Source organism: Lagopus leucura, unplaced genomic scaffold (assembly GCF_019238085.1).
Source record: "Lagopus leucura isolate 7727_CA_CO unplaced genomic scaffold, USGS_WTPT01 Super-Scaffold_100051, whole genome shotgun sequence".
Classification (NCBI taxonomy): Eukaryota; Metazoa; Chordata; class Aves; order Galliformes; family Phasianidae; genus Lagopus; species Lagopus leucura.
Window position 1 is genome coordinate 1543482 of NW_024962297.1, and position 61398 is coordinate 1604879.

Here is a 61398-nt window from a genome sequence, read left to right on the forward strand (position 1 = left end):
AACACAACTGGTTCCTTCAGCCTTTCCTCACACCATGTGCTCCAGACTCTGGGCCGCCTCAGTGTCTTCCAGTGTTCTCCAGTCCTGATGCCAAAACCACTGAGCAAATTTCTTCACTAAATCAGTGCAAGGACATTGCTGATAAAAACCTCCTTGCCCCAGTGAAGGACATACCTGTCTACCTGTAACAAGAAAAGAGAAAAAAGAAAGTGTAAATAAGGGTGACCTCATGGAGCTTCAACAAGCAAATAGAGTTTCTGTTCATAGGAACAGGTTGCCCAAGGAGGCTGTGGATGCCTCATCCCTGGAGGCATTCAAGGCCAGGCTGGATGTGGCTCTGGGCAGCCTGGTCTGCTGGTTGACAACCCTGCACACAGCAGGGGGTTGGAACTGGATGGGCACTGTGGGCCTTTTCAACCCAGGCCATTCTGTGATTCTATGAAGATGGATGTCTTCCTCAGTCATCTTTTGCATTGATCAGAAAGCTCAAACAGGTTCACGTATCTCTTTGGGGAAGGTGGTTACAAAGCTGCTCCAGGCTCTGGCGCAAATTACCTTAGCAATTATCAGATAGATTTAGTATTTTGGTGCTGTGCCAATTTCTGAGCATTTATTTGCCTGATAAAGAAAGAAGCCTCAGGAGAAGGATGTATAGATTGCAATCTGAGCAATAGTCCTTTACATGCTTGAGAATAAAACATTGTAAAGCCAAAATAATCCTTCTGTAGAGAAATGGTGCCTGAAGAACTCTCCATATGTGCTGACGTATCTGTGAGGTTTGGAATGTGACAAAAAATGTGGATTTCAGGGGGAAATTATTCACGTAGTGAAAGCAAATCATACAATCATTAAAGCTGGAAAAGCCCTCTAAGATTATCCAGTCCAACCATGCACCAATATTGCCTCTAAGCCACGTCCCTCAGTGCCACATCTCCACATCTCTTCAACACCCCCAGGGTCGGTGACTCCACCACCTCCTGGGCAGTCATAGAATCATAGAATCATAGAATCATAGAATCACCAAGGTTGGAAAAGACCTAAAAGCTCATCCAGTCCAACAGTTCACCTATTACCAATAGCTCCCACTAAACCACGTCCCTCAACACAACATCCAGTCTTTCCTTGGACACTCCCAGGGTCGGTGACTCCACCACCTCCCAATGTCTGTTCCAAACATTGTGTTCTCTCCTTTTTGCATTTTGTTTTTGAATGTCCAGGTATTCAGTTCCGTTTTCAATGCTAAAAGTGAGATGATAGCAAATACCAAAGAGCAGAGAGAATTCCTGAACCCAAAGAAGAGATCTCACTTAACATATCCACCTTTCTTAGCCACAGTAATTTCTCTGACAAAAAGCCAGAATATTTGCTGAATAAAAAAATGCAATTTAGGCAGACATGGATTATTCAGAGAAGCAGACCTGAAGAAAAGACACTGTTGGCTCCCAGAAGAAATATCTGTAAATTAGCAGTGAGCAAAATAAGGTTTGAGAAGGTTCACGGAGGGAAAAAAAAAGTGTTATCTTTACTCATATAAACAAGTGGGTCTGACTGTTGTACATCCACAGGGAGCCACGTTGCTGATGAGGAAGGAGGTACTTTTACTTGGACGCCACCCAGGACACAGCCACGTTAATGTCATTTCCCTTCTGAAGAGGATGAGTTCAGATGGTGGCTTCGCTGTTGTTTAGAATTCACTTCAGCTGCTTTGACTGCTGCCCTTCCCATCTGCTGGCTGATGGCACTGCACCAGCAGAGGCAGGTCCATGTCTGCCCCCAGATTCTTGAGAGCTTCGATGAGAACAATAAAATAACTCCATCTTCTCCTGGTTTTGTTTGGGATAGAGTTAATTTCATTCCCAGTTGCTGGCACGATGCTGTGTTTTGGATTTAGGGTAACAAAAGAACTCAAGATTTCAGCCTATCTTCTGAAGCAATGGAATAAAAACCTGAGCCCTTTGAAATCAAATACCCAAAAGGTGCACCTCAGAGCAATCAGCAATCTACCCAGATCTGTTGAGACTTTCATGTGCGATACTGGAGAATGAGATTTCATTCTCTCTGTAGTGTTTTACCTCTGCCTCCTCTGGGGCTTCAGCTGTTTGTGTGCCAAGGACCCAAGGAAGAGCTGCATCACCACCTCAGACAGCTGAGAGAAAGACTGTGAGAAAGAGGGGTGAGAAAGTCTTAGACATGTACATCATAGAAAACAAAGTCAGAGAGGTGGGGCTGCTGAGATGGAGAATGAGCTTTCAGGGGGAAAAAAAAACACCGCCATGGAAAGGTATGAAACCAACAAGAGAACAATTAGATGGGTCAGTGTCAGCTGAGTCACAGAATGGCTCAGGTTGGAGGCGACCTTAAAGATCATCCAGTGCCAACCACCTGCTTGGGCTGGTTGCCAACCAGCAGGTCATGCTGCCCAGGGCTCCATCCAACCCAACCTTGAATGCCTCCAGGGATGGGGCTCAACTAAGGGCCCACAAACTGCACAAGTCACCCGATGGCTGCCTGGCCAGACACGACTTTGGTTTCTCATTGAGCTGGCAAGCAGATTAAAGCTTAGCCTTGTTATTTCCCAGCTTTCCTTTGCATACATTACCAACTAAATAATTGCTTCATACTTTGAAGCTGTATATCACCGGCTTGCAGAGTCATTTTGCACACAGCTAAAGGTATCCAAAGAAAAGCACCCAAAAAATAATGATTACATCTCTAATTTGAGGAAGAGAGAACAGAACTGACATTTTGAACAAATGATGTTCTAGCCACATGGTTTTCTCTGGAAAACAGATATTTAGGTTCCTATGAAATGTTGGCTTTGAAATGAACTGAGATATGCTCACAAAAACATGCTATTGGAAACCCTTCAGCTTCCTGATTTGTACCTTTGGAAAGTAGGCTCGATGTGAAAAGGAAAAATGCAATCTGCCGTGTGAAAGTCAAATAAATGGCTGCAGAGTGGAAGCTCAGCAAAGCTGTCTTTGTGTCCCACAGCCCAAGGAAAAGCCCAGATCTTCTCAAAGGTCCTCACTCAGCACCAAACTGCTGCAGATGTACCTGAGCTAAACTGAAGTACAGCTACAACTGCTCTGACACATGAGTCTGCAGACTGAGCATCACCACCACACTTCTGTGACTCTGTCAACCTTGCCAACACCGACATATTTTTTTCCTAGTGTTAAACTGAGAAGCAGACTCATTTCAGAGGCCCCTTTATCTGTAGATCCGCCTGTCTCACTGGTGCACACTCACAGCGTCTCCGGGTATGTGCACAAATTCCCTCTCTGCATGAGCTCCCCTGCCTCCCACCCCCCAAAACGATAACATATCTCAAGGAATAGCTGCATTATTTTTCTGAGCGGAACATTCAACACAGGATATTAAATACAGCACTGATTTTGACCTTATAAAGCATGAGTGAAATGAGCTGTAGCCGTTAGAAGGCAGGAAAGTGTCCAGGTGACCAAACTCAGAGAAGGAAAAAATGTATTTCTTCCCTTTTTTGAAAATGTCTGAAGATTGGTCTGCACCCCAAAACTGTCTCCTTTCCCACAACAGCCTAAGAAAGCCACCAACCACAACATTTTTTCTGTATGGAACAATATCAAACATCTATGGGCCACGGCACAGCAGAGCAATGGCTGCAGCAAGCGAATGCTCTGCTCCTACTGAGCGACTGACAGCACAGCAATGAGACAGCTTATGATGGCCACAGCTCTGAGACCATCTTGCATTCTGCTGCAGAGCTCTGCAAGATTTCCTTTAAGCTTCTCTTGCCCAAGGGCAGAATTTGTTCTTCAGCTGGAGACGTAAAAGACCAACCTCTTTCCTTGCACACTGCATCGCACCAAACACATTTCCACCCACGAAACAACACCCACATTGTTTGGAAGGAGAATAAACTGAGAGGCATCTTCTCGAGGTTTTTGAAGAACAGCCATTGTAGCTACGGCGGTCTTGTTCTGTCTCCAGGAAATTCTGGAGGCTCAGAAGATTCACTCGGTGTCCTCTGGAAGTCAATTGATGCTGCAGGGAGAGATCTATTTCATTTTACTTATTTATTTTTGTATCAGATTCGCACCACGGTGGGACAGCCTGAAAATTCCCTCTTATTCCAGGTGAGAGCTCCAGGTGAGAGGCTGTAGCTGTCTGACTTACACAACACGCAGCCCCTCCAGTGTTAAAAATGCATTCTTACAAGGGAGGGTGGATGGGACGCTGTTATTCCTGGGCACAGCCAGCAATCAGAGGTGCCAAAGGAAGGTCAAAATTGGAGAGCATGAAATTCCTTCTGAGCCTGAGCTCAGGGCAGCTACAGCAGACTTGTAGTCAAAGTCAGACAATTCCTGAGCATGAATGAGTTTCAGCCCATCATGCAGAGACAAGGTGGTGGAGATGGCAGAGCCCGGCTATCCGCAGTAGTAAGTGTTCAAAAAACATGAGATTAGCTGTTTCTTGAAAATAATCCAATATGTAAATTAGCTGCCAGAGGGAAATGGAGACAGCTGGTTGGCAGTGTCTAATTTAGTATCTTTTTAAGGCCAAATGATACCGCATAGGAGCTTTGACTTTATCACTGCTGTTTCAAGACTTTGGCTCTACCTGAATTGCAACTGATGGCATCTACTGGGACTCATGCAAGGCCTTTGGCACGATCCTACACCACACCTAATTTGGAGAGATACAGATTTGAAGGGTGGGCTGTTTGGTGGGTAAGGAATTGGTTGGGTGGTTGTGGACAAAGCGTTGTGGTCAGTGGGGGTGGTGAGGGGTGGTGGCCCCCAGGGCTCCATCTCAGCACCAGTAACCTTCAGCATCTTTACCAGTGGTGTCAAAGTGGCACTTTGCTGATGGCACCGAGCTGAGCCGTGCAGTTGATACAGTAGAAGGAAGGGATGCCAGCCAGAGGGACCTGGATAGGATGGACAAATGGATCCACGTGAATCTGATGAGGTTCAACAAGGCCAAGTGCCAGGTGCTGACAGGTGTGTGTAGAGTTGGGGCGAAGAACTCTGCTATGGAGAAAAGCTGAGGGATCTGGGGGTGTTCAGTCTGCAGAAGAGAAGGCTGTGAGAGACCTCCTTGTAGCATTCCAGTACTTAAGGGAGGGAAACAGGAGGGAGAGCGACTATTTACATGGACAGATATTGACAGGATAAGGGAGAGTGGTTTTAAACTAAAGGAAGGCAGATTTAGATTAGATGTCAGGGGAAGTTTTCTTTCAGAGGGCGGCGAGGCGCTGGCACTGCTGGCCAGAGCTGCGGGTGCCCCATCCCGGGAGGTGCTCAGGGCCACGGATGGGGTCCATGGCAGCACAACCTGGCGCTTGGTTGGCAGCCCTGCCCGCATCAGGAGGCCCGGAACTGGATCCTCTGTGATTCCGTGACTCTATGACAAAGCTCATGCGGGGCAGCCCCGTGTGGGGCCACTCCAGGCGAGGGAGACCAACCGCATCTTCACCTCCCCGCCGCTCACGGCAGAGCAGCCCCAGCTCTCGGCGCTCCGCAGCCTGGGACGGCCGCCCCAAGCCCTCCGCGCCGGCTGTGGCCCGGCCCCCGGGGCTGAGCGAACCGCTACGCCGCCGCGCCGCGCCCGAGGAGAGCCGGGCCCCGCGGCGGAGCGGAGCGGCGCTGGCGCGGCGGAGTCGGGGCCGCCGCTATTTAGGGCGAGCGCGGCCGGAACCGCCGCAGCACGGAGAGGAGCGGCGGGAGCGCAGGTGAGCGGGGCGCTGGGGGAGCGCCGACGGGACGGGCAGCGCCGCGGTTCCGTTCCGTTCCGTTCCGTTCCGTTCCTTTCGGTTCGGTTCGCTTCGGCCCGGTCGGGCGGAGGGTGCTCGTGCTGCCCCGGTGAAGTTGGCTCCCGCACCTGCCGAGCGGAGCAGAGCCGCGGGGTCCGGTGCCGCCGCCGCCTCCTCCTCGTGGCCGCGCGCTCCCCGCCGGCCGCGGCTCGGGGGTCCGGGGCGCATCGCGCTGCTGGAGGGGACGCGGAGGCAGGATGGAAGCTGGCGGAGGAGGCGGACGGGGAGGGGTGAGGAGCGCCGGACGTGGACGGGAGCGCAGTTTATCCCGTAGGGGTATGGGACGCATCGCTCTCGCGGGCGGTTTGGAGTTTTAATTATAGAATGGCTGCAGTCGGAAGGGAGCGTGGGACCTCCCAGCACTAACCCTGCCATGGGCTGGGTGCCCCCACCAGGTCGGGCTGCCCAGGTCCCATCTGTGGGCTCAGGCACCTCCAGGGATGGGGCACCCACAGCTCTGGGAGGCAGATTTGGATGCAGTACTGCAGGTGGGACCTCGTGCGGGCAGAGCAAAGGGGACAAACCTGCCTGCTCAGTGCCACCCCTCTGCTGAGATGGCCCAAGGTACTGTTGGTACAGCTGCAGACTGTTGCTCTGCAAGTGCACACTGCTGTTTGTGACCAGCTTTTCTCCACCAGACCCCCCCCAAAGCCTTTTCTGCATGGTTGCTTTCAAGCAGTTCTCCCACACACACCTGGGCAGCACCTTGCATGGCCTTGTTGAATCTCATCAGGTTTACATGGGCCCAGCTCTCAATCCTATCCAGGTCCCTCTGACTGGCGTCCCTTCCTTCTATTGTACCAACTGCACTGCTCAGCTCGGTGCCATCAGCAAAGTGCTGAGGATGCACTCAGTCCCATCATCAATGTTATTGGTAAAGGTGCTGAGGAGCACCGATCCCTGTTGAAGAGTTATTGGGGATCTCCTCCCCCCAGCTGTAGGGGGGTATTTGGTAAATGGATTAAACCACTTTGAAAGCATAAATTTGGTGTGACTTGATCTGAGAGAGCCTTGGGTGGCCACATGTCAACGTTCTATCACACTGCAGTGCTCACAGCCTTGTCCCTTCCCATCCCAGTGTGTACCCCAGTGACCCAGCTGCCTGGCCTCTGCCTCAGGTGCAATGTGGCCAAAAATCACCACTATTCAGGTGCTCGCTCCCTGTACCTGCACAGATGTGAGATGGGATGTTCTGGATGAAAGCCCTTTTGTGGAGCCCATGTGGAATATGGTGACCATGCAATAGGTGGGGACCAGTTTCGTGGATGGGTTTTGGTACCACCACAAAGAGCAGGAGTGTCTGTGGAACTACAGAACAGCCAATGATGAGGTCTGCAGCCCCGTGCTCGTGAGGTGGCCCTGATTTTTCCAGTATGCAGTAGGCATGAGACTTTCAAGCCAAGGGCTTCAAGGAGGTTTGAGTTTCCTCTGAGAGACCACAGCTGTGAGGCTGACATAAATCCCAGGGGAGGAAGCTTCCCTCATAAACCTTCCCAGAGGCTGTAGGAGGGTACCTCTGCCAGCAGTTGTAACTTCTGCTCTGCTGTGCTGGTGTCAGTGGGTTGTGATGCGCATCATTGCAGGCTGAGATGGAGGTTTCTCAGGACAGATCTGCTTTTGTTTTTTGGTTGTTTTTTTTTTTGTGTGTTTGCCCCAAAGTAAGATGGCATGATAACGAAGTCTTTAGGTTGTGCATCGTGTGTTCTTAAATATTGAAATGAGGAAATATCAAACAGCCGGTCTGTTTTTCGTATTGACCCTAACGTTTGCTTTTTTCCCAGATCCTTGTGGTTTCAGAACAGTGTCCTCCCAGAGACATCACTCTCATTTTTCCTGAGATTGTTGTGTTGCAGATGGTTGTGTCTTCTTTGCAGCCAATGGTCACTCCCTGTGTCACACCTTTGATAGGCTCCAGGGAGGCAGAAATAGAGCCCATGTAATGCAGGCATGTGTGAATAAATGTCTGAGAATCAGAAAATGGAAAAATCCAGCCTGCTGTGCTGTGAATGATGCTGGTTTGCAGCCTTCTTAGGGTTCTGTAAAGTATATTTTTAAATGAAGCACGTCAAAATGCAGGAAGATGCCTGGGTCTGCCTGCTTGTCTTACACAGTGAGCATGATGGCAGAGAACAAAAGTCAATGGCAAGGATGCCATTCTGGTCTGTACGCTGCAGGAAGGCACAGCTGTCCTGCAGCCATTTTCATTGCAGAAGTTGTCCTCCATACAGCTCTGTGCAGCCATCCTGATGTAAAAAAATACCATAAAAAGTGGTTGGTCTTTACTCTGCCTTTTGAGGGAAGATAGCAAAGATAGCATGGGCAGTGCATTTGGCAGTGCACGTCAAGAGAGACGTCCTTCAGAGTGCACACAGATCAGAACCCACATTCTATGATTCCCCAGGGCTGCAGAGCGTGATGTCTGAGGTGCTCCTGTCTGTCCTGCCAGCTCCCATCCTGCACATCACCTCCAGCAGCATGGGGGAGAATTTACCACCTTTACCATCTCTGAGCTCATTGTAAATCAGAGAGCTCAGGAAGCTCATTCTAAATCAGGGGGAAAATAATTATTGTTGCTGTAAATACTGTAATAAGGAGTGTTTCTATGTCTGAAGAGCACTTAGCTGGTCATACATAGGAATGCTGCTTCATAGTGCCTTACAGATGTTGAGGAATAAAAGGAGCAAAGACTGAATATCTGGGGACGTTGTGTCTGTATGGTAGGGGCTGAATAATAAGGCAGCATAATGAGGATCACCGTGCAGTGAGAGGTGAGGGAAGAGAATTAGTGAACGTGAGAAAAGTTGCTGTTGTTGGGGCAGAAGCATTCTATCAAGATAGAGAACGTTTTGGTAATCATCCTACAAAGCCATGGAAGTGTTCCTTCCTCCTGGTCATGCTCTGAAGTGGTGGAGACTGGGAGCCCTGGTTTCCAGTGACAGCTGTTATAAACAGTTGTGGCATTCCTCACCAGTCTGTGCTTGAAGACAATAACAGTTATCTTAATTTCTCTGGAGCACCGCAGTACCACAAAGCTGAGTCCTGAGCCAACTCCAGATCTGAGTGGCAATGTTCTGCAGCACTAGCACTGTCTTGGATTGCTATTTTTCACTGTTATACTCAGGGGAAAAGGTGCTTTCCAATCCACTTTGCTTTCCCAGTGCTGGATTGCTTGGAAATTCATTTCAGAAAGGTGGTTTAATTTGTCCTTAACATCTCTGTCATGGAAAGTTTTTTTTTATGATGTCTCCAAACAATTCCTTTAAGAGCTTTGCTGTTCTGCCAGGTTTCCCCAAGAGCAGTTACATGCTCCCTTCGGTAGAGCAGCCATAGCCTTGGGGACTGGGCTTTTCCTTATGCTCTGTAGCAGGCTTTCATGCATGTAAAGACTGTTGAACATTTCTTTCAGCTGCGTCCTTTCTGGCCCAGACATCCCTGTTAATTCAGTTTATTCTCATAGGTCCACTTTTCTGATAACTCTCACTGCTTTCCTCTGTCCTCTTTCTATGTAGCCCATATCATCTTGGGAACGCAGTGCCCAGGGCTCAGTGAACACAGGGTTCCTGTTTGTCCAAAATGAACAAAATAAGATCTGTGTGAGGTTTTTTTCCTAGTTACACATCTGCCAAAGTCTTTGCCACTTGGAAGGGCTGTCAGATTGCTGATGCTGCTGATGCTACCTCTTGGTCCTACAGTGTGGAGCTGGTTACTCTGCGTCACGCAGTAGGGCAGCTGCTTGTTTCTTAACTCACATTTAACCTTCTTATTCCTGCGTGCTAAAACCAGCTTGTATCACTGGAAGAAGCACGCCATCCACTTCATTAACCAAGCCATTAGTGAAAGCAGTGCCAACTGCTGTGTTTTCTTCTTCCCGTCACAGCAGAGTACGTTCTGCATGGTGTTGGTAAGGCTCTGAGTGCTCTCTGGCTGCGTGCTCCAGATGAGGGCATTCAGCCAAAATGCTGATCCCATTTTCTTCCTGAATTGCCTCCGGGACAGAGGGTAAGGAGGTACAAGGTGAATGAATGCTTCTTCCAGGAAGTGTAAGGCCATACTTCTGCAAATGTGCCTATTGACTTTATTTACCAGGTGGGGAATTGCTGCATGAGTGGTCAGTGTGCTGCCTTCTGAAGCCACCTCATTCCCTAAGTTGGCGATATGGGGGGAGATGAGGAGCAAGGGGCACAAGGATGCTCTGATTAATTGTTCATAGTTAGGCTTATCAATTCTGCCATCATTCTGCTGTTATCAAACAGGCTGCCCAGGGAGGTGGTAGAATCACTGTCTCTGCAGGCGTTCAAGAACCTTGGGAATGTGGTATGTAGGGACATGGCTTAGTGGGCAAGGTTGGTGGTACTTGGATGGTTGGACTGGATGATCTTAGAGGTTGTTTCCAACCTTAATGTTTTTACTATCATTCCTTGTGTTTTTAAGTCATGACTGCAGATAGTGGGACATCACCCAGTGCCTTTCAGATGCTTCTGCAGGCAAAGCTGTAGGATACTGGATTGCAAAAGAAGACAGGCAAGGAAAAATGGCTGAAGCATAAAGGTGAAACTCAGTGCGTGTGGATGGCCTGAAAAATCCCAGTGGACCCCATGCTCAGAATTGGAGTCTCATGGGAATGGCTGCACAAACTGAAATCAGATTAAATAAAGCATCATCAGATGCTCTGCAAAGCACAGCACACTGCTGAACTGAGCACAGACAGTTTGGGTGGAATCTGCAAGAGTTTTTTCTCTTTTATATCTCTTTCCAGCATTATAGACTACAGCTGATTTTCAGAGGGCCAGTGCTCAAGCACTGATTCCTTTGGATGCCATGGTCTTTTTCAGAGCACTCTGTGTTAGCCTAATTCCCATTGCTTCCACTGAATGAACACCTTGCAGACTTACAAGTGAAGGGAATAGAGCACCATTAAATACGTGGGGAAAATTCTGTATTTCAGAATAGTCTAAAGTCTAGACATCATCTAAAGGATGTTGTCACAGTGACACACCATCCTTTCCTAAATGGAATTCAGTGTGTTGGCTCAGGATACCTCTGGTGATGAATCCCATCAGGTGTGAAGAGAAGAATTGTGGGCTCCTTTGGGGCATGGGCTCACAGAACCTCATCTCTATGTGCTGATGTGCTGGGCTTCATAGGGAGGTTTGGTTACCCAAATGTGCTTGGAAGTCCCTCACCTACATCTGAGTAATGGTCTGAAATTCCCTTACAGGAGAGAAATCGGATTCGTGACTTAGTATGCACCAATATGATCTTTCCTCCCATGAGTTAACTGAAGACAAGTGATGGACTGATGTCTGTGATGTGCTCTGTTCAGTGGTGTGAATCTCATTTGTCACATTTAATCTCACACTGCACCGTATCTCATCAGCCCTCACAATTCCACTCCTGATACGACGTTGAGGAATAATGGGAATGAAAATTTGAGGAAGAAAATTATTAATTGGAGGTTTTGCATTTTGTGTTTGTGATCAGAGACTGCAAGGCTGATGGAGTTCAGGTAATGCTCTCAGAACTAAGTGTTCTGGCTCCTGCTTCCTCCTAAGAAGCTCTTGGTGATGTACTGTAGAGGATGTTTCTGTGCTACAGCATCTACCAGCATCACTGCTTGCTAATTTCTTAGCCTTTCTTTGTGATTATTGCAGAACCAATTATGGTGATTATTACATGATTTGGGATGGAAAGAGCCTTTATTCCAACCCTGGTAATGGGCAGAGACATCTCTCACTACATCAGGTTGCCCAAAGCCCCCTCATAAGGCACGTTGAGTCGCAAGGTGTAGTGGTGGTGGCTTGGATAGCTTGTGTGTGTATAGACAGGAGAGAGAAAATGTTGGTATTTCCTTGACAGCTGAGTGAAATATTAAAACCTGTGTGCCTGTGCAACAGCATGCTGAATTAAGAAATGCTGAGGAAGTCATCTTAGAGCAAGAAAAAAGGTCAGGGAGGTGCAAACTAGCTATGGCTTCTGCTTGCAGGATATGGCAGTGTATGCAAATAGTATAAAGTAATTTGGTGTTGATGCCAACAGAGTACTCCTGAGATCTCAGAAACATCCTGAATAATCAGAATAACCAGTTTAGCCAGTAGCACTGCATGCTGCTCCCTCAACACATGAGAAATTCAGGTGCAAACTATCCTCCTGTTGATTGAGCTCCGTGTCTAAAGAAGTTTTAATCACTAATTCTGCTAACACACGTCCCTGATGGGGAGCGAATCAGGTTCCTGTGGTCCACTCAAGCTTATGATCCATGCTTGAGTGGAAAACAAATGAGTAATTGCAGTTGTGCTCATTCCTCTCTCCCAGGGACACGTTTGCAGGTTGCTTTTGTTTTGCTCTTAGTTTTGTTGTTGTACCCAATGTTGAAAGCAGCTCCTCATCACATGAACGTGCTTATTCCATTCTAGATTCCTTTCTTTGCAAGGTGCAAACTGCTCATTCACTGGTTCACTAGCTCATGTGCCTTGGATAGCAAATAACAGCACTCACATTGCTGCTCTTAAACTATCCCTTCCCCTACTTGTTCATCTTCCTCCTTTACGCTGGCAGTGTGGCAGCCATTCCAGTATGCCGTGCTGCCTAATCCTACTTATTGTGCAAGGTACATGTGCCTGTTATTTTCTTGTCAGGTTTATTCTCTCTCATCTACAGCTTCTGCAAAATGTTATTCTTTCCTGTATGCATTTCAGACAGTTTAATCCAGAGCCAGGATTCTAGTTTGGTTACTGTTACTTTTGAGGCACACTCAGTCCTTCACACCAAGGCATGCAGACCGTACAGTCAGACCCCATTTTACTGATGCTATGAAGCTTTAACTTTCACACAGACCCTGAGTTTTCTGTGCAGTACATTGTGGGATTGCTTTCTCCCAGAAGCTGCATCCTGCTTTAACTATGGTCTATGGACTGGCAATTTCTAAAGCTTCTTGAGCAGGTGTTGGGATCTGGTCTCAAAGCAGCACTCTGCAAGCACTCGGATGCTATTTACTGGAGTCAGTTGTCCCAAATCTACAAGAACTGGCTCAGAAATTGCTCCCTCTTTTGACTTCTCCTGTGAATGTCTCTTTTAAGTGTGCTGTTATTGCTAGGAGTGCCATCTGCTGTTTGCTGGGTCGCGCTGTGTCTCCGTTGCTTGACCAGTTTTCAGTATGACAAAAGCAACCTCGTTTATTTTGGCAAGATTCAACATTTACATGAAAAACTAAACCCAGATATGAAAAGACAGAAGAGCAAATGGATTTTCTGTCGTCTCCTGAAGCGTAGCTCTGTTCTCAGCCATCCCTTTGCAATTCCTTGTGTTGTTACCCAGCTACAGGGGAAGGAATGAACTCTAATTCCTCTGAGTTTAGCCTGAAGTCAAAGGAAACATTTTTCAATGTCTTAAAAGATGTTTCGCCTTGTTCCCTTTATTTTTTCCCCCTGCTCCATTCATTGAAAGAGCAAAGTCTGTATTTCCATTTCAGTCTATTTTTTCATGCACTTTTTGCCTTGCTCCAGCCAGATCTGCATGGTCACACCAAAGCATTCTCTTTGCCCCTGAGCATTCTCAGAAGCTGTTGTTGGCTGCACCATAAGGTTGTTCTCAGCAAAAAGCATCCTGTTCTCTAGAAATGGCAGCCAGATTCTGAACAGACAGGAATGTGTGACTTTGGTTGCACTGAAATCTTCATATCTTCCCCATCCGCCGTGCTGGGCTGCAGCTGAGGTGTGCGGTGTCCACACGATGGCACTCTGTCACAGTCATGTGACATGGTGAAGCGTGGAGCTTCACCAGAAGCACAGCCCTGCCTTGCTGCTTTCCCATTGCTACTCCATTCCCTACTTCAACCACAGAGCTGAAGCACAAAGCGCCTTTACAAAGCTGCCTGGCTTTAGGTAAGCACCTCGGGTTATGATAACACTATTATTAATATTATTGATGACAGCCAAAATGTTTTTTCACTCTGAATGTGTACATCTCTTCACCTTCAGTTCCATGAACTGTGCTCACCCTTTGCCTGTTAAGTTAAATAACAGCACACTGCCTAAAACTGTCTCTCCGTTTAAGTATTTTTTTTTTTTTCCTCTGGGAAGGAACTAAAAAGAATTCCTCAAATCTTTCCAGGATACCAAAGGATTCTTACACACCTCCTGGATCTTCCTAGAAACCAGTGAATGTGTGGCTGAAGGACCTGAGCGAAAGGTCCCTCCCTGTGCAGTGTGCAGTGCTTTTGGAGGTGGATGAACGAGGGATGCAGTCGTCACGGGTCATGGCTCTGGTGAAGGAGAGAGGCAGTTGCAGAGGGCAGCCCTGATCTACCTGCTGCCATGGTATGTTGTGATACCACCTTCCCTTCAGGCACCTGGAACTGAAAAAATACCCACATCCCATGGCCAAGGGCACCAGGTGACACGTGAGGGTGACCAAAGAACCCTCATCCAAGAGGGTTTCCATCTTGAGAGTGGTGAATGAAAACACACTGAGTCCTGCCTGGTAGAGACCAAAGCAGAGGAACCGCCGTGGCTGCTGCACTCAGCACTGCAAACATAACTTCACGTGCTACCCAGACTGTGAAACTGCACGTAGTGGAGACAAGAATGCTATCTAGAGATGGTAACAACTCCTGTTTCTACCCACTGCTTCTCTTCTGCTCCAGAGGCCATTTAAGCCCTATGTAAGCAACACGTCCCACTGGAAGATTGCTCTCAGCTGAATGTGCCACGTGGGCTCACAGTATTCCAGGATGTACAGCTCTTATAAATGCATTTGTGTTCTTTTTTTCCTTTATAAGTAGCTACATGTTTGACCTTGAAGTTGACTGTGTTGTTTAATTTAGTGATTGCTCTAGATTTTTTTAAATCCAATGTGTGCAGTTTAAGAAAACTCATTTTTTCTTTCTGTTTTTCAACAGGAAATTCAGTTGTCTCTATTCAGAATTTTCCCTTAGTTGAATAAAAGGTAACTTAAATATTAAACCATTGGAAAGACATTCACTATAGCTTGATGATAACTTCTGTTTTTCACATACTAATATATTCATTTTAATGGTAATACCATCACCACATTTTTTTATATCAGCAGTATTGACTGTCAACTCACACAAACTAAGCATAAAGTCTCTAAAATTGGCATCACAGGGAATTATGTTCAAAAGAGCTTCTAAAAGTAGATTTAGAGTCCCTGATTCCGAAAGATACGTGCGTGCATGTTCTTAGCAGTGCACTGAATTTAACATTCAGTGATAGTATGTGAGGTTATATTATTAAACAAATGCATAAATCTTTGCTATAGCAAGGCTGTGAGTTTTACCAGAGCTTTATGGCCATCCTGTTTGACCACGCTGGTACCCCAGGGCTCTGCCTGTCAGTTTTGTGGAGCTCGTGACTGACTGCACTGGATCACGCTTCTGTTCAGGTGCTACACAGTGAGTGTTTGTTTATTTAGAATATTACAAAAATATTTTCCAGTTCTGCACATTATACCCTGCTGCGGCACTTTACTGCTTCTTAGGGAAAAAATATTTTGACTGATTGTTTTGCAGAAGTCTGTAGTCCCTGGTGATCATTTATCACATAGGGAATATGTCTGCATGTCAGCACAGTGAATACCCAAGGTAAAGTTCTAAGTAGGGGACAAAAATGAATATTGCTAATCATTCTGTCTCATATTTCTGGTTTAGGTTTTCTCCTGTGTGGGATGTGCGATCAGCCTGGTGTTCAGGTAAAGAGATTTCTTAGGCTCTAAAAGCAACAGCTCTGAAATGAGCTATTGAGTCAGAGAATCAAAGGGATGGTAATAGGGAAATAAAAAAGAAATCAAGAACAGAAAGGAAAATAATCACAGAGAAACTAGGTTGACACTTAGCATCCCTGTCTGATGAAGAGAATCCAGGGTAAGTTTTCAAATGGAACATTTATTTCTGGCCAAAACGAATAACAAATCTTCACAATCAGGTAGCTGTAAGCCAAAGAGCTCAGTGCAACTCAGGATCCGAGGTACAACGGGATCAAGAAGGGTGTTCAACCTCTATTTAAAATACTTAAAACTCCTTTACACCCACCAACTGTAAGACAGCTGCTGTGACGTTGTTCCCAAAGAGACCTGGTGGGTAACTGTGTATTCGTAAACCTGAAGTCTGTACTTGGCTGCTTTGCAGAAAATATCATAAACACTGCAATTACTGTACATACAGTAAATACTGTCTTCTGGGGAACAGTAAAAATGGCTTTTGTAGAGGTTAGTTTGCCTCACAAAGCCATTGAGTGAAGTTGTGGAGTGTATGGATTGGTTGATGTCCAATTGATGCAATTACTTGGATTTCTCAAGAGATTTTGGGTGAGGTTCTTGGCCAGAGATCCTTAAAGAAGGTAAATAAGGAAAGCTCAGACTACCAGTGATCTGGAGAGTGTGAGGACCAAGGTGAGACAAAGCTTTCTAAGTATTTAAAAGAAGGACTGACTGTGCAGAGTTGCAAAGGATGTCAGGTAAAGCATGGGAGAAGGAGTTCAGTACAGGGAGATGCAAAAAGTGAGCATTCAGGAAAAAGAAATGCTGATGTTACCACTCATGCCTTTGCAATTATATTAATTGGGACTGTTTAGTGGAAATGACAGATTGGTGGTTTGTGATGATGGAAAAAAACAACTCTTGGGAATTGCTAGGAAAGAAATTGAGAACAGGAAAGACTGTTAATGCTGTATGTTCATCTGTGCTGTACCCACATCTTCAACACTGTGTCAGAAAAGGGCCACAGGGTTGAGCTGAATGTATTGGCTGCAGTTGGAGTCAGATCACTGGTTTTCTTGGGCTCTGTTTGCCACGTCCATTCTTGTGTTCAGAGAAAATTATCCAACACTTCACAATCATGCCTCATTCTTGTACATCCTGCCAAAAGGCGACGACATTTGTGAACAACTGTTTTTAAAGATGAAACACAGGAGGAGTAAAATTTCCTTAAAAAAATTCTCTGACAACACCATGAGAGCTGAGAGCTGCAGCCACTGCCATCAAACCAGGCACTGATGCATTGGTTTCACAGTACGAGGTCACACATCCCACTGGTCTTATGGTGCTGTTGCTCTCTTTCTTTCTTATGTTTTAGTAACAATAATAACAGTTAAAATAAGTTTTGTTAATTATATACATCAACTATATTATCTATTTTATGAGGGCTGCTCTGAAAATAATGCCTCCTGTTTTATGGTCCGTGATGTCGGAGTTGGATGTTTGTGGTACAGAAGTAGAGGTTGAACCTTCCCACCAATATCCTGTTATGCTTTGTTGCTGTGTGACAGCTGGCAGCAGAGGGGCACACTGACACTATGGTGTCTGACATGGAAGGGCACATGGAGCAAAGGTGTGTCATTGAATTCCTCCCTACAGAAAAAGTTGGACACACTGACATTCATTGATGCCTGTGGGCGTTTATGGAGACCAAACAGAGGATGTGAGCACAGTGAGGGTGGGTGATGAGTTTCAGCAGTGCTGACAACAACAGAGGGTCACCTCTGTAATGAAAAATAGTGTTCTGTAGATAAGAATTTGGTTTATCAAACAGACTTACTGAGCTCAATGTTGCTGTTGTATTTTTCACTGAAATGAATAGGAGGCATTACTTTTAGAGCAGCATACCTATATGCAGCCTAGGCAAGCCAACAGGTTGCACACCATGCATTAAACCTTTGCCCAGTCACAAAAATGGACATTAAGAAGAACAGCTGGTTGAAGAGAGTCATAGCTTACTATGAAATATGCAACTCTTCTTGGTCCCTTATTGAAAAAATACACCTACAAAGAAACAGCATCACTGAAAGTAACTTTGAATCACAGAAGGTGGGCATTTACCAAAAAAAAATCACAGAAAACCAGAAGCACTGTGCAGTGTTAGGAGCTCAAGAGAAGCTGTTTGACACATTGGTGTTTCACGTAGGATGGACGCTCTTGCTCTACAGATTCCTCACCACGTGAGTCTCAGTTCTTTGTCAAAGGCTGTGAAGCTGTGCAAGTTATTGCTGTTGGAGGCATTTCAGCTCCGTGGCTGGGAGGAAGCCGGTCTGGGGGTTTTGATTGTGGAGTTCAGCGTCTCTGTTGTTAGTCCTGGGGATGTGCTTTAGAACTGTTCATGACCTACATTTGGAATCTCTGTCAAGAAAGCATGGGCTGCCATAAGTAAGTGATGTTCTGGTACTCGTGGGTGGGTCTGACCAAAAGATCTCAAGGAAATCTGCCCTAGGATGTTCTCTTCAGGTTCGTAAAGATTTCAGTTACATGAAGGAAATCTAAAGAAATGTACAGAAAGTCTGTTGTTTGTTTGTGTACTGTCACAGTTCAACTTCCACACATCCTATCACCACTGTGGGCTAAAACATTCACTTTCTTTTTGCAGATCCCCTTAACCAGCCCCACTCTTCCTCTGTCGAGGGAAGCACCACCAGTCATTGCAGTCGTTCACCGTGTGCGAGACCAGGAGCATCTCAGTACATGGAACATGCTGCGAGCTTCAGCACCGATGCATTGAGAACTGGTTCCCAAAACAGCATTTGAAGACTGGATGTTTGTTGAAGAGAAAGCCAGAATGATCTGGAGGAATAAACGAGAACTGAGCTCTGCGCCGTTTGGAAGCAGGTTCTGATCTACAAATCGGGCAGAAATCAGGTTTACATCAGGAATCCAGGCAGTGTTGTATTATCTCTTGGGTACTCTACCAGGAGAGATCTTCATAAATACCAGAAGTGGGACATTCAGATGTTAGAGTGGAAGTGAAAATACTTTTGAGGATAGCTTTGTCCCGAATGTTGGGGCATAGGTCACATGCCCAGATGTTTCTATTGCACCCTCTCACTTTCCAGTAATGATTTATGCAGCTGCTGTTTTCAACAAGTTGGTTTTTCTTCAGTGTTGGGCTCCAGTATGAGAAGTTGTAATTCAGCAAAAAGGTGAGCATCTTTCTTCATCATCCTGGAAGGATTACATTGAAAACTGAAATCAGTTCAGAGGATGACTCAGTATAACCTTTCGACAGAGCTCTCTCTCCAGAGCTCAGCAAATAAGTCATTAAATTTTACTGAACCACCGCTGGCTTTGGATGAAAGGACATTATTAGGGCTGAAGATATCCCTGTCAGTCCTTCTGTCTGTCATAACTTTGGCAACGATCCTTGCAAACATTTTTGTTGTTATTACAATTTTTTTTACTAGAAAGCTCCACACACCTGCAAATTACCTCATTGGCTCCTTGGCAGTAACAGATCTTTTAGTGTCCGTCCTCGTGATGCCCATCAGTATCGCTTACACTGTCACCCACACGTGGGCCTTTGGCCAGGTGCTGTGTGATATCTGGTTATCATCAGACATCACGTGCTGCACAGCCTCAATCCTACACCTCTGTGTTATTGCACTGGACAGATACTGGGCTATCACAGATGCTTTGGAATATGCCAAACGCCGGACTGCTGGCCGAGCAATGCTCATGATCGCAGTGGTTTGGATGATCTCCATTAGTATTTCTGTGCCACCGTTTTTTTGGAGGCAAGTGAAAGCTCACGAAGAAATCGCAAAGTGTAATGTGAACACAGATCAGATTTCCTACACCATTTATTCCACTTGTGGAGCTTTCTACATTCCGACTGTGCTCCTCCTGATATTATATGGTAGAATTTATGTAGCAGCTCGATCCAGGATCCTGAAGCCACCCTCACTGTATGGGAAACGATTCACTACTGCACACCTGATAACTGGCTCTGCTGGGTCTTCCCTCTGCTCCATTAACGCAAGCCTTCACGAAGGGCATTCCCATTCTGGTGGATCCCCAATATTTATCAATCACGTTCAGATAAAACTTGCAGATAGTATTCTGGAGAGGAAAAGAATTTCTGCTGCGAGAGAAAGGAAAGCCACCAAAACTTTAGGAATTATTCTAGGAGCTTTCATTTTCTGCTGGCTGCCGTTCTTTGTCATGTCCCTTGTCCTGCCCATCTGCCAGGATGCATGTTGGTTTCATCCCATCCTGTTGGACTTTTTTACGTGGTTAGGTTACTTAAACTCATTAATCAATCCCGTCATTTATACAGCTTTTAATGAAGAATTTAAACAGGCTTTCCAAAAACTAATACATTTCAAAAAGTGCTCGTCTTGATCCTCTACTGTTGCATTACTGAGCTTTGCACAATCTTGCAGCCTCTCCTGAGATTTTTTGTGCTTTGATTCCTGGGTGCAGAGTGGTGATCTCCATCCCTGTGCTGTGCATGGAACAGGGAACGTCTCTGTTTGGTTTGGCAAGTTTGGTTCTCTCTGTCTGGGACTCTATATACCATAAGATAACTTGTCTGTGGTCTCTGCAGTGATCATTTGTATGCGTAATATCAACAGATGAAGTAAAGTTTGCAACAGGTGAAAGACTGAACAGAAAGCTGAGTTTGTGCAGGGCTGCTCTGAAAGTAATGCCTCCTGGTTTGTAGTGTTGGCCCACAACGCCAGAGGTGGGTGTTGGTGGGATGGCAGTAGAAGTTGAACCTTCCTGCCAATATCCCATTACATATTGCTGCTGCATGACTTGTGGCAGCAGTCTGACAAACGGTGTCTGAAACAGAAGTGTGTATATAGCAAAGGTGTGTCACTGAATTCCTCCATGCAGGAAAAAATGGCATCCATTGACATTCATCAACACTTTGGAACGTTTCTGGAGACCCAGCAGTGGATGTGAGGCAGTGAATGGTGCATTTCAACAGAGGTGACAGTGATGAAACAGTTGAGTTGCATTCTGGATACAGCCACACAGATTTTTAGAGTGTGGCATGCAGCTCTTGTTCATTGCTGGTGAAAATGCACAGCTAATGGTGGTGGATATACTGAAAAATAGTGTTCTGTAGCTGAGAATTTGCTCTATCAAGCAGTACTGCTGTACTCTTTGCATCTGTTCCAGTTTCTGCAGACAGAAATAGGAGGCAGTACTGTCAGAGCGACATTTAGAATAAGATGGCACATGCTGCCAAGTCTGTCATGTCTTTGTAACCTGATGGGAGGAAAGCTTATGCATATTTGGAGGACTTCAGTACTTCTGCTGTGTATTACCAGCATTTCATGAAGGCTTAGAAGGTTTCTGGAGAATGGGACCTAGCCACCTGCATTTCCTGTGGCACATACCTGTCCATCTGCAACTGATAAAACTAGCAGCTTTGGCAGAAAACAGGAGGCAGCCTGAGTGCAGGCAGCAGGGCATGAAGATGTAGCAAGCATGTGAGTTCTCTGGGCACTTCACAAATGTGAATTTGAAGCTGCAATTTTGGTAAACTGCAGAAAGAAGACATACTGTTGGCAATCATTTTTACACATTTGATCATGTGTGCAATAGCCAGTGCAGAAATACTACAAAATAAATAGCATGAACATTACTGAAAAGCACCTCGCTCTTACATTTGTGTTGTTTTGGGTTTTTTTTGTTGTTGTTGTTGTTGTTTTTTTGGGGTTTTTTTGCATGCCCAAAATGAAACAAAATATGTTCAGTGTCAATGTGGAATGATTGGGACCTCAGAATGGAGCCAGGACCAGTTGTTGGTTCTGGTAATGTTTATTCCATAGCCATAGAAAGTGAAGGTAAATTCAGCAAAGACAGCTGAATGTTGCTGTGTCTAATTCCTGGGCACTCAGGCTCCCTTAGGAAGCAACTGCGTGCTTAAGATTGAGCCAGGAAAAAGCTTTTTGTTTTTTCAGCCTTTGTGAGAATTGAGAGTCTTCAAGTGATGCATGGATACTGTGAGCCTTTGGGGATGAAAGATGTGAGTGAGTGAAAACTGAAGACTTCAGATAGGGAAAAGACAACTGGCCAGAAGTAGTAAATAATCTGTTCTCCATAATCATAGAGGTAAGACAAGAGATCAGGGAATTTGGAAAGAATGAAGTGAAATATCAAGAAAAACTTTCTTCGATATTAAGGTTGTTGGGGTGGATGTGAAGTATAAGGAAGAAATTGCTCACAGTGATGAGGAGGGGATGTCATAGTCTATGCCTGCTACGTGGGCAAATATTACTCTGCTTTACCTTCATAGTTGGTTCTCAGTGGTCAGTGGGTTGAGATTCCTTCATTATTGCTAACAGTCCTGAAGATGAGAGCTTAAATGGATTAAAGACCAGTGAGCAAATGGAAAACGGGATATTTGGAAACGCGTGTCCTAAGGAATCCTGCAAGAAGCTTCCTGTTCATTTAATCTCTGTGTATTGAGAGGTATTTTCTCTGCTTCCATACCAATGTTCTGAGCCATTCTGAGCTTCAACCTTCTGTCAAGGTGTCCTTTCCAAAGAGTCCTTTGTTTCTTTCCAACATTCAGAAGGACGCCTGGAAACCCCCCATCTGCCATCCTTCTTATAACTGCTGGATAATGATGAGCTGCTCAACTTTCCCCAGCCCTGTGATAGTTCCTGGCTGGAACATTTTGTCTTCATACATACACAAACCAAGTGGGGAAGGAGGAAAGGAGAAGCAAACCTGGACGATTCGGTCCAGTACTCAGAGCACAGCTGGAGAGCAGAAGACTCCCGGTCAAATCTGTTATCTGATAAGTATCAGATGATTTTATGCCCAATATAAAAACTGTTGAATTACTTCAACAGCTGAAATAGCGAACTTTGTCCTTCACTATCTGGGGAGTGACACTGTTTAAAAGCAAGCTTCCCAGAACAGTATTTTGGTTGTTGATGTAGTGGGTTGGCATTTCCTGCACAGAGCTGAGTTGGCAGCAGTACCCAAAGCCAAGGCAAATTCCCAGGTGTCTCCACAGCATTTTTCCTGCTGGTTCATCTGCCCAATGTGAGGACTACCATGAATCATAAAACCATAGATAATGGTCCTGACAGTCCTCTGAGCTGGTCTGCTCCCATGGCCTCATCTGGATCAATTATGCTTTTGTACTTCTCCTGTCAAGTCTACTCTTAATCTAAGACTTCTGATGTTGAATAGAATGGCAAAATATCATAGCACAGAAAGATGATCCATTACTGTTCTTCAAGCTTTCATAAGACACTGTTAAATTGGACAGCAAGTGAGCTGAACCCTTTCTTTGATTCGATTACAGAATCATGGAATCAATTATGTTGGACAAAAACCTCAAAGATCATTGAGTCCAGTCATTAACCTGGTGCTGCCAAGTCTACCACTAAGCCCTGTCCCTAAGCACCACATCTGCACATCTTTTAAATACCTCCAGGGACAGTGGCTCAACTACTCCCCTGGGCAGTCTCTTCCAATTCTTCTTTTTCATGAAGAAATTCCTCCTGATAGCTATCATAAACCTCCCCTGGTACAACTTAAGGCCATCGCTTCTCATCACTGTCACCCAGGAGCACGCAGCCCCCCTCAGCACAGCCTCCTTTCAGGGATTTGCAGGGAGCAATGAGGTCTCCCCTAAGTCCTTTTCTGTTGAGCAATTTCCAGCCGCTCTTCCACCATCCTGCAGCACAGTGTGGGCTTGGTGTGACCCAAGTGCAGGACCTGACACTTAGCCTTGGTGATCCTCACACACATTCAGCCCATTGCTCCAGCCTATCATAGGCTAATTATAAGCTAATACCAAAAGCCTGCAGTAGGCTATTTTTTGCCTATTCTATGGACTAATTCAAAAAGGCATGCAGTGCAATGTCACACCATTCTTAATGCCGGTAAATATTCGATAGAGCGCTTCAGGAATTCACATTTGAAAACAAACAGTAACATGGAAGTGGCAGAGGACAACGCTGACATCGTAAACGTAAGATAAGGAACAGCCCACAGCTGAGAGGAGGAGGCTGTCATGTCAGAGATCAATGTCCATATTTACTGTGTCATTCAGGGTCTGTGGATCGCAGTCGAGCACACGAACTCATCTCACAGAAGACACAAGAGCTGAGTGGTTTCTAGGATTCTCTCAGATGCAACTCTTGTAATGCTGAGCACATGGGCAAAGTAAAACACATTTTAACTTGTAACAGAAGAATGTACTGCGGTTGTCCCAGCAGATAGTTATTTCTGTGACTAAGTAGGATTTATTCAAAACAGAAGAATTTGTTAAATGGAAGTCAAAGCATGTTCCCTGCTTTGATATTAGATATCAGGGCAGGATATTCCATCAGCTGGAGACATTTGTCCTTTATCAATTACCAGGAACTCTCCCCAGTCACCACCTCCTTTCAAACATGATAGAAAGCATTCCTCCAATGGCATTAGCTTTTAGAAGCCAGTGCAGTAAATATCAGGATCTTACCGTGACTAAAGCCCAAATCCCTGCAATCAGGTAATAACATAAGAATCTCAGCTGCCATTATAAGAAATTCTTTGCATAGAAAAACAAGATTGCACCCAGAGAGAGGCGCTCAGTGGCTCCACGTGCGGGTGGAGATCAGTGGGGAGTGGTGTCCCTCAGGGCTCCATCTCAGCACTGGTGCTCTTCAGCATCTTTACCAATGACTTCAACGATGGATTGAGTGCGCCCTCAGCACTCTGCTGATGGCACTGAGCTGAGTGGTGCAGCTGATAGAAGGGAAGCCAGCCAGAGGGACATGGGCAGGCCGAGCAATGGGCCGAGGTGAACATCATGAGGCTCAACAAAGCCAAGCAATGTTGATGTGATGGATGCCGCTGGCTCATAAACCCATGGGCTGATTCAACTGACTAAACTGGCAGAACAGTATTCACTTTGCTTTCATTTTCCGCTGGTTTAATGAACAGATTGAATGCCAGAAGTGGTGCACCAGAAGCAGCACATTCACAAATAGCTGCAGGAGGACAGGAGCAGAACTGCACGTACCATCAGCAAGCTGTTAGACTGACTCAGGCACCTCATTTAAACTGATTGCAGATACAGAGCAAGAGCAGAAAAGTCACTTCATGGACTTTGTGGACTGGAAGACGACTCAGAAACATTTTTAATAGCCACAGAGAAATCTGTTTTCTGTAAGCTTCTGTAATCCCTTTCCATGCTTACGCCTCTGGTGTCTGTGGCATCCCGTGGCCAGGCACTTCTCATGTGATCAAGCTGTGCAAAACCAGCACGAGCTACTTCTGTTTGTTCCAGCCTGCTGCACCCATACGGTCCCCTACTGTCAGACATGCTGACAGTTCCTGTTGCTTCCCCATTATTATTCATAATTTTATGAGTGTTTATTATTCCCCCTCCCTCCTCCCCCCCCCCCCCCATTTCATCTCTAATCACATCTGCCCACATGATTTATATTCTGCACCCTTGGCACCATAAGAAGACAAGACTCTCCCTGCAGCCTTTCTGGGTAAGAAAGAGACCTGCAAGCAACCCCAGGCATATCCCCTCCTCCCCTGTGCCTCTGCCCCTCTTCCTGTCCCAGCCTGTGTAGTTTGCTCCACTTCTGTCCCCTTTACTCTTCAGAGTTGTACTCCCTTCACATTGTTCCTGTCTCCTGCTAATTTTTGGCAGGTTGCCCTTGTTGCCAACCCCTCCATCCAGCTCAGAGCTGCGTCTGCCTCCATCACTTTGTTACATCCTCACTTCCACTTGTCCCTTTCTGTCCCTTTGCTCAATGCTTCCGTTGACTGTACTAAGTCCCCATGAACGAGAAACAACACAAAACAGCTCCTAAGGGCAGCTAGCTTTTCCTTATTTCTCTTCATTTCCCTTAGGTCATGCATCATATTTAATTTCTTAAGGCCTATCTTTCTGCTTCTCTAACATCAGGTAACACAACTTTGTTCTCCAAAATACTTTCTCCAGTAGCTGCAGCTCTGTTGCTATAGCCCTGGTACCATCAGCTGCAGGCACAACACTTCCACGTCACAGCAGATGTCCGATGTTGGTCATTCCCTGGTTTTCCCATCTCTTCCTCACACTAGAGTCACCACCTGGATGCTGGTTCAGAGAAACACTCCAAAATAAAGTTCTCCTTTATTTCCCCTCAAGTCAGATTGTTCCAGTATTCCCCTTACATCTGCAGTCAGCCTCATGAGGTTCAATAAAACCACGTGCAAGGTCTGCACCTGGGTCACAGCAACACTATCACCATCAGTATGAGCTGGGGATGTAAGGACGGAGCACAGCCCTGCCCAAAAGGAGGCACTGATGGATGGCAGCTGGACACGGCAGCTCACAGCCAACCGTACCCTGGCTGCATCCAAAGCGGGGGATCTGCCCCTCTGCTGTGTGCTGAGACCTCACCTGCAGCACTGCACTCAGATGCGAAGTCCTCAGGACAGGAGAGACGTGGAGCTGTTGGAGAGCGTCCAGACAAGGGCCACAAAAATGCTCCCAGGGATGGAACACCTCCCTGCGAGGCCAGGCTGAGAGCTGGGCTGTGCAGCCGGAGAAGGGAAGGCTGCGGGGAGACCTACGGGTCTGTGAGTGTCTGAAAGGGCTGTAAGAAAGGGGACAGACTCTTTAGCAGGGCGATAGGACGGGGGAATGGTTTCAAATTGAAAGAGAGCATTGGATATAAGGATGAAGTTCTTTACAATAAGGGTGATGGGGCACTGGAATGGGCTGCTCATAGGGGCAGACACCCAAGGTGAGGCTGGAGGGGCTCTGAGCGCTGATGGAGCTGTGGGTGTCTGCACTCAATGCTGGGAGTTGGACCTTTGAGGGGCTCTTCCATCTCCAGCCATCCTATGATACCACAGGCAGCCACAGCTGAATCACCGACCGCTCCGCTCAGCGCCACGTCCCAAGCTAGAGGCGGCACGTTGTGGGGCAGCCCTTCAGGATGAACTTTCCTCCACGCTCCGGTGCCATCCGACCTACGTTCCTTCCTCGGCGCGTTGCAAACCGCGGGAGCTGCGCCCGCTTCGGGACGGGCAGCGGCGGCGGGACGGCCGCGGAGCTCCGCACCTCCGGACGGGCCCAGGGCCGCCGCTCCATCCTCCCGCAGAGCTCCGGCCCCGAGCCGCTCCCCGCCTCCCCCGTTCCCATCCCGGTGCCCTCCGCCGCCCGCCGCTCCGTCCCGTTTCGCTCTCCCGGCACGCAGTTCCCTCCGGCCGCCCCGCTCCCTCTTTCCCCCAAAATGGCCGAAACTCCTTCCTCGCTTCTCCCAACGACGGCGGAGCCCGCGGAAGCCGCGCCGCACGGAGCGGATCGTCCGGAGGAGGCGGCCGCGAAACTCCGCGACGGTTCGGGACCGCCGGGCCCCCGACCCCCGCCCCGCCCGGTGGCGCCGCTCCCGCCCCCCGCCCCGCCGGGCCCCGCTCCCCTCGCGGTGACGTAGCGGCGCCGGGGCCGCCTCTCATTGTCAGCGCCCGGACCCGCCGCTCCAGCACGGCCCCGCGGGCTGCGGCCGCCCAACTCCGCGCCGCGGCTGCTCCGGCCCGGCCCGTCCCGGCGGCCGCCAGCGGAAGCCTGGCCCGCCGCAGGTAGGAGGCGGTGGAGGGGGGAGGCACGGAGGGCGGACGGGCGCCGCACGGGTGCCGCGGACCCGGCCCGGCGGAGCCCCGCGCTGCGGGGTGGGGAGGAATTCGAGGCATCCGCTTTGTCCGCGCTGCCAGCACGGCGCCTCGCGGGGCCGGGAACCGCGGCGTGGCGGCGGGGGGACCCCGAGGGGTGAGGCCGGGCGGACGGGCCGAGCCGCTCCGCCGTGCCGGGACCCGGCGGGACGGCTAGGAAGCGCCTTCGGGCCGCGCTCCGTCGGCTGCGAGGGATCCTCCGGCTTCCCCCAACGTGCTTCGCGACGGCGGAGACGGAGCGGCCGCCGCGTTCCTCCTAAGGCCGCCCCGCCGCCCTCCGCTCTGCCCTCCGCTGCCGGCCCGGCGCTGCCCCTCCCGGCCGGGACGCGGCGGTGTCGGCGCTGCTCTGAGCGCTCCCCGGTGCCCGCAGCGCTCCGGAGCCGTTCGGAGGTTCCCGCACGCTGCGAGGCACGCGGGGTTCCTGCGGAGCGACCCGTCAGCTTCCATTTATTTATTTATTTGCCTCTCTTTATTTCCGGCAGCTCCGTATACTTCCTTTCCCGTCAATTGTTGGTGTTTCTGCATATTTTTTTTTACCCCCGCTTTCCCAACCCGCCCGCCTTTATTGTGTCGTTTTACAACGTTCTCCTTGATTTTTTTTTTCTTTTTTTTTCCTTTTTTTTTGCTCCGTGGGAGCTTTCCCGCTGCCCTCTGCCTTTGTTAAGCAGCTCTGCCCCTTTTTCGACTTGCTTTAGCACTGTAAGATCTGCTCTCTTGTCGTCAGACGCATTAAAGCCCCGCACGTGGCCGTGCCGCAGTGCTGCTCTGTCGGGCGGTGTCCGCACTCTCATTTCGTTTCCTAACGCTCCGTGTGAAGCGTTGAAACTGCTCTGCCCCGCATTCAGGTGACCGTCCGGACTCCTCGGCATGTCCTGACGAGGCGCAGTTGGCTCAGATGTTCATGGGTGTGTGAGCACTGTGAACGTTCTAGCTGAAATCACTGGAAATGATACTCATAATGGCAGCGCGGTGTGGTTTCTTCTTTTTTTGCTTCTGGAGCACTCAAGAGGGTCTGGGCAGCATCCCACCCCTGCACTGCTGGAAAAAGGGGAAATAAGGTAAAAAGGAGAAATGTTTTCACAGCCCTGGAGTTGTCTCAGGCATTCGGGACTTGGAAGGAGTGCAGTTCCTCACTCTGCCTGCAGTCTGTTGGCAGACGCACGTTTCTACCCATGGGATATCGAACAGGGATGGCATTCCTCTGCACTTCTGTGTGTGTGTGAGCCCAAAGCCAGCATTCCCTGTGTTGGGTGGTTGGTGAAACCCGTGGGTCGGTTTGCAGAAGCACAGATCCCCTCTTGTGTCAGAGCTGCTGTGTGAGGATGGCTCCGGTGCTGGGACCATCTGTACAGCAGAACCCAACGCTGAGCTGGGAGAGCTCCTGGAGGGCTAAATGAGGATGAGGGGATGTGGAAGGAGGTCCTCTGTAACCATGCTCGCCTCGGAGTGGCTGTTCAGCCTCAGCTTTCCCATCACCCTGTAAGCATTCAGACTTCCTCACTTCATTCCGGGGCAGCTGGGCTGGTTTGTGCTTTCCAGAGAGCCAGTGCAGGTCACAGCACTGCAGGCTGTCTGTCATGTCTGTGCTCTAAGGAGAGGTGACCGGATTTATTCCTTTAACACGAGTTGGTGCATGTTAGCAAAAACGGCTCTTGTTCTAAAATGGGTGCCCTCAAATCTGGCTCCAACCAGGGATGGGAATGTTAAAATAACAGTAATAAATCCAACAGTCTTGCAGCAAAGGCTGAGCTGGTTTGTTCTTCCATGCGGGTAATGGTGTGATGTTACCCCAGTGCTGTGCACTCTAGTTGTACCCATCTCTGTCCCACTGGGGGCGGTGGGCAGTGAGGAAACCAATGTGATGTGGTGTAGCTGAGCCACATCACAGCATGGGACGGTTTGGGTGTCAGTGTTAAGCTAAAATGAAGCAAATCATCTTGTCTGGGAGGCCATTTGTTTTGGGAGATCGACGTGATGATGATGAGTCGTAGCAGCGCCATGTTTTGTGCTGACAAGTGCAGCACAAGTTGTAGAGCCACAGGGGATTCTCACTTGGAAGGGACCCATGGGGGTCTCTGAGCCCCCACAGCACCACCCAAACCCTGTGGCTGAGGGTGGTGTCCCAGCACTCCCTGAGTTCCATGGCCACCACCCTCATGGGCACAGCCTTTCCATCACCCCCCCCCAGCTCTCTCCTGACAGCTCTGTGCCTCTCCCCCAGAATCCAGGAGACATCACCACGAACAGCCCGATGTGAGGAGCTGAGCACCGCCGTTCCTGGGGGGTTGGTGGGATTTCTGTTGTCTCAGCAGCCTGACCATCAGAGCGTGTTCCGAGATGGCTGAGCGCAATGTACGGCGTTGCATTTTAGCCACCAGAATGCGGCCGTTTGGGCCTGGCTCTCCTTGTGCCTCTGCCTCTGCGGGTTTTGGTGGTGATGCTGCCCTGCAGGACCCTAATCTGAGCAGATAAGGGGTTGTAAGTGCGGTTCAGCCCTCTGTTCTTTAACCCTCAGCAGGGTGGAGTGCAATACACAGGTGCAACAAACAGCCCTGCCTGGGCACTGTGCACAGCAACACACACAGTGCATGAGCAGTTCCTATTTCCTCCTTGGTAGAACAACTGGTGCTATGTAGGTGCTTGCTCACGGGAGTTTTGCAGCAAGTTTAACATTCTCATTCCCGAATACTTGGGATTCTTATAGAAACACAATCCAGAAGGGCCTGTGCACCGTTGGAATCAAGGGTTGAAAAGATGGAGGGCGTTTAGAAAATGGGAATGGGTTTTAATGTGGTCCGTAGTAGTTTGCTAGGAGAGTCCTCTGTCTGCAGCATTGAGAACTGGATGAGCTGTGTTGGCGTTGGGATCCACACCACGAGCGCTGGGAAGGAAATGAACATTCTCTTGTTTAGGAGCAGGAATGCCAAACTGCACAGCTATAAAACATAAGGAGATGTCAGCTGCTGTGTTAGTTTTTGTGTGACAGAGGGGAGTTGGGAGTGTTTCTGCTGTGCTGTCAGCTTGGAGGAGACTGTGGTGTCATTCTGTTCTCTCCAGTTGTGGTTTTGGGAAATGCTGGCTTGGTGCTGTGGGCACTGTGGCTGGAGAAGGTGGCTCTGCCTTTCCTTTCTCCCCTGGCATCCCTCTGCAGCTCTGCCCCAGTGACACAGGGTGAAGCCCTGCATTGGGAGTGCAGAAATGAACCTGTCCCCCCCATCTCTGTAACTCTGGTCCCATCCTGCCTGCAGGGATGCTCTGGGCAGGGAAGGGCAGCATGGAGCAAGTTAAGAATGGTGCAAACTGGCTGAAACTTCAGTGTGAGGATCTGATCCAGAGTGTGTGAGATCAGGTGTGCAAAGAGAGTGCTCCCTGATGGCATAAAGTATTGCCAACTGTGTGCCTGTGTTTGCATCTGTACCACCACCCCGTGTTCCCTTTGGCTGTGCTGTGCTGGTGGAGCTGCTGCTTGCACACTGTGCTGCCCACTCTTGGCTGAAGTAGGCCTCATGTTTAGAGCATGTGAGTACAGAACTGTGTTCACTTTGGTCCCAACCGTCCTGCCCCAATGTGCCTGAGCTTCCTTTGGTTCTGCGAACCTCAAATATCTTCTCAATGCCAAATAAATCAGGGTCTGATCCGCCGTATTGAGCTTGGGTCAGCAAAACCCACTGGTACTCCAGGTGAGGGGGCAGCTGCTCGCGTGTGTGATGTTGTGTGAGCTGCAGGCTGCCCTTCTGCTTTACTCTCTCCCATCACAAAGGGGACAGTGCAGGCTCTGACCATCTTGCTGTATGTTTTGCTGATGTCAGCACCGTTCTGGATGCGAGCAGCTAATTGATTTTTAAGTGGTAGATGAAGTCATAGTTTGATCTCCCAAACAGCCCAGGCTATAGTATCCAAACCTTACCCAGTTTCAGATCAAATCACTAACTTAGATGCTTTTGAGGTTTGCAGTTTTAATTTGTGACCTTTTTTGGTTCTGTGAGGGGCAGATGGTGAATGTGGTGGTGAATGAAAACCCACGTTTCTTGATTGGATTTATTCAGAAGTAGGGCAGCTCTCATTCAGCCACCTGCAGACACCTTAAGGGCTGAGACCAGATGCATCCTCTAGTGCACTAAAAGCAGAGCAGAGGGAGGAGAATGTGAGCACTGAGGCTTTCTTAGCCCCGGTAAGAGCGAGCTTTGCTGGTTAATATTACAGACCCTGAAGCCTGGGGCTCGTGTGTCAGCCTGCATGATAGGAGAGGAAGGAGTCTGCTGCTGGAGGAGGCGATGCAAGAGGGCTGACCAGTGTCACAGCAGCACTTCCAGCTCTGGGCACATGGGTCAGCAGGTGAGCAGGTCAGCTCATCTCATGGCTGCTGGAAGGGTGCAGGGTGAGCGAGGTGGGCACAATGCCTTTGCCATGCAGGTGCCACGGCAGGAGAAGCTGGAGGAGTGGCTGCAGAGTGGTCATACTGTCACTGTGTGATACAGACAGGCCTGAGTTGGTAGTTTCCAAATATGTGTTTTAATCCGCAGTTGTTTCAGCTGACCTCTCAGGTAGTAGCTCTGTCCTAAGCTGAAAATGAGCCTTTCTATCTGACCAGTTAAAATGAGCACAGGCTCGAGGAACTCTTCAGCGGAAACCCATCTGTGGATAGTGATAGGACAAAGGGGAATGGTTTCAAACTGAGATGGAGGGCGTTGGGATATTAGGAGGTTTTTCACGCAGAGGGTGGTGAGGCACTGGAACAGGTTGCCCAAGGAGGCTGTGGATGCCCCGTCCCTGCAGGCATCCAAGGCCAGGCTGGATGTGGCTCTGGGCAGCCTGGGCTGCTGGTTGGTGACCTGCACACAGCAGGGGGGTTGGAGCTGGATGAGCATTGTGCTCCTTTGCAACCCAGGCCATTCTGTGATTCTGTGATTGTGTTTACCTTGAATGTTTTACTTACCACATTCCTTCTGACAGCACGCAGTATGCCTGCAGAAAGGTGAAGCAGCTGAAGGTGGTGCAGGGAGGGTTCCTGATATGATGCTTGCTGGCGTCAGCTCTGCATGCAGCACGGCACAGCTGGGAACGGCGGCTCTTGCTGCAGTGCTGCAACCTCCCGTGCTGCAGCAGCAGCTGTCAGGCTTTGTTTTCACTTCCGTTCTCAACATTTCTTTTCCTTAGGATGCTTTTCTGTGTGTTGTCTGGGCTTTAAGCTACAGCGCTGGCTTGTGGCTGCCCTGTTGGGTGACTTTGAGAATCTCGGCTGTGTTTCCCGAGCTGGAAGGAGGCTGCAGGAACTCCAGGCTTGTGCCATCATCTGATCTCACTGCAGTGCTTTCAGCAGTGCCTTTGAGATAGATGCCTGTGCCTCACGTGGGAGTGCAGAGGGTTACCTTAAAGGAAAAAATCTGACGAAACCGCTTTGAGAACTTGTTGCTACACGTGATATCGTGGTGGAATTTACCGGAATAGAAAGGAGAATCCTGACCTGGGATCTGGAACAGAGTCGAAAAAGCATTAATTCCTCAGGTAGTGTGAATCAATTGGAAATATGTCTGTTGTTACTGAGGAGCAGTGATTCCTGTGTGCTGATAAGCGGCTGTTAGTGCTGCATTGGGCTGAGAATCGAACTGGGAGCAGTTGAGAAATCTTAATGAAGCTTCTCACTTCACTGTTTGTGTAACATCCCGTATATGCACTGTTTGGCTTTGTTTTGTTGTTGTTGCATGTGTTTAGTGGCTTGACATGAGAGCATCCCATATAATATGTGTGTGTGTTGAAGTTTCTCTGAGATTTGGTTATAGAATGTGGTGAAGAATCTGCACAGGATCTTAAATTCACTTGAAGTTGCTTTTGTGTAGCTTTGTTTTTTACACTGTGCAAAGCATAGCAGTGGTTTGAAATAGAGCTTCTTGCTCTCTGTAACAAATTGCCACAGATCCGCTGTGCAGGGGAGAGTGAGTGCAGAATAACTGACAGTGATGCGTGAAAGCTCTGAAGCTGTGAGTTGAAGGTGACCCAAAGCAATGCTGCAGCCTGCTGAGGGGGGGGGAAGGGGGTTGGGGGCTGGGTCCCCCTGTGCTGCAGAACTCAGGCAGCAAAGGTGAGCTCCTGGCAGCCAGGAGTGAAAGGTGGGTGTGAGGTTGGCACAGGCGCAGTCAGACAGCAATTGCTGGGGGCAGGAAAACAGTCACCTCCTGTTGTCTGCTGTGGCTGTTCTGCAGTCCTGGGAAGACTTGCTGTTGGGGGGAGGGGGGTGGCACTGGGAAGTGGGGAAGGTCCTGCATTCTCCCCATCCCTCCAGCAGCAGCGGTGGCTGTGAGCCCCCTCCTGCAGCTCTCTGCAGCAGGAACTGCCTCCCCAGCCCCCCCCAAGAGGATCAGCACTGCTCACCTCTCAGTTTTGACAGAAGCCCTCTTTGGAACAGGAGCTGCACTAGGTGATGTGGTGCTTGGGATGAGGTTCACCGCCTTACTGGCGACCTGGATGAGGCAGAAAATGCAGATTTTCCAATTCTTTCCTCTTATGTAGAAAGGAGCAGCTTGGGGCAGGAAGCCATGTGGTCCCATCTCAGTGCAGCCAAGGCAGTCCTTCCTTCCTGTGGAATATCCGTCCTTCAGCCCAGGCAGTGCAAAGGGAAAGAGGACACAGAAAGAGCAAAGCAGGGGGTGAGCGTGGTTAGCAGCTGTGCCCAGCAGTGATGGAAGGAGACCCTGTGCTCCCATCTGGTATTAGGTTTGGTTCATCATTCTCTGCTTCTTGTGAGAAAATCATGTCCTCTCTTGGCTCTGGTCTTTTAGGATTGGATTCAGAGAAATTAATGCTTGGCATTAAGCCTGCCTGTTCCCTCATTAGCATCTTGTGTAATGCTTGCGGGAGGGTGAGTGCTTCGAGAGCAAAAGAATTTGTCCATCTTTTGTTCTACTCCTTTTGTTGTCTGTGGTCCATCAGATGCCAGTGGGCTTCAAAACCATCAAGGCAGGCTGCCTAGGAGCTGCCTCTTTCTTGTCAGTAGGATGTATCCAGGCTGTTTTTTTTTTTTGCAAGAAACTGCAAATTTGAAACAAAGTTTTCCTATGGTAATGGTGAATTGATGGGCATCTTGAGCCTTTTTAGCTCTGGCCTTATGGACGTGAGGTTGACAGGAGCTGGGTGAGCTTTGAAGTTGTATTCAATCCTTTGGGAGAAATATCACTCAGCACTTTCCTGCTAGAAATCCCAGCCCATGTTCTGTCATCTGAATGGCTTTCTGGCTGCTTGCTGCAGCTGGATGTCAGGGAGGATCTTTCCCCAGGGAAATTCTGACACCCCAGCAGCAATCCCTAGCAGCAGGGGATGAACTTTCTGCAAGCCAACAGAGTAACTCAGGTACTTTCCTGCACAGAGGGATCAGAGGCCGCATGTCTCTCTAGCCCTCTCCTATGTTAAGAAGAATCCCAATAGCAGCTGCTGAATGCCCTGTCCAGTCCTCAGACCTCTAACCTACATGCAGCCTTTTTCCCTCATCGTTCTCAGCCTGCTGCAAAGGAGTGCTGGAACAGGCTGCCCAGAGAGGAGTGGATGCTCTGTCCCTGGAGCTGTTCAAGATGAGGTTGGATGGATGGAGCCCTGGGTGACCTGGTCTGGTACCAGATCGCAGGTTGGTGGCCCTGCCTGTGGCAGAGGGGCTGGAACTTCATGATCCTTGGGTCCCTTCCAACCCAGGCCATTCTATGATTCTGTCCATGATTTCACTCAGGGGATGTATTCTGAGTTGGCCTTTCTCAGTGGCACAGCTGCCAGGTCTTCCCACACCATCCTGGCAACCTTCTTGTTGTCTGTGCACCAGGAGAACGCCTGTATGACTTGTGGCTGCTCAGTGGCAACCTGGGCTGTGCTCCCAAATTTCCCATCTCATGTCTGCCTGCGGGAGCTCGCCTCACAGCAGTCCCGTTCCAAAGAGGAGCAGGGACCCCAAGATCTGCTTTCCCCTAAAACTGTGGGGGTGGTGTTGGGTACCATTGCTCCCCCCAGCAGAACAACTGCTTTGGAAAAACACCAGCATGCCTCCAAAATGCTGATCCATTCAGTGTGTATCTCTCTGAAGCATTCTTTTAGGCTGCTTGCAGCATGGGGCAGGCAGCATCTTATTACTCTTAATAGTCTCTGAATATTAATATTGAGGTTAAATTGTTTAGGTCACAACAGCTACAAGTACACTCTCACAGAGGCATAAAAAGTTCCTTCAAAGATCCCACTGTCATCTGTCTGTAAAAGTTATTTTAGTTGGTTTTCTTGTTACCTGAGGGTATTTTCAGCAGTATTGAATACAAAATTGAGTACAAAAGACTCCTGTTAGAGTCTCCCCATCTACCCAGCTGTCTTCATTGCATGAATCACATTTAAGAGAGTGACATGAGGTCCTGTATCCCTCCTTTCATTTGACTTCACGCTTTGCCAATGAACAAAAAAGGTGGATCCTAAACCTGTGGGTTGGGGGGTGAGCTCAGGGCCATCGTAATGAAGTCCTGGGTTGTCATTATGTGTGGCACGGCCAGAGGACAGCGTGCCCTGAGCTTGTGTTGGGTGATGGTGAAGGATTCAGAGATTATTCCTGGCATGTCCCAGCCAGCCTCCATTTAACAGCTGTGAAACCCTTTTTGGTGTTTTTTTATTTGTTTTTTTTGTTTGTTTGTTTTATTTTTGCACCAGGTGGACCTGGCACAAATGATTTGGGGAGGAATCACTGCTCTTTTTTTTGCAGCATATTTGAGTCAGAGCCTGCAGGTGGGGATCTGCTTGGTGTTCCTGCCCCATCTTGCTTGCTGCGTTGCGTGGTCCTGATTGCATTGCCTGCAGCTTTGTGTGGACACAGTGACCTTGCTTGCTGTTTCACATGGTCCTGGTGGTATTGCCTGCAGCTTTGCATGGTCCTGGTAGCGTTTCCCATTACTTTGTGTGGTTCTGGTGGCATTGCCTGCTGCTCTACGTGGTTATAGAGAACTTGCTGTTTCACGTGTTCCTGGTGGCATTACCTGCTGCTTTGTGTGGTCCTGGTGGAACAGAGGCTCTCTGGACTGTGCTGCAGAGCCCCCAGCAGGCAGGGGAAGTTCAGGAACAGCACCCCAAATCATCTGTTTAAGTGGAGCGTAGGTTTTATGAATTGCAAAAGGAGCAGCAGATAGAAGACGGTGCTGCAGAGCTCTTCTTGCTGTGCTGGCAGCTCCCTGACGCAGCTGAAGGATGCTGCTGGTGCAGGGGAGCAGTGGTGTAACCTAACCCAGCCTTCATGCCAGAGGAGTTTCAAATGGCTGACCGCTTCCTCCTCCTCTCTCCATACCATTAACCCCTGGTGTTCCTCCGCTGGCTGAGCTGAGGAGTGCTGCTCTGTGCTCTAGCTCTGTGGTGTCCCAATGCTGCTGAGCCGTGCGGTGCTGCCAGATGCATGCACATGTGTGAGCTGATGCAGGCTCCCATACAGGCAGCCCTGCTGCTGGGAGGTTACAGTTCAAACCAAGTCTAAATCCTCTCTTTGGGAGTAACAGCTGCTGCGCTCATCACCTAATTCATGGTCCTTGGCTTCTTCAGGATGGCCTTCCATCTGAATTATTGCTGATTGCAGCCTTCATCCAGCCCCACACATTCTGACTGCCGTAGCAGGTTGGGGCAGGAGCAGTTCTGTCTGGACATCCAAGTACAGCGCCCTAAATGGGTAAAAGCAATGCGTTCTGGGTCTGTGAGTGTTGGATGTACACCAGGTGTCAGCAGGCAGCCAGGGACTGTCTTCCCTGGGGACTGTGCACCAAAGAGGGAAGCCCCCAGCATCAGCATCTCACTGGAGACCTGAGATAAAACTTTGAACATGTTTTGAATTCTGACAGTAAGGTGTAATTCCCTGCTGGAGGACTTACTGAGTGAGTGGGTCACTGCTGTTAGTGCTGCTTTGTGCTTTACCCTTGGCACAGCCGACCTGTCCCATGGGTGCCCAGTCTGCTGGCCTGCCTGGGCTGAGGAATTGTCTTGGGCTTCTCTGAAAGTAATACCTCCTATTTATTTCCGTGGAAACTACAACTGATCCACTGAGTGTTTGATGGAGCAAATTCTCAGCTACAAAGCACTGTTTAGCTTTAGTATAGTCACCACCTTTAGCTGTGCATTTTTACCAGTGATGAACAAAAGCTGCATGCTGTGCTCGTCACAGTCTACACTGGCAGAGGTGACCCACTGTCACCACTGCTGAAATGCATCACTGTGCTCACATCCACTGTTGGGATGCTCAAAAGTGCCCTATTTTCCATGTGTAGGAATTCAGTGAGCCACCTTTGCTCCATATGCACTTTCACATCAGACACCATTCTGTCAGAGTGCTCCAGTGCTGCCATCTGTCACACGGCAGCAACACATAACAGGATATTGGTGGGGAGGTTCAACCTCTACTACTGTACCACCAACATCCAACTCTGATGATGTTGTGGACTGACATCATAAAACAGGAGGTATTACTTTCCAGAGCAGCTCTCATAACACATATGTATATATAGTTAATATATGTAAGTAACAAAACTTATTTTAACTTTTATTATTTTTATTAAAGCATTAGAAAGAAAGAAAGCAACATCACCATAAGATTGGTGGGATGTGTGACCTTGTAGCTGTGAAACTGATGCATCAGTGCCTGGTTCGATGGCAGTGGCTGCAGCTCTTAGGGTATTCTCAGAGATTATTTTTTTTTATGAAATTTCACTCTTCCTTTGCTTCATCCTTGAAAGCAGTTGTTCGCAAATGGATGTACTGCCCAAAGGTGATGGCATGAGTAAGGTGTGATGGTGGTGTGAGGGGTATCTTCCTCTGGTAAGAGAGGTTGATGGAAGTCTGTTGAAGAGACATGGTCAGGTTTTTTGTTGCAGCTCTGCATGTTCCATTAGAAAATTGGCAGGTGATGTATTTATGACAACTGAAAACAGAGTCACAGCTATGAACTGATAATTGCTTGGCAGCCTTGAAACCTGTCCTCAAATTTCTTAATTGAAGTGGAAAGCACCGCTGTGTGTCTTTTGCTGCTCACAAGGCTGTTTAGCCATCAAAATGCACAAAAGTGTGGCCATCAGTGAGTCAGCACTGCCCCGTGCCTCCCCATGTTGTCCCGTTCAGCCAGCACTGTGAGCAATGGGGGCACAGCCGCCATGATGGGGGCACTGTGAGCTGTGCTGGGCCGCGAGTGGCCTGCGGGTTGGACATGGCTGGCCTGGGCCTTCCCATACAGCTCCAAACAGCAGCTCAGGAGTCGGCCCAGGCCAGGGCTGTTCTCCCGATGGTGTTCTCATCCCTCAGCACTTGGCCTTGGGGCAGTATCCTGAAGCGCTCTTTGGCGTGCAGGAGAACCGCGGCCGTTAATCTGCAGCCTGAGGCAGCGGCTTGGCATGGGATGAACAATTCTCTGTCTGTGCTGGCTGCTTCTTTTTTTTTTCTTATTCTTTTTTTCTTATTCCTTCACTATTTTATACTGATTTAAATCAGTGAAGGGTGTCTGGACTCTTATGCTGACAGCACAGCTTTAAAAGAGTGAACACTGGGCGTGCGAGTGCTGTCCGAGGAGATGGGCTGTTCCAGCACAGAGCTCAGCCAGAGTCCAACCTCACACCTGACAAAGAGACAGCAGGCAGGGACCTCCAGGTTGGATTTCCCAGCATAGCAGAGCTGGGAGGGGTGCCAAGGGATGACCCCTTTCCCCCCTCCTCCCATTCAGTGTCACTGCTGCTCACTGCTGCTCACTGCTGCAGTTGTTGCTGCACGGAGCAGCACTGAGCTGTGCGCAGAGCCCCGCAGTTCTGCCTGCAGTGCAGCACTGAGCTGCCTGATCTTCCTGGCTGATTGCTGGATAATAAGGCACTGCTGCAGTCGTGCAGCTCAGCCCTATAGCACAGACCTGAAGGTTACCATCCTATCTCAGAGGAGAAAAAAAAAAGACCTCCCCTGACATGTGTACAGCATGTCTTAATGTATCTAGAGTGTTACTTGGCTTTTTGCACAGAAGATAACCTTGTAGGTAGGTGACAGCATCTTACCTCTGTGTTAGCTTTCTGTGAGCGCACCAGTTCCATTCCATTTTTCTGTTGTTCCCTTGCCTGGGGAGCAGGACCTGGCCCAGGAAGATGCTCACGGCTTGGAACTACTGCTTCTGTGTGTCAGGGTTGTGTTCTGGGCTTGCCATCTCTCTCAGCTTTGCAGCATCTCTACCTGCTCAGTCTCCTTCCCACTCTGTATCATGCTTCATTAATGAGACTGCTGAACTGAGCACCACAAAGGAGTTGCGGTAGGAAAATGTATGAATGGAAAGATCACTCTGTACTTATGCTGTGTCGTATGTTCTTATGCAACAACCATTGCTCACCATGTCTAGAGATGTATTTTGGTCCACCCTGACTGCTGATCTCCAATAGCAGTTCTTGACAATCCCTTTGCCACTACCAATAAGACTTCTGGCTCTCACACTGAACCAGGGTGCAGTTTCAGTGAGGCTGGCCCTTCTTGTTTGCTCATCATCCTTTTATTCTTGCTTGTTTCCTTAACTTTGCTTATGAAAATCCACGTGGGGGACAGTGTCAAAGGCCTTAATGAAGCCTGGATGCCCTACACCTACTGCTTCTTCAGCTCTCTGGTGTAACTCTTAGCAGTTTAAGTAACCAGCACAGCTGTGAATCTGTATGGCCCATTTCTTTCTCTGCCTTCACAAATGTGTGTTCTTCCTATTTTGGAAGGCCAAACCCCACCTCGTTTCAGAGATGAGGAGCTCCCTTAGTCCGGATCATTCTCCCTTCGGAGTTTTGAGGTGAGTTAGCAGGATTCTGTGTTGCTCTTGCAGATAAGCAGAGTCTTGTTCATCGAGGTTGGCATAAAACTATTTAATATATAAATAAGTGCAAATTAGGCTATTAAATAAGCTGTTGACAGCTCTGCCTTGAGTTGGGACATGCCTGTTCCCTCCGTGAAGTTGTGTTGCTGCCTCCTTGTAGGGCTTCCATGCTTCAGGCAAGTGTTGAGTCAGAGCCCTTCTGACACAGCAGAGCTGAATGACAAGGAAACCCACGTGGAGCTACCCGTGTCCACCTTCAGACTATGTTTTCAAGTTGTGTGGCTGCACACAGTCCTCTCGGGATTTCAAACAGCCAGCCTTCTGGAAGGAAAGGAGGATTTCAGCTGGGTTACCTGTGTAACAGCTTCAGGACCAGAGAACCTACCAGTAGACCTGGCTGTGCTTTCCCTCACCTTACAGCTCTCCCTGCCTCCAGAAGTGCACTGTAGCCAGTGTGTGGGTGAGATAAGCCTCTTCTTCATACTGTGCTGTTGTGCAATGTGGGATAGAAGGCTTTTCCCTCTGGGAGAGGTCAGGAAGCAAAGCACAGCTGCTGCTTTGCCCAGCGCACTGAAGAGAGCAGAGATCTGCCAAGAAAGGGCCACTTCTCGTGACTCCCATCTGAGCCTTAAGCCTTGTTTCCCCCAGTGCTCTATGCACATCTGGTGGGACAGATGTTCTCCTTTTGTCATTATAAGCTGGGTTCAGCTTCCCTACCTCAAGCCATTACATTGCTGCTGGATCAGACCACGGTTGTATCTGTGTTTCTGCAGTGGCCAAGAACAAGGCGTTGGGGAAGGTGGTGGATACAGAGCAAACCTGCAGGACGTAGGTCCTGTGTGCTCTTCCAGCCCTGTGTGGCATAGGCAATTACAGAGCTGAGTGTTCCTTCTGTGGATCCATTAACCCTCAAGAGATGTCTCTTACGCTGCTTTATCAGTCTGCCTCAAACCAATGTAAACTTGGAGCGCCCAGTGCTCCATGGCAGAGTCCAAAGTTATCTGCATCACAAGGAGCAGCATCTCTTCTTGTTTGTTGTGATTACAAAGACAGTGAATATTCGATCCTTATCCCTCTTCTCCAAACCATTTATAGTTTTATAGCTCTGTTGTATTCATCCTGAATCATCGCATTTTCCAGGCTAAGTAATTCTCATCTATCAGCATCTATCAGCATCTATCTATCCCTCTGTAGAAGACATGCTTTTAATCATCTCTGCTGCGTATCTTTCCTAGCTGCCAGCAGAGGCTCAGGTGGGACCAGAAAATTCCGACCTGAGACTTGGAGTGTCCTTCCATAGTTCTTCACAGTCAATCCTTGTCTCTTACTTTGCTGTTTTCCTAACAACCAGCATTCACTGCTGAAGGAGCTGCAGTGTTGGGTCTGCAGTACTCACTGAAATGGTTGAAGCAGAGCAAAAAATAAAAAGAGTAATGGGATTTGTGACCTTGTAGCTGTGAAACTCATGCATCAGTGCCTGGTTCAGTGGCAGTGGCTGCAGCTCTCAGGGTGTTCTCAGAGATTTCTGATGAATTTTCACTCTTCTTGTGCTTCATCCTTGAAAGCAGTTGTTCACAAATGGACATACAGCCGAAAGGCAGTGGCATGAGTAAGGTGTGATGGTGATGTGAGAGGTACCTTCCCATGGTAAGAGAGGTTGATAGAAGTCTGGTAAAGAGACGTGGGCAAATTTTTGAGTTGAACTGCAACTCTGTACATTCCATTTGAAAATTTGCAGGTCATTTACTGACGCTGACAGAGAACAGAGTTGCAGGTATAGAACTGTGACCCTGCAGGCACATCGAGTTGGGGCTTCAGACACAACCTGTGGGTGACATGGAGCTTCCTGCTCCATGGGAGCATGGCCCTGCATGCTTCCTTTTTCCAGAGCTCGGCTCTTCCCCAGTGTTTGTTCTCTCCTGGGAGTTGGCAGCTTGCTGGATGGCATTTGTGTGCCAGGGGCAGCTCCCACACCCGCTGGCTGCCAGCCTGTGCTTTGGTTTCTGCATAAAGCAGATGGTGCAGCAGACGCTATAGTGCAGCGCAGGCAGCAACGATGGCACCTCCCCAAGCTTTTCTTTTGATGGGTGTAAAACTACAAAACTTCCCTTTCACTACTGACAAACTTCACTGATTTCAGTGAGGAAACCACAGTAACCCCCATTTTCAACAGAATTTGTGTGGAAACATCTCGAGCCTCTTGGCTAGGCAAGCTCCCAGAGCTGAAAGGAGTGGGTTTTGCAGAGGTGCTGGTTTGGATGTCCTCCCAGCACTCCTTCAGGAGAGCACAGTATGCCACGGATCAGATGATGTGTGAAGAAACAAACAGCACCCTGTAATTTGCATGCCGATGGAGATCCTTCATTGCATATGTGGCTCTCAGCTATAATGCTAAGAATGTGGAGGTTAAAGTTGCTTGTGTCTAATGAGCACAGTGATGCAGTGTACTTGATGTTGATCTTGTTTGGTGTATGGTGGCAGGGATGCCTTTCCCAGCTCTGTAAATGCTGCTGGGTGGTAAAATTGCTTGGGTTGATGCTTTGGGGCACTGTAGCCTGTGTGTGGTATGGCACTTGTCAGTGTTATTCCTGCCTGTGGGGCAAGGCTGACCTTATCTGACCTGGGTAGGTGTTTAGAACGGGACAAAGAAGAGCCTGAGAAGATAGTAAGAGATCTACTGGATTAGAGCAAGGGTTTGCTTACCCCATGTCATGTCTCCAGCAGTGGCAAGAAATGGGTTTTAGGAATGAGGTGGAAGATAGGTCTTAGGTTTCACCAAGTGCTGGCTACCAGGGAAATGGAGCTTGGAGAAGTGGACTGAAGGGGAGGAGGAGAAGAAGCAGCAGAGAGGGAGCTGTGGGTTGGATGAAGGAGCTGCATCCCCAGCATCCCACCTGCACCAGCATCCGAAGCGGATGTTGGAAGGAACATGAGAACAGTGCTGATATTCAGTACGATTTCTGACTTCCTGAGACTTTCTGAGTCGTAGGACTTCATGGTTTTTACATTTAATAGTCTTTGAAAGTTTCTTCCATTCACTTTTTTTTTTTTTTTTTTTTTTTTTTTAATCATTTTCAGGAGTTGTGTGAACTTTTGGTAACATCCTGCAAGCAGTGATTCCTATGGCTCTGCTGCTTGCTCTGAATCTCTGTCTGGTCATTCTGATATCCCATCACTTTGTGTTCTACAAACTGCAGCAAATGGCACCTGCTCTATTCCTCCGCAGATTTTATAGCTCTCTATGCAGGGCAGTGTCCCTACCCCCACATTTCTGGGGAGGGCAGGACAGACCCTCTGTGTTGGATACGTGTCCCAAAGGCAGCACTGAGCTGGGGCCGCTTTCCCCATGCAGAGTGCTGCCAGGGCTGTGAAGTGCTGGAGAGATGCCCACATGGTGTTTGTGAAATGAAATGTGACAGTAAGATTTGTTTCTGAGGACAAGTAGCAGCATGGGGCATTGAGTCCAAGAGGAAAAGCATCTTCCTCCAGTGCAGTATGGGACATTTCTCTCAGAAGTGTGAGGAAAGCAGCTTGGCCTGTGGTGTGACACAATCCATCTGCCTACCAACGTCAGTGCCTGCCCATAAAGAAAAAAAATGTTGCTAAATTGAAGTATGGAGGCAATGTGGAGCTTCTAGAAAGAGAGAACTTAGCTGCTGCATAGCTAAGCATAGCTAAGTGCAAGGCACCTTTTGATACCTGGCAGTGAGCAGCATGCTGAGAGGCTTTGCAAGTACTATTCTGTATCTGTGCAGGAGGTCCAGACTCCTATTGCACAGGCTTCGCACAGCTCGGTTTGGTGCTCACGTAGGAACAACCTGATGGAAGGTGCTTTACCCAATGGCTGAAGGCTCAGATCTGCTTGCAGCGAGCTTTGACTCACGGATGTTGTGGGAATTTGGAAGGGGAGCCAAAGCAGAGCTGCAGCTGTGCAGAAAAGGGCATGGGGAAGCAGCAGGGACTGTGTTCCAGCCGCAGCACTGCTCTGAGCGCCTACAGACATTGAGCAGCTGGGGGGGCTGCAATGCTCTGCTCCTTGCAGGCTGCCAGCTCTGCTCCTGGGGCAGAGGAAGTCATTTTGCACTGCGAGGAGTGCAGCAGGGGATGGGAGTGTCAGTGCAGGAGCCGTGTGACAGTGACGCAGCAGATCCTCTCTGCAGCTGCAGTGCTGCAGTCCCCAACACTTTGCTGTAGATGCTGTTCGGGATTTTTGTTTTAGTCTCCTTGAACACTGTGGTTATTTTTGGCTGCTGTCTCATCATTTCACATGTCTAGCATTGCATTAGTCAATATTAAACCGTTTCCAGACTATTTCTCTTGTTGTGACTTTGAGAATTCCCTCTTCCAGCAGATGCAGATCCTTCCAACGGGCACCCAGGAGGTGCCCCAAAATGCAGACATCCCTACAAGTCACTTGACATTTTGCCTTTGTGTTCAGTGGGGCCAGGGTGCCCCTATCCTCTATGTGAGCCAACACATCATCTGCTGCTTTCCAGCACAGCATTGGATGCCTGTGGCTGGCGTGCAGAAGTAGTGACACATCGCAGTCTTGGTGGGCTCTGACTAGTTCTTGTTTAGTCTATCTTTTATTTTATACTGCTTTTTTTTCTGGAGTGCTTTTTTCTCCTGTTCCCACGTCTGCATATTGTTTTGTGGGGTCAGGAATGGGGCGCTGGAAGGAGCTCATAAAAGGCAAAATCAAATTAAGACAGACTTTCCTTCCGTCTTTAGCTGGCTCTGACCACAGAATCCTTATCTGCTGCAGCTGGTGACACCCGTGTTCCTTTGCTGTGTAAGTGGCAGTGATGTTTCGCTTCACAAATGAGAAATGACACACTGGACTCCTCCCAGCCTGTCCCACCCTGGGGCAGGGAAAAGAAATCCCACCACTGCTCTCATCACATTGAGTGATGGTACAGACACCAATCAGTGGTGTTACCACGTCTGAACGTGACACGTTCACGCTGCCTTGCATACATTTGCAGCACCAGAAACCCTTCAATTAAAACTACAGATGCTTACGCACACAGGGCAGATTCCAGCAAACACACCTAGCCTGTGCTTTGGGTGGAAATGTGCCAGAGTGGAGTCTGATCCATTTCCTCCCCGAACCTGTTTGGCCATGAGGCTGCAGAGAGGAATCCCCTTACTGCCCTGGTTTTGCTGATCTGTCTGTAGTGAAGTCCTTATGCCTGCAGTGACTGCAGTCTGCCCGGTCTGGTGCCCCATGTTGCCTGAGGCTCCCGTTCCCCAGGTGTGCACAAACACTCCCAGCATTGTGCTCAGTGCAAAAATCCACTTCCCACGGGTGTTCTGAGTAATAGCTGAGCAGAAAATAGAGCAGGGAGGATCTGAGCTCACCCCAAGTGTCTGAGGAGGAGGAGAAGGAGGAGGGAGGAGGACCAGGTGTGTGCTCCATCAGAACGTGGACAACAACCCTGTGCTGTTTCTCCCCAGGAACTGGACCACGTGTGAGCTGGGGAATGCAGAGCTCAGGTTTGCAGCATGGAGTGCCCCAAGGACTCCAGCTGCAGTAGGGTGAATTGTGTTTCTTGTCTGCAATTATTGCTGTGTTTGAAGCTCTTGACTTTCTGTTGCCTGTGATGAGTGCTGCTCTTTAGTGACTACTGAAAACTTCTCCAGCTTCAAGAGTAGGAGAAATGAATGAAAAAATGGCTACAGGCTGAGGCACGAATAACTCTCACTCATCTTCAGGATTGGCCAAGCCTGAAATGTAGGGTATAGGATGTGCCCTTGCCTCACAGTGATGGATACTGTAAGAGATGAAGTGCCAGATGTATTCATGCAGGATGATGGAGTCCTCCAACATGCAGCATGTCTGTCTTGGTTCAGTGGAGAGGGTGGTGGCAGTGGGTGCCAACAGCTGTTTGCACATGGGCACATTGAGGATGCTGTAAAGCTTGTGGGACTCAATGCCAACAACCCTATCAGAGCAAGGGATTTAAGGCAAGGTGCTTCTGAGGGGCTGGAGAGGAGCAGTGTCATGCTCTTAAGGGCTTCCAGCAGAAATTATGAGTCTGGTAGTTGTTCTGTTGCAGTTCCTGAAATGAAGCACAGTTATCTCCCAGTTCATAAAGTGCATCAGACATGGGTTGTAAATACATGGCTCAGGATTGCATTCAGAATAACACAAGTTCTGTACATCGTTTCCTACTGGTCGGTCTTGGAGCTGCAGCAGTGCATGGGCTGCTTCTGTAGATAGCAATTCTGCTGCGGCCATTTGTGTGTTAACAGCACGCAGCCCCCTGCAGTGTTTGACCTCACTTTATCAGTGATTCATACTGCTCTGTTTCACTGAACTGTCCTTACTATGTTTGCCATCTCCAATTTTTGCTGGGTCCTTTTCAGGCTGGCAGTGCAGCTGGAGGTCTCTCACCTTTGCTCAAAGCAGGACCAACTTCAAACAGCCACTACAGGTCGTGTTTTATCTCCATTAAGTCCCATCAGCCTTAGAAACTTTGAATAAACTTAGAAATGTGCATTTATTTGTACTTGTCCTTTATTTAGGTTTAGTTTGCAGGCACTGGTGTGAGCCCTGGCTTTGTAAGCAGTTAAAGACCTGGTAGAAGAGCTCCGGCAGATAGAAATTTCTTTGTAGAAGATGTTGCTCTTAGTGTTTTTCTTCTCCTTATTAAGGTAAACACATTGAGCCTCTTGAGTCATTTGTAATAAATCACATCAGTTGTGGAGGGCTTGGGTTGTCCCAGGGCTTGGTGTGGAGCTCAACATACCTCCCAGCAATGAAGATGTCACAACCCTTCAGGGACCCAATGCCAGTGTTTGGCCACACCAGTGGTGAAAATAAAACTGGTCCTCTGAACAGCAGTCCTCCAGCTTATCCCCCACCTCCCAGGCTGCTATCAACCACGGGGCTGCTGAGAGCACAGCACATCCTGTCTCATCATCTAGGATATTAATAAAGACATAAAACACCATCGCCCCCTGAGGAAAACCACTAGTAATTCATTATTGCGCGTTTAAATACAGCTCAGGTTCCACATTGCTCAAAAATGTACTTGGCCGGGTTGTTCAGGACATTGAAACTAGGCAATGTAAACAGGAGAAGGCAGAGTTTTTAAACAAAGTGTAAAAATTCGTTCAGAGAAGGAGATGCTTTCTGCAAAACAAATGCTTGTGCACAAACTTGCAGTGGAACAAAGTGAGTTAAATCTGAATTATTCTTCATGTGTGATCACAAAACCGAAAACTGGTGCAGATTGGAAAGGCCTTCTGAGTCTGTCTGGTCCAACCTCACCTCTTCAGCAGGGACACCCAGAGCTGCTTGTCTAGCACTGACAGCTTTTGAATATCTCCAAGGAGGAGACTCCACAACCTCCCTGGGTAGCTAAATTCCATTGCTAAATTTCATGCACATTAAGGATGTGCTTCCTGATGTTCAGACAGAACCTCTGGTCTTCCAGTCTGTGCCCATTGCCTCTTGTCCTGGCACTGGGCACCGCAGCCTGGCCCTACAGATAAGGACCACGTCCTTTGGGTGGCTCTGTGTCCTTTTCATACTGCTCACTTTTGGGATATCATCATAACAAATCAGTTAGAGACCAGATTTATGATGATGCTTAAGCAGAGAATAAGATTTTCAAGGTGTGATTCTGCCGGTTAAGTTCAGTTGCAGCTGATTTGAGCTAGACTGTCTTGTAAGTCTTGTTTGCTTTTTGGTTGCTTATTTGTGTGTATCAGTGTCCTATCCTCCCTTTTGGATGTTATAATTCAATACATCTTTTGACTTGCTGGTTTTCAAATAGCTTTGGGAAAGCAGTTCTTGCTCTACTGCATGCTTTGAACACTACTGCTGTGTGGTTTGATGATGGGTTTTGCAGTTGGAGATCAATGGACTTCCAGTAATAGGAGGGCTGTAGCAGCCCTTTGTTCCTGGAGATTCTTCCACACTAAAGCCTATTAAAAAAGAAACGTAAAGTAGGGTAGAAATCATGTAAAAATGCCCTATTGATAGAGGCTGTGAGGCTGAGATGGCGTACAAGCTTTGCTGCTTGGCACTCATTAATAATACGCAGTACAAACCACTGGAAGGTGGTTCATAAAGGTGTATAGGAGGTAGGGAGTTGGAATAGGCTTTCTCCTGACGTTTGCAGATTTCTGACTGTAAAATGTGCTGAAAGAATCTCACCCAATAGAGCCATCCCAGGTTTAGAAACGTGCAGCTCCACGCTGACAGCTGGCGTGAATGAGGATTCCTCTTACATCCAGAAAGGAATCTTTACTTGGGATTTCTCTCCCATCACCTTTGCCATCTGAGCTGGAGCTGCTTTATTCCCTTCACATGGCGAGAGATAGAGGGTATAAGTAAGACATCTGAAGCCTTCTAGAAAGTGCTCTTAGAATGAAATGAGTGAACGTCCTCTCAATATGCTGTTGTCTGCAGGACGAGACCAGCTCTCATCTATAAACTTTGCAGTAGTGTGAGCTAAAGCCAAGAAATCTCACCTTTTCTCTTAGAAGGTTCATTTTCTCAGTGCTTACTCACCTGTGAGGAGCAGCAGTTCGCTGCATTCCTACATCAGAAGGCTGTGATCCACTGTCAGAGGACTTTGGAAAGTTCTCACAGTGTGCGTTTGGTTGTTGGGTTTGGGTTGTGTTTTCTTTTGAGGGAACTTCTGAAAGCCCCCAGTTGAGTCGTAACTACAGGAAAAGTTGGGTTGGACGGAAAAGGAGCTCATGGGCTGAGCAGTTCTGGGCTGGTAGGGTATGTGTAGCAACAGTTTGTCTGGAATATGAAGGAAGTCCTCTGTTTGTGGAGCTTGGTGAGGATGGGGACGTTCCCATGCAGCTTCTTCAGAGCTCAGGGTTGAAGTCGTGTTTGTGGGATCTGTTGTGCCACATAGACCCCATCACCAACCTTGTGATTCTGTGATTCTATGACCAGTGTAGCTAGAGATTGGAAGGGTCCTGCTGACCCCAGGGAAGCTTGTTGCAGTACACTGTACCTCTTACACATCCTTGCATGTGGGAAGGAACAGCAGAAGAGGAAAATAGATGCAGGGACTCAGAAAAGCAGAAAAATAGAAGCGCTGAAGAGAAGTGAGGATTCACGTAAGAAAGGAGCGCAGAAGAGGAGAAGAAGATTAGAGAGGATATTGTTAAGAAAGATGTGAACTAGAGGAGAATAGCAAAACAAAGGGAGAAAGGGTATGGATAAGACAGAATAGCAAAAGAGATGACAACAAGAAGACAAGAAAGAATACTTGAAATACAGAAGAGGAGAATGGGAGAGTGTATAGAGAGGATAGAAAAGTAGCAGAGAAGTGGAGAAGAGAGGATACAGGTAAGGGAGAAAAGCAGAAGAGGAGAAGGGGAGAACAGCGGATACCGTCAGATGGAAGGGGAGAAGAGAGGATACAGGTAAAACAGAAATGCAGAATTAGAGAAGAGCAGATCTTAGAAGTCGTCCTGTCCTCTTGCTTTGAGATCTTTCAACTGTTCTCTATTTGATGAGGGGTTATGACATGAGAGACATCAAATAAGGTACAAGACAGAGGATACCCCAGAAAAGGTTTGAGAAGAAGTGTTTCAACACCCAGGAGGCAGACAGTTGTTGCCATGATCAACTGAGGAGTCTCCCAAGCACTGAGAATCCCGATGTCTGTTTGATGTTAGCAACTGCTGGCTGGGTCTCCCTTTGAGAGACCTAAGGAACCAGGTGGAGTGCATTACAAAATGCTTCTGCTGAGGTTGTGTTGTGGGGAGACTGGAGGTGCGTGTGGCATTGAGTGCGCCTGCAGGCCTCTCCTTGCTAATCTGTTGAGTGCAGATGTTCCTTTGTGACAGCCAGTTAACCAGAGGGCAGAGTGGCTGCCACGGTTTAAAATTTGGAAAGAGGAATTCTAAATACAAATCAAAGGATAACTCCTGTCAGAGCAGCTTGTTTGCTCAGCCTATCAGTTCACTGGCAATGAGCTCAGCCCCAGTTATTGTTTCCTACACACTGCAGAAGAAGATTAGGATTGTTGGGAGGCTTCAGATCCTATGGAAGCTGAGACCTCCAGTGACCCACAGCTGCTGCGGTAAGCGTTGCAGGGAAGAGTGGCTGCAGAGACACTCTTTGCAGCTGTGGTCTTTATGAGAGGACCCTTAATTCCTGATATTTGAGAAGGTGTGTGGGGAAGGCATCACCTCAAAAGGTCCCTTTTGTCTAGGATGGATGTCTTTGGTGATTCTTCTGCTGCGGGCTGTGTCATTGCCTCCCCATTAATTGCTGAGTTCAGTTTCCAACTTCATTCAGAGGCTAGAATGTTTTCTCCAAAATCTGGTTCTCCTCTGGGACTCTGAACAGTTGCTGGCATCCGCAGAGATCAGTGACTCTTGGGATCCTGTCTTAGCATCCCCCTCCTTTAGACCCACAGGCTGTGACAGTGTAGCCAGAGGGTCTCACTCCTGACAAATAATCCCCACCAAGCTCTCCACCCAGGGTTACCAGGTATAAAGGCAGATAAGTACCAAGGTCCAAGCTCTGCAGGAACCAGCTCTGGGAGAGCACCTTGGTGGAGCAGTGAGTCGGTTCAACAGCAGTTCACCAACAGTAGCGTGTCCCTTCCCAGCAATCTGTGCCCAGAACTCCCATCCTTCCTCTTGGAGACTCCCATCAGCTCCAGGTAGGCACCACTGAGAGTCCCTCACCCAAGCCCAAGTCCTGACAGCCGGGCTGGAAGGTGGCTGCTGGGCCTGAGCTGCTTCCTGACCAGCGCCTGACATGGCGTTAACCATTAACTCCCTGCTCCGAGGCACGCTGGGAACACTGTTGTTTTTTAGGGCACTGCGAAATTGCTTTGTCCTTTCCTGCGACATTCCGGTGACGTTTCTCACTGGGATCCTGCCTGGAGCTGAGCAGCCTTTCCTGGTTGCAGCCAAAGCAGTCAGCCTCTCAGCAGAGCCGCGGTTCCACGTGGCCTTTGTGGTCTGAGTTGTCCCTCGGCAGGAGGACCGCGGGGTGTGTGCTGCACACAGAAGGTGCTTGGGGTGCATGGCGGGTGCGTGCTGTGTGCTGTGGGTCTCTGTTTGCACTGCAGGCCCCTCCGCTCATCAGGAAATGAATCAGCTTCAATCAAAGGCTTTGTACTGGGGCACTGCAGTCTCCTTTCCCGGTGCTGTCTCCTCCCCACATCCTGCTCTTCACCTCTTGGCACTGTGAAATAGGAAACTCCGGAGTGTTTCCTCTGCGGGGAGTTCCAGCAGAAATGCTGGAGCCGCATCCTGCTTCGAGGCGGACCGCTGAGCCAGGGCACAGGTCTGAGAGCTGCAGCCACCTCCCAGAGGGCCAACAGTACCTTGGGCTGCATCAGCAGAGGGGTGGCAGTGGCAGGGGGGGAATTGTCTGCTCTGCTCTGCCCTCGTGAGGCCCCATCTGGAGTATTGTGTTCAGTACAGGAGAGACGGGGAGGCGCCCAGTGCCATAGATGGGGCTCTGGACAGCCTGATCTGGTGGGGGGCAACCAGCCCACAGCAGGGGTTGGAGCTGGGGGGGCTTTGAGGTCCCTTCTTACCCAACCGTTCTGTGGTTTGATGATTTTGTGTACTTAGTACATGCGATGCGTGGCTGGGATCTATCTTGAACCCAGGATGGCTCAGTGCGAATGCCCGCAGTCAGAGGGGACTTCTCATCCTTCATCAGCCGTCCTGGCCCACGCACATTGTCCCCAGCTCTCACTAACCCTGCCCTGCTGGCTCTGAGCTGGGAAGAGTTGCATTTACTGCGTCACAGCTTGCCCATGTGTTGAAATTGCTGCTCTTTATCCCTGGCAACAGGGAGTAGAAAGCGTGAGTGCTTGCAGCTGCTGTCTCCTGGGTGCAGGAGTGGGTGGCAGCTGAGGGCACTGACAGCTTCTGAAAGAGGAGGGAGAAACTTGAAACTTCACTGACACGGGATGTGACTGCAGCTCAGGTGAAGTTGGATGCTGAGTGATGTGGGCTGCAGGAGGGGTACTGGAAGTGATGGGCAGTGCTGGCTGGCAGTTGCTGTCCCTAATTGGCACTCAGAAACGTGTTTAAATAAGAAAAATATAAATATTTGCAGTTCATTTATACAGTGAGAATACGTGTATTCTGAGCTCTTGTATTCACTTTAAGCATTTTATTTCTTTCAGGTTGAGCTGCCTCTCTTCAAAGGAAGTATAACACACCGGGAACACGCTTTAAACACTCGGAATCAGCCGAGCTCCCATCTCAGAGGAACAGAAAACAAACATGGCAGAATTTACAGGTTATAAGGAGACCTCCAGTCGGCACCTGCGGTTCAAGTTGCAGAGTCTGAGCCGCCGCCTTGATGAACTGGAAGAAGCGACGAAAAATCTCCAGAAAGCAGAGGATGAGCTGCTGGAGCTCCAGGACAAAGTGATCCAGGCAGAAGGCAGCAATTCCAGCATGCTGGCTGACATCGAGGCCCTGCGGAAAAGAGTGCTAAAGATTGAAGGCAAGGATGAGGAAATTAAGAAGGCTGAAGAGCTTTGCAGGTTAATGAAAGAAAAACTCGAAGAAGAGGAGAGCCTCACCCGAGAGCTGAAGTCAGAAATTGAGCATCTGCAGAAGAGAATGGCAGAGCTGGAGAAACTGGAGGAGGCCTTTGGCAGGAGCAAGAACGACTGCACGCAGCTGTGCCTCAGCCTCAACGAAGAAAGGAATTTGACCAAAAAGATATCTACAGAGTTAGAGATACTGCGAGTGAAAGTGAAGGAGCTTGAAGCATCCGAAGAGAAGATGGATAAAACCGAGCAGAGCTTAACAGGTGAGTTAGAAAAGCTGAAGTCTTTAGCACTGAGCTTTATCAGTGAGAGAAAACATTTTAATGAAAGAGAAAAGCAGAATGAAAAAATAATCCAGGAGCTCACGCTGAAACTGGAGCAAAACAACAAATTAAACAGGGCCGATCAAACTAGAAATGCATCCAACTTGCTGGAAAGGTCATCAAACAATCTCCTGGACAGAAATGATTTGAGAATTGAAGATGATTTGACTTCTGCGTTGCCCTCTAAAGAAACCAGGCGGAAGGGAAGCGTAGATTACCTAAAGCACGTAGAAAATGAAACCAGGAATAAATCAGAAAACCAAAAGAATAAAAATCAGGAAGACAACAAAGTGAAAGATCTCACCCAAGAAATTGAGAGGCTTAAAACTCAGATCAAACATTTTGAATCCTTAGAAGAAGAACTGAAAAAAATGAGAGCCAAAAACAGTGACCTGCAAGACAGTTATTTGAGTGAGCAGAATAAAAACAAACTTCTCACCAGTCAGTTGGAAGAAATAAAAATGCAAATAAAGAAACAGAAAGATCTGGAAAATGGAGAGGTTGAAAATGAAGATGCAAGCTTCTCTAGCAGGGGGAAACATGACAGAGCTAAATACAGGGCTGTTGCAGCAGATTTCACAGCTGCCAAGCACAAACCAAGGGAGGTTTCGCCCCAGCAGCGCCGGGAGAGAGTGAGAAACAGAGATTTCTCCTTCAGCAATGACAGCTCCAGCCATGGCGGTAAGCAGACAGCCAGCCCGAGCCTCATGAGCAGGAAGGCAGGAAAGGCATCGGGTGCAGCTGCCCTTGCAGATGTTGCTGCAACAGACGTGAAAAGACTGGAAGAGAAGTGTTTGGTTTCCACTTTTTCGTCTGGTCAGAAGGAAGCTTCCTTCACGCAGAACGAGGGGAAGAGATCCAAAGAGCAGCCCTCTGTCCTCAGTCGTTACCCCCCCGCTGCTCATGAGCAGAAATCTTGGAAAACACCTCCCAAACCCGTTAGCGAGCTGAGATCCAAGGCTGAAAAACCATCTCAGGTAACCCGCGGCAGCTGCCAGAGCGGCACAGACACGAGGGATGAAAAATCGAGCAGAGGGGAATCGGTGGCTTTGTTGGCTGAGAAGCTGAGAACAAATCAGGGAGAGGGGAGCGATGCTGTGGGGGACGCGCAGCAATGCAGGGGGCACTGCGCCGCTTCCAACGGCGTGGCCACCGCGTACAGGTGCCACGTCTCAGCAGCAGAGTCGGACTGTGTTGGCTCTAAGGCAGAAGCGGCGAACGCCTCGACTGCGTCGCACCGCCAGCCCTTGGAGGGAAGGGCTAAAAGAGCCGCCGTCCCCCAGGAGAAGGAACTCGCGGATGTGCCGCTGGAAAGCGTGAGAGCATCGCCGCTAACAAAGCGTTCGCATCGCTCAAGGAGCCAGGAGGACATCCTGCAGATTCTTAAGGAGGACGCAGAGCAGTCTGCAGCAGCAGGCCATGTAAGTGCTGGCTTAAAAGCGGACTCCAAAACCGTCCAGAGTAGTCATGAAAAACTTAATTCAGATGAAGAAATGGGGAGAAGTAAAAAAGCGAACACTCAGTCGGATTTTGAGACAAAAAAGAAAGCCAATCCCAAGCAGTTCTCTAATTCCAGGGGAGTTTTTAGAGCATCTCTCTTTGAAAATGACAAAAGCGCTGTACACGAGGAGGACTCCTCTAAGGGTGTGAAACCGTCAGACGCCGACACTGGAGGACTCAAATCCAGAAGGTCGTTCAGCCCAAGAGAAGCTCTGAGATCCAAAGCCATCATTAAACCTGCCATTGTGGAGAAGGACATGAAGGCCATCATGGGAGGGGCTGTCACTGAGACTGAGTCAGAGAAGCAGAAGTCTGTTTTTAAAGCGGTCACAAATAAAATGACGAGCAGTATCACAATCTTCCCTTCTGAGCCCACGGTTCCAAGGCCCAGCACGGACACAGCAGGAAAGGAAAGGCATATTACCACCAGCAACATCAGGGTTGCTCCAAATGAACCCTCCCCGATAACCAACAGCCTCCCCCAACCTTTTGAGGTCGCAGTTAATAGAAGTGCCCTGAAAATATCTGAGACCGACAGGACTGGAGATGCGGTGCTGAGAAGTAGAACAGAAACGGTGGTCTCCAGGAGCAGCATTGTGATAAAGACTTCTGAGCCCCCCGAGAAGAGCGCTGAGCTCCCGTTGGACGCAGCCAGCTCCAGGAGCCACGGCTCTTCAGACTCCATTTCATCCGAAACCAAACACGTCACTCTGAGAAGTTCATGGAGAACAAGGCAAGGCTTACATTCCCTGCAGGACTCTCAAATAAAAGTGGAGAAGAACACAGCTTCCAGCCCTACGAACACCTGCAGGTCTTCAGTGGACCTCTCCGAGATGGAAGGGAACAGCACTCAAACAAACTCCTCGGAGCAGAGCTCAGTGAGGAGCAGCGCCAGCACCAACTCCTGGAACACCCCTGAGATGGGCTCCCGAAGGACCAAAAGTAACTTAAGTGCATCCGAACTGCTGACACGCAGGAACTACACCAGTGATCCCACCACGGCTTCCCCCTGGCACCGCACCACGCTACCTGTAAGTGTCCCCATGACGCACTCCTTGCCGTATGATAGTTAGATAATTACCCATTTGGTCTCGCCGAGATCAGAGGAGATGGGTCCAGCTGGTGTAGGATCCGCTGTGCTTTTCATTGCTTTGCGTGGCACAGTCAGCTTGGAGTGGCGCTCTGGATGAGGAGATGAGGTGTGAGTAGGGGTGTCCCTCGGGTAGCTCCATTTGGGAAGGGCTGCACATGCGAAACCAGAGCCAGAACTGCTGGGCTCTGGACTGGAGGTGCTGTCTGGACATCTGAGCAGATCAGGGCTGGCTGGTTGCACAGGGTTGCTCCTTCCTTGGTCTGTATCATTACACCATCTGAAAAGTGAGGGCCATGGGAGTGGATTTCTTCTTTTCCTGTTCCCTTGGGTGCTGCTGAAGGGAGCAGTCACTCAGAGCAGGGCTGACCCTCACCGATGGTCTGTCTCTTGCTGCCATGCTCACACTGCCCTTCCAGTCCATTAGATCCCACTGCACTTCCCACTTCTGCTCTTTCCTTAAAGCTGATCTAAGCAGCTGCTGCCATTCGCATTTACAAAGAGGAGCCAGTGGGGACAAATTCACAACCAGGTGACTGCAGCCCTGAGGAAGATGAGGTGGTGGCAGTGTGTGAAATGGTTCTACTTCTTTGGCAGCAATAAGCACAGAAGCATTTGTACCATTTGCTTTGCAGAGAGTTTGTTGCCTGGCGTTGCAGCGTGCAGGTTGGCCTTCCAGATACATTTGGCCACTAAGAATACATCAGGGAACAAAGACATGGTGGTTGGCATTCATCAGCCTCAACGAACAGCCCAAATCTGCTGTTTTGAAGGGAGCTCTGGGGAATGGCATCACCCCCTGTGCTCGAGGCAGGTGTGTGCAGCCCCATCTCTATCCCACCTGTAGGAGTGAGGTTCCAAGTGATATCTTCTCCCTGGCCATAGTTCCTCATGTGCCACAGGCATGCTGGACTTGTGTTCCATGAATCCAGGCAGGTCTCCTTTTGTATAATGACAGCTCATGTACTTGGGAACACAGAGAGCCAGCCCTAGGCCTCCTGCTACAAGGTTGACTTTCTGGCAAACCACAAACATGCCTTGCAGCTCAAGAGGTCCTGCCTTGCAGCAGTCCTGCTGCTCGGCCTCACTAAATTTCATCCTTTTTTTTATTGCTAATGAGCAGCTCTGAGCAAGGCTGCAGGACAGAAGCAGGTCTTTGGGGGTCTGCTTGGGGTAGGTGCTGTAGGATCAGTGCTGGGGCAGAGGTGCAGGTGGAGGAGCAGCTCCCTCTGGTGCTTACAGCCCTTAAGAGAGAGCTGGGGAGCTGCATCACCTCCTGCTGTTATTCTCTTGGGCTCCATGTTTCAGGTAATCAAGTCAGTTTTCCACCAGCCCAATCTTTACTGAAAATCTGCAGTGGCTGCGTTAGTGCAGACACAAACAGCAGGCACAGATTGGACAAGCAGCAGTGCAGGGTGAATGGTCTTGGTTTCTTCTTGTGGCTGCTGTTGGAGGGACGTACTGCAGAACTGAGGTGAAAAATCCAGTGAGGCTCATCTTCGTGTGTGCCTTCCTACAAGGGTAGGGTTAGGGTGAGGGTGAGGGTGAGGGTGAGGGCTAGAGTTAGGGTTAGGGCTAGAATTAGGGTTAGGGTTAGGGTTAGGTAAGTAAGTAAGTAAGGAAAGTCTCCCTGAAAGTACCCAGGGTTGTGCTCTGTGCTTTGCTCGAGAAGCACACAGCTTTATCCCCGATTAATCCATCTAACATTCTGACTTCAGCAGTCAGATGTGCCCTGGTACCGATTGTTCTGTTGTTGCAGGTTGGGAACTTGAGGAAATCAGCATGCTTTGAGCCAACTCTGGGTTGCGGGGTGCTGGAAATCAGCATGCTGTGTGCCAGCCCCAGGCTGCAGGGCGCTGCTGTCCCCACCTACACGTAGCACTGCCCAGGTCTCAGCAGGGCAAGCTGATCTGTCAGTGATGTGAGTGCCTCTTGTGCTGTGCTTCACCCCAGCCCATTGCTGGCAGCTGGGAGAGGCATCTGTCTGCCTGCTCATCCCCCTGAGCTCCTCACCTGTGAAAGCCTTTTTGGACAGCATGTCCAGCTGAGCAGCCCCATGGCACTGACACTGTCGGCTGCTCCAGGGGATGCAGCACCTCTGTGCTGACCCAGTCCCCTCCAAAGGCAGCTGCTGTGTCAGACAGGCGGTGCCCACCTGCTGGGAAGCTGCCCAGGTTCATCAAGATGACTGACATCATTACAATAGAGGATGCCTCCCTTCCTTGCTGTTCCTTGCACACGGGAGCAGGGCTGAGCTTTGTCCTCCGTCCCTCACAGTGCAGAGCCCCCACGCCTTTTATCCCACATCAGTGCAGCTGCATTTCCCTGAGCAAAAGGTGAGTTCAGCGTCACCAGGAGCTCTGTAGCATTCTGATGGTGACGTGCCTTACAACATGCTGGAACTTGTGTGCGGCAGAGCTATCAGACGAGGTTTTCCAGCCCAGTGATGGCAATAAGAGGCGCTGACATCTGCTGTTCCCAGGGAGCTCGTGGGGTCTCTGCACTCTGGAGCTCAAAGTGAGAGGCACAGCTGCTCCAAATAACCCCCAGGCAGAAACTGTGGGCACCTGGGTCCCACGGGGTCCCACAGGGGTCTTGGCAGGCAGTCAAGAAAAGATCAGCAAGTGTAAAACGTAATATGGGTATTTATAAATGCCTCTGCCAGGAAAAGAGCACGAGGCGCTCCCTCATCACGTCCTCATTGCCAAGAAAATAGATTCAGGTTACCAGCCACCCCTCACCTGTGAGCTCAGACTCACAGTTGATGTTTTTAAGAGATTGCTTCGGTCACCAAATGAGGAGTTCCTGCTGCCCACATCCCTTCCTGAGTCTCCTGGGCCTGCAGTGCTATGGGCCCAGGGATTGGACACAGCCCTGCATGGCTGAGCAGAGGGTTCAGCACCCAGAACTTAAGGCTGTAATTTATGGGATGGATTTAACAAGCCTCTGTGAGGTAGTGGTTAGGTGAGGACATCCTCGAACTCAGCTGGTGGCTTCGGTGCCCACCTGCCAAAGGGAACTGAAACACAACCTCATACTGCAAGTCAGGGTTGGGGAACCCAGGGCCACAAACATCGAGTTCCAATTCTCCTGTTTTCCTTCCCACAGGAGGAAAGCAAAAATTTTGTCTCCAGTTCCAGAAGAAAACAGTATGGCTCTTCTGAGTACCTCTCACAGGCTGACACGGCAGGGAGAAGGGCAGTCCCCACCCTGGAGCTGCAGGACCCCACATCCAGCCCCAGTGCCCCACCAGGGCTCCAGGCAGAAGACCAGGTATGTGGATCTGAGGAGAAATGAGGGCTCAAAGGCACAAAGCCAAACTGCAACCCAACCTCCTGTAACACAACTCAGTTGTCCACATCAGGGGGAACCTCTCTGGAGAGCAGTGCTTCCCAGATACGGAGTAAATTAATTACTAATTTCTTATAACGGGAAAAAAGTAGTGCTTTATTTTTCCATTCTGGATTCACTCAGCTAGCTTTATTGCTAAGGACATCCTCCTGAGAATAAAAAGCTCTGCCCCTAGTTATCCCCAGCAGTGTGGTTTGCAATGGAGGGGTCGTTGTGTCAGATAACCAGGGACTCCCTTTCAGTGCACAGCCTGATAGACAGCAAATAAAAGCTTGGGTGCAGTCAGGTCAGCTGTAACACACTGTCAGCTGGTGCTCCTGCACTGCTGTGCCCTGCACACAGCCATGGCAGATCAGCTCCATCTCAACAGTGCTGTTCATTGTTCACTGCACTTCCCACATCCGTATCCCCAGCGTAGCAACAGCTGCTGTGTGCCCACATAAAAAAGGTGATGGTGAAAGCATGTGAGGGGCAGGGATGGGTCGGTTTGCCTTGGGCTTATTCCATTATATAAACCCTGAGAGAGCCGATGCCTTCCAGACTGCTCCTGCCACTGTCCTCCCCCCACGGCCCCACCACAGGCCCATGGTCCCAATGAGGGTGGGACATGAGGGCGATCACAGTGCCTGTCCCCACAGCCCCCAGGTCCTGGCAGGCCGTGATGCTGTGGCTTCTCTTGCAGGGTGCTTCCCGTGTTGGCCGGCTGACGTCCCGGAGATGAGCTGCGCTCCCTTCCACCAAACCAACACTGCATCACAGAGCGAGAGACAGGACTGTACTGAGCTCACGGGTGTCACATCTGTTTGTAACCTCTCCAGAAGCTTCAGCCAGCCAGAAAACAGTTTTCTGACACCATTTGTGAGATACAAGAGCTTTACCAGTGAATTTTTTCCCTCATTGCTGAAGAGGCAGCTGCAGAGACTTTGCTCAGGGGACTCCCACTTCTCACCTCTGTACCTGCAATCCTCACCTTCTCCATAGGACACAGCTCTGTCTCCGTATGAAAAACACTGACTTGTGTACCAGCCATGATTTCAAACGGAACAAAGGTACTCCTCGGACCAGAGAGAACTTCTCACCGATACCCACGTACAGATGAGATGCAGGAGGTGTCCTGTGACTGCAGCTGGGATGGCCATCCTACGCAGTGCTCAGCTCCTCCAGGAGCCTACGATCTCCACTGCACACCACACCTTCCTCAGGTCACAGCTCACCCCACACCTGCATTCCTGTCTGTAGGTGGGAGAAAAGCAATCTTTGGTTATTTGACCCGCTAACAGGGCAGGAGGGCAGAACAGCTTCCTCCCCTTGTGCTGTGCGTGATCTGCTGATAGCAGCTGAGCTCTGATGCTCAGTGATCACTGCAGCAGCCCCACAGCAGTGCACACAGCAGCAGATGTGCTGCTGGTTTGGCCCAGGAGGGGCTTTTCACCCACAGCTTTATGGCTGTCATGCTGGCTCTGAGCCCCTGAGATCCAAGGGATGCTGAAAGGAGGGCTTTTCTTCTGGTTGGAGAAGCAGGATATCCTTATTCCTTCCAAAAAGAGGGAAAACAGCAGGACTGGACCCCAGACTGAGCTCCAGGATGGCCGTGGAGCAGCCCCAAACTGCTCCCCCCCTCCTCAGGAGCCCCCACCTGGGACCCAGGTCAGGGGCTGCAGAGTTCTGTTCCCTTCTCAGTGCCACCGACGTCAGATGGCAGCAGTGCTGGGGTCACCCCTCAGCTCCACACACCCATAAGGTGAGGGGGCTGCATGTCAAACCACTGCAGCTCTTTGCCCCCCTCCCTCCCACCATGGGCTGTTCCTGGGGCTGGGCTGCACTACCACCAACCCCTCCCACGAAGGTGCTTCAATGGCATTATTTTATTTTTTTTTTTATTAGTCTTTTTTTTTTTAATAAAGATTGGCTGGAGGGGGAAAAAGGTTATTTGGGGGGGGGGGGGGGGAAAAAGTTCCCAGTTTCCTCTCGGCAGTTTTAGATGTTATCTCAAATCTGTGTTTTTTAGCACTGCAGTTTCTTCTGTTTCAAGATGTGTCCATGTGTCAGGTTGCCTCAGGAGGCAAAAAGGCTACGCTTTTAAATGAGTCCTGCAGCAGCTCCAGTCACCCTAAACTATATTAAATTATATCAAATGCTCTCTCCTACTGCTCTGTGGGGTGGGAGAGAAAGACTGCGTGCAGCTGCTGCCATAACAAAGCAGCCCCAAACCCCACATGAGAACTGAGAGAAATGGAAACCCTGCGGTTCAATGCAGATTGTGCTGCATTTCTCCTCCCCCCACTGCAACGCTGGTCCTGCAGTGCTGAAAATTGGTGGCGTTCCACCGTCTGAGAGCAGGGAGGAGCAGGAGGGCAACAGGGCACTGAGGGAAAGGAGGAGCCTGAAGGCTGATGGCTGGGAGCAGCTGCTGTGCGGCTGTCCCCCATTGTCAGCCCCGCGTTTTGCAGCGCAGATCTCCAGCTCTGAATAAACGTGGTGCCACCCAACCTCATTCTGCCACAGTTCAGTCCGAGAAGGAAAACCTCAAGTTTGAGAGAGGGGTTCTGCCCCGTCATGGCGAGTGCAATAGGAGCTGATTGTATTGCTAGAGCGATGACTTCAGGAAA

General features: G+C 49.1%; 2 protein-coding genes and 1 long non-coding RNA gene across 3 annotated transcripts; all 3 read left to right on the forward strand.

The window, feature by feature from the left end:
* The first annotated feature begins 14711 nt into the window (after positions 1–14711).
* LOC122187752 lies at positions 14712–18259 on the forward strand. Its single transcript, XR_006181409.1, has 3 exons — positions 14712–14740; positions 15462–15502; positions 18168–18259. It is a non-coding gene; the product is annotated as an uncharacterized LOC122187752 (long non-coding RNA).
* A 519-nt stretch (positions 18260–18778) lies between these two features.
* On the forward strand, positions 18779–19915 carry HTR1D (5-hydroxytryptamine receptor 1D). Its single transcript, XM_042885608.1, has one exon. The coding sequence runs from the start codon at positions 18779–18781 to the stop codon at positions 19913–19915; it is 1137 nt and encodes a 378-aa protein (XP_042741542.1).
* A 7142-nt stretch (positions 19916–27057) lies between these two features.
* On the forward strand, positions 27058–60721 carry LUZP1 (leucine zipper protein 1). Its single transcript, XM_042885615.1, has 4 exons — positions 27058–27115; positions 52151–55379; positions 58547–58711; positions 59472–60721. Exons 2-4 carry the CDS (start codon positions 52251–52253, stop codon positions 59508–59510), a joined length of 3333 nt encoding a protein of 1110 aa, XP_042741549.1. The 5' UTR covers positions 27058–27115; positions 52151–52250; the 3' UTR covers positions 59511–60721.
* Positions 60722–61398: the final 677 nt, after the last annotated feature.

What these genes read in the sequence shown, in the direction of transcription:
- HTR1D (XM_042885608.1), top strand. Translation starts at nt 18,779, where the DNA reads ATGACTCAGTATAACCTTTCGACAGAGCTCTCTCTCCAGAGCTCAGCA.
- LUZP1 (XM_042885615.1), top strand. Translation starts at nt 52,251, where the DNA reads ATGGCAGAATTTACAGGTTATAAGGAGACCTCCAGTCGGCACCTGCGG. An exon ending in GGCACCGCACCACGCTACCT is followed by an intron (nt 55,380 to 58,546) that starts GTAAGTGTCCCC and finishes TCCTTCCCACAG; the next exon opens with GAGGAAAGCAAAAATTTTGT. An exon ending in GGCTCCAGGCAGAAGACCAG is followed by an intron (nt 58,712 to 59,471) that starts GTATGTGGATCT and finishes CTTCTCTTGCAG; the next exon opens with GGTGCTTCCCGTGTTGGCCG.